Source organism: Oreochromis niloticus, linkage group LG2 (assembly GCF_001858045.2).
Source record: "Oreochromis niloticus isolate F11D_XX linkage group LG2, O_niloticus_UMD_NMBU, whole genome shotgun sequence".
Classification (NCBI taxonomy): Eukaryota; Metazoa; Chordata; class Actinopteri; order Cichliformes; family Cichlidae; genus Oreochromis; species Oreochromis niloticus.
Genome location: NC_031966.2, coordinates 25,834,696 through 25,895,643, shown reverse-complemented (window position 1 = coordinate 25,895,643; position 60,948 = coordinate 25,834,696). Strand labels below are relative to the sequence as shown.

Sequence of the window (60,948 nt, the reverse complement as noted above, 5' to 3'; positions counted from 1 at the left end):
TTTAACTAGTTTGAGATGTAAGTTGATCCACAGAGTCTGACAGTAAGACAATGATCAGGGTTAGGTCACACAGACAGGCTGAAATCTTAGAACAATCACTTAATATTCCCCCCTTAGTAGGACATCGCGCTAAGATGGACACGAGGCTCTGGTTCAGCTCAAGCTGCCACAACGGGCTCTAGTAATATTGGCTTCAGACGGTTTAGTTTTTGCAGTATTTTAGCTGTTTGGCGCCATCATGAGGACAAATGCAACTACAGCAACCCATGTACAAAAACCATTTAAACTCAATAGTTTGTGATCTGTTGTTTATTGAAAACGTATTTCACAAAAATTTACATAACCATTCAGTGGGAAAAAACAAAAACTAAAAAACAAGCTTAGTACTATGTACAAGGAATTTCTGCCCCAATCGTTTGTGTGTTTTATTTTATTTTTTTAAACATTAACCCTTAAGAAATTACTCAAGACACTGAATGATTAAGAGATTCTCAATCTGTTCATTCATCAATGACCTATATCCCATTGCAAAGAGAGAGCACTGAAAAATCTGGACTTCAAAAAAAAAAAAAAAGAAAAGAAGAAAAATAGTTCTTCCAGGATATGTTCAGAAAATACAATTTAAATTACCAGCAAATAAATAGATATCAACTATGGTGGGTTCATTACATCAAAAATGCCAACTATGTAAACATGATTGGTTAACAAATGAGACAAAACAGTTTTCAGGGCAGGACACATCGTAGCAGGGCAGTGGACTGATACAGTCAGCTTATCTACACCTCTCCCAGAGAGGCAGGAAGTAGAGACTGGCCTGAGACAGCCAGGCTCTAAATGAGAGTACATGCCAGAGGTCTACAGGTTCAGGAGCTGTCTTTTTTGCTGCTGTTGCTATTATTACTGCTACTGCGGCTGCTTCTGCTGCTGCTGCCCCTGCTCTTGTGGTAGAATGCGAAGAACGGGTGTCGGAGGGCTTGCTCGAGACTGAGGCGCTTAGCTGGGTCATACTCCATCATCTTCTCTATCAGGTCAAAAAGCTGCTGGTGGTCTTCGCGCTTTGACATCATGTAATGCTGATGACATAACAAAAAAACAAAAAAAAGAGAAAAAAAGAATGACAACTGTTAATCAGTTTCTATGGGTTTGTTACTAAAGTCATTGCTTATTGCTTTAGAACAACCAATATTTTACAAATTAAAGAACACAATCGGGATAATTTGACAGACCTGAGAATGTTGATTTTAATATTTTTCGATAAAAAACACGTCTCCACCTCTCACTTTCAGTCTCTCCATCACAGTTATTCTTACCTTGAGGGGTTTGCAGTGTTTCTTGACATATCTCCCAGCAGAGCTATGTACATCCCAATCCAGCTTGTTCCGGTGAACATATCGCCGTTTTCTGCAGAACATTTTTGTTTTTAAAGTCAATTCATTCGACATTGTCAGTTCTTTATATAAACATACATAATCACAATTTATATAAGTTCTAGTTCTAAGTAAATAATTTTAACAAGCAGCTTTTTCAAACAACTCTTACTTTGTTTTCTCCAGGAGGTTTGTAGGGATGGGGCCCAGGACTCGCTCCATCATAGCAAGATGCTCTTTGCTGTCATGTGTCTGAATGAGGGAACAATGTGACCTGAATTAGTTCAATGTCATGCCAAATGGCAGGAGCATTGTGCACCTGCTCTGTACTGTTACCTACCTGAAAAAGAGTACTTCCCAGATAGTACTCAATGAGTATGCAGCCTACACTCCAGACATCGCAGGAATGATCCCACCCTAGATCTGAAGGACACCATGTAAAATCATTTAGTCACCACCCCAGGGGTTGTCTCAAGCTTCAGCATGGTGCTTAAAAACAGCTACTTACCTAAAATGACTTCAGGAGCACGGTAGTGACGTGTTGACACCACAGAGGTATGATGCTCGTGGTCATATGTGGCGTTACCAAAGTCAACAATTTTCACATCTGGATTCCTCAACGTTCGTTCATCTCTTTTCTGAGAACAAAATACAACCATAAAGCTCACACAGCTGCTCCCACATATAATATTTCACCTTTTACCAGTATTTGATATCAACGAAACCTTACCATTTCACGATTGTACTCCATATCATATTCTGACTCTATGAAGAGAATATTCTCAGGCTTCAAGTCTGTGTGCGTCAGCTTGTTCTTATGCAGAACTGAAAGACAAGATCACATTTTAAAAAACAAAACAATTTTAACCCTTATCTTTTATGTTATCATACTGAGCTTTCTGCACACAAACAGAGCAAGTATTCATTACTTACATCGCACAGCTCGAATAATCTGGTAGGCCATGTGTCTTATGTGGTCAATGGGGAAAGGCTGGAAGTTGTTTTCCTTGAGGAAATCGTATGTGCTGAGCCCAAGCAGCTCAAAAGCAATACAAATGTGACCATTAAAGTCAAACCAGTCCAGCATATGAACACAAGCGCTTAATGGGAAAGGAAGGAAGAGAGGATGTTAATATACACAGCATGTAGAGCTATATAAATCTAAGTATGTTGTCATTGCTGTGTGATAATAACTTACTATCGCCTATCATTGTCGAGAGAATTCAGCTGTTTAAGGACCTCTACCTCAGACAGAGCTGCCTCTCGGTAGCGGTCTATATTTTTAATGATCTTCAGAGCCACTCGAGCCCCATCACTGAAACAAAAGGAAATACAGGACTTTATATTTAAACCTACAAGTATACAGCAGTAAATGAACACATTACATTAACAGGAACATTTTTCCTTTTCTTTCCAAGCTCCTTAGACTTTCCTGATAGTACTTACTTTGAATGATCAATGCACTCTGCGACTCTCCCAAAGGCTCCCTCTCCTAGAGTACACACAATCTCATCTACAGAAAATAAAGAGTAAAAGTTAGACACCTAGCAATGACAGTAGAAAACTGACCGTTTCCTGGTTCACTGCCTGATGTTACATTGCTCTGTTTAGCTACACTACAGTAAAAGTCTTCTTAAGACTGGCATAAAACTCAGTAAATGTAACACTGACAATCAATGTCTAAACCAAAAATGTAAGTCTACTGGACCAAATATTTCAGCCTCTAAATTAATGTTTGGAAATAAAAACCAGACAACAAGAGAGTGAAAGAGACAAAGTGTGAACAACAGTAGAAAGAAAAGGTATATAATTCTATACATCTCGCTCTTAGCATGTCTCCACTGTGATAGATGAGGTGACCCTCGTCATCATCCTCAAAACTCCTGGATCTTTTCCTGCGGTGATGGCTCCTCCTCTGCACCGGAACCGCCGCAATCCGCCATCACACCAATAACCCATCAGCCAGCCAGCACCAGGCCACCACAATGCGACATCGCCATTCATTCAACCGGACCAAGGGGGGGAGTTGTAGGGGTGGATAGATTCAGCCCGTTCAGTAACACCATCAGGCGAATGGACGGAAGGACGGAGCAGCCAAATTCAAATTCAGCCCCGTCAGAGAAATTGGGCGGCAGCCACCACATAGTGTGTGTTACAGAAGAAAAACATGGCAACAAGATTTACAGATGAGAGACTTTCTCAAAGTAGTACAGAAAAAAAACTAAACTTGATTACAGTCTTTCTACATGTAGCTCTTTTTAACTCTTCGGATACAGCTTTACCATTTACCATCACGTCAAATGACTGCCCACTATGATCACAGCAACAAATAATGAGTCCACTTTTCTCTTGCAAAACTACACTCACAATCCATTACTTCCCGAGGCCCCCCCCCCCAAGCCCCATACGTTTCATTACTGGAAATCATGCTTAATAGTAAGGAGTAGGACACACGCACAGATACAGAAAGACAAAGAAATGGGTGTTAAGCATTGGCTAAACACCAGTGGTAATGATCCTTTCATCTTGGTGGTATAGATAGGAAGGGGCGGGGGTAGAGGGGAGAAGGAGGTTCCCGTACCGAAGAGGACATGTGGCGAGAGTGGCTCCGCTGGCGCCTTCTATCATGGTGCCTACGGCTACGGCTGCTTCGCCTGCTGCGACCGCTACGTGCAGAGGACTTGCTGTAGTGGTGCCAATCGCGGTCTCTCTCCTTGCAGTTGCTTTCATGGCTGTCCTCGTCACAGGCCATGTCCCAGCTATGGTCCCTTTCTCGAGAGTCCAGTCTCTGGTTCAGATTACGGGTCTCTAGGTAGTGCCTGCAGTCAAACAAACGAGAACACAAACAGATGAAAAACACGCATAAGGGCTCAGGTAAGAACAGTCCAGTTCCTTGTTTGTGATCAAGCTCTAAACTGAAGACTGGATGTGAGAGTGCTAATGATACGCTTATTGCCTGACACCCTATCCAGGAGCCTTTTATGTAACATTTGGAATTAGCAACCTACTGGTTTACAGCCACCAAACACCTCGCATCCTGTTCAATAAGGGGTTCAACTAAAGAAAGCAAATTTATTCATAGATTCATCAGAAATACCCCAATCGCAAGTTGGCAAAGCAACATGTAACACCACACTTCTGGGCAATTTTTAACATTTATACAGCTTTTCATTGGCAGCCCAAAGCACGTCCTCTTAATAAGGCATTCACCTTGACAGAGAGCCACATTGGCAGAGTTCAAGTGCAAGACATTGATAGTTGATGGTGCGAAATATAATCTGCGATTCCACACCTGTGCATCTTGGAAGCTGGTAGTCAACACCTTCATGGTACCATTTGAGCCAATAGAAAATCTAGTGTTAGAAAACTCCATTTATTCCTTGCATAATTGTTTACTTGCATATACACATACCTTACTTGCCATTTCCTCAATAAGGCTGAAAGTTTCCACTAACTTGGAGCAAACTCCCACCCAGCATGTGATTTTAGCACCTAAGCATCTAAAAAAGACCAAGAAACCCTTCGAGCCTTAGCACCCTGGTGGTGTCAAGTGTCTTCCAAATGAAGTCTGCCTCTCTACAGAATTAAAATTAGAGTAGATCTGGAAAACATCTAATGTAACCTTATGAATCATCATGCATACTCACAAAAAGCTGGGAATAGCAAAACAAAAGTCTCCAACCCACTTTGAGTTTTGTGTTATTGAAAAAAAAAAACCCAAAAAACAAACAGAATACTGACAGTTTAACATCCACATTTAGAGTGTTACACATGGTTGTCTATGACACATGAATCATTTAAAAAAAAAGAAAAAAGAAAAAACGAAGTTCATGGCACCAGCAGCGGGGAGGGATGTGCAATGTAGCATAAGTATCAAATCACTGATTTTGCCTGTTTATGGAAAGATGTGGCCTGTGACAAGCATTGCCATGAAGGTTGAAACGCTGTAAACATGACCTTGGTGAACATGACCTTGGTGAACACATTAAGTAAATGAACACTGAGTTTAAGTGCTCATTATCCATTTGTATTATGGAGTATGCCTGTACAAGACAAAAGACCCAGGGTGTTCCAACAAGCTGAACAAGCAGAGCAAAGTAAATAAACTGTAACAAGTCACCTTCAAGTACTCCACCCACAGTCAACACCAATTCCCCTGCTCATCAAAACAAGAGTTTACAGGGCTTCTAACGCAATATGCCAAACCATTACTTCCAGCTCTAGATTGAATCACACACCATTGCAGGCCTTCATTCAAATTGGCTCAAGTTTGATTAACGTATAATGTAAAAAATATCCTGTGTACAATACATTCAGTAAGCATCCAGCTCAGCACCTACTCCTGTCTACCAGCAGTTACAGAGACAGTGAAGACTTGCAGTGTTACAAAAATATATTTACATAAATTTGTCAGTTATGAAAAAATAAACCGCTATAGATTAATACCAATTTATCCTCATTCAAAATGGGCCTTTAGGGGTTACTACACATAAGCACTATTTGTCCACATACTGTCAAGCAGTCCTGTTATTTAGAGCCATTTGATTAAAGAGTGAATTTATATATCATGTTGGTGGAAGGAGAAAATCTCTGATGGACATCCTTTTATTTTTAAATGCAGGAAAAACCTTTAATGGTTTGTAAATATACTGCATCAGCCACATTGAGTAGGCCGGTATTGGTTACTTGTCCCATATCGTGTTTTTGTGCTTCTCATAACTTCACAGCAGCACAAATTGACTCATCAAGTACTGGTTGAAGGTAGATTCATTTTTATTTTTAATTACAGCTTATCTTCACAGTTAACAGTTTTCCCCCAGTGTAACACTGTGTAACAACTACGCTTTTTTGTGTCAAGATATGTACAGGTATTTTTAGCATTCGTGCTGATCGAGCTTCCCGGTTCAGGAGCTGTATATTTGGTTCTATGTTCTATTTTTTTTTTTTTTTTTTAAAGACCACTCAATTAAAAGTTTACTATCAACTGTTGCAATCATTATGCAATGCTAGATTATACAAACAGTCTTTCCACAAAACATAACTTCTGCCACTAGAGGTCTCTCAAAACAATAACATCCAGTCTGATGACCTTGTGCAGTAGCAGGGGATCATTTTGTCTTTACAAGTCCCCATGAAAATCTTTCCAACATGAACTTTGTTCACAAGTGAAGTAATGTATTACAGGTTTTACTCATGTTAGGTTTAGTTGGGTCAGACACCCATCATACCAAAGATTAGCTACACGTGTCGTTGCTAATGTTTGACACACCTGACAGGCAAACCAATTTAAATGCAGTTACGTAGTATAACAGTATCAGTTTCACTGTGTTTAACGATTGTTTGAAATATGTGGGATACTAGTAAATGAAAAATATAACACTATTGGACCTCCAAGACATGTTATAGAATTTGAATTGGTATCCTATAAATGCTGACAGATATTTACCCCTCGTAGGTCTTGTGGTGTCGGTGAGTTCTTCGAGATTTGTTTTCTCTTTCACTGCTGTGTGAATCTCGCCTCTTTCGCTTACGACACTCCATCCTCTCTTCCCAGCTGTACTCATCGAGCCAGATGCCAGGGGAGCGCATTCGCTTTGAGTGGCGCATCTGGAAGACATGATGGGTAAAGATAATTTAAAAAAAGAAAACAAACAAACAAAACACGTCAATTGGGTAGAACGGAATTCTACTCAAACTTCAGAAAGTGTTAAATCTGGTTATTTATCATCTAGTGCACTGTATCCTATTGGTCCATGGTCACATGACCTCAGCTACAGGATAAACAGCTTCCTAGAAAGAGCCTTTATCCTGCTGGCAGACATCCAATATCCTGCATTACACGTGAATGAAGAAATTGTAGCTGAAATGTAAGTACTAATGACTAAGCAAATAACGCTGAAATCATTAACATAGATTTAACACTGAAGAACCTTAATAGGAATTTAATTTCTAGAAAATTATGTGAATATGTTCTGAATTCAGCTTATAGTGAGCACTGATTTAAACTTTTTTTGTTCTGTTCATGTAACCGTAAATCAACACCCTACAACAACAGCCACATTAGCAACCTGAACATAGGACCCGAGCCTTTATTAACTATTATAGTCACATTTTACGTAAGCTGTTCGGGGTAAAAGACAAAACAGGTAAATGGACAATAAGAAAACTAAATTTCGCCTAGTTTAAGGGGATTTATCAAAAATATCAAATATTTCATAATATGTGATGTTTGCTGGGTAAAGACGCATTAATACAACTGCAAAGCCCCAACAAACAAGTTCTGAGGCCGAACGTGGACGTATGGTCGACGTTTTCACAATGACCCGGTAACCGCAAAGGGCCTTTAAAGGCTCCACGTTGTCCATCTACCACCTGCGTTTCTCGCTTGTATTTGCACAGACTGTAAGAACTTTCAATCAAACACAATCAGAAACTTTTGTTTATTGCTTGTGTAAAACTGCTTAGCAGTGTAGGGATAAAGCAGCTTAGCTGCAGTTAGCTTGTATTGCACACGTCGAGTACTTCAACTACCGCGAATGGTACTTTAGCAGGCTAATTTCATTGAAATAAACATTACATTACTATCTGATCGTACTTAAGAGTGAGTAACATTGTAGAAAGCAGCGCATCATATTCGGTTCAGCCAGTTAAAACATTTCCGAGGAGATGGCAGTTAATAATCAGACACGCAACTACCATGTTAGCAAGGCGTCGACTCTTGTAGAAGCTCAAGAGCAAACGCCAGCAGTAAAAAATACTCAATGACTGAAAAAAACCGGACCAAATAGTAATTTTCAGAGACAGGAGAATTCGTCTTACCTTTATTTCACAGTTACAAGTTATAAAGCCGATACTTTTGCGGCTGTGTGGAAAAATACGGACAAAGAAAGCGGAAAAACGGACCGTCCAGCCGTCTTCAAAAATGGCGACCTTCCGTAGAATCCGATGGAACTTTCTAAAACACATTCCATGACGCAATGCACAATAACAACGCCTATCGCAATGCCTTCTGGGACTTGTTGTTCTACGCTGAGTCTTTCAGACAGCCCACAACGAATTAGTTTTCCTGAACTATGGCGCAAAAAAGAAAAAGAAAAACATTTTTTATGATCATAATAATTGTATTACTTAAAGAATCCAATGTTAAATAATAAACAGCTATTTCAGGGTGTTTTTAGTATCTTGCCTTACTTACTAGGAAATAATTTTATTTTGATTTTGCAGTAGGAACAAACACAGCATCTTTCAAATGTTTTATACCCATATATACTTTTGTCATTCCTGTTTTTATGCTGAACTTGGTTGTTACCACTCCGTTTTATTATTGTTTTTGTGCTTTTTCAAATATAATAAATAGATCCTCTTCACTCCTCTCCGCAATCTGAGTGGAAATGATACTTTCTCCATATGACAGGAATATTTTGAAAGGGTTCTGGGACAAAAACATCCAAGTGAATACACTGAACGTTATCTTTTATATTATGTTGAAATCCAAGCTAGCCTAGCTAGGCTCAACCCCGCCTGGCAGGTTGCGTTCAGGGCACAAATACTCATATCGGCGCTTTGAATTGTGGGTAAGACATGTCTGCGCCCTGTCTTGTTTCCTGAAAGCACCTTGCTTACAGTGAATATCTGAATTATCCAAAGGCTTTCTAGCTGCAAACCGGCTTGATTCCAACACGCTGTGAACATGTCGGAAAATCCTCAGAAGAAGATCACCTCTGGAAATGGGCTGACAAAAGCGGTGATTGCTGAAATGCTGCTGCAGAATTTCGAGAGATTGCCTGACATTGATCAGAAAGTCTTCAGCTACGGACCCTTGTATCTGGGGGGAAACGCCGGACTTGCGGGACTGATATCCAACAGCTTGTATCGCAGAGCTCTGAACGTCAGACAGGCGCCCATCACCTCCAGCCTGCCCATGGCCGTGCTGCCCTTCCTGACAACATGCGCCCTGTACAGCGCAACCGTGTCCAACCCGCTCCTGTCCGGTGACCTCAACTGTCCCATGTGCTCAATAATACGAGGTGCACTTGTTGGTGTGATCGGTGGTGGGGTGTACCCCATCCTCCTGGCCTTACCTATGAATATTGGCCTTGCTTCCAGGTACAGCACAGCTCCAATGCCAGAGAAGGGCAATATGATCCGCTACTGTGTGGAGATCTCCAGACCGGTCTTGAGGAGGATGAGGGCAGTTTTAGTCCTCCAAGCTTTCTTCGGCACCTACCTGGGATCCAGGCACTATGAAACATATACCAAACTGGCCAGGATAACATTTGGCCCAGGTGGAGAAGAACTCAAAGACTAAATGCACTGAACTATAAATAAACACATTCATTTGATCTTGATCGCTGTTTCACATGGTATATCCCAATGCCTGAGATTGTCATGGTGGAAATAAATGTATTTGACGTATCTGTTCTGAAATCTTTTCTGGTTCGCCCTGAATATATAAATTGTTATGTTTGCACTACCCACTATATCTTCTTTAAAATTAGAGCTGAACCAATTAATTGAGTAGCTATTTAATTACTTGTGCAGATTTTCTACATGTCTTTATTTTATTACACTTGAAAACATTGAGCTTTGTACGGCTCTGAAATGTTCTAATGATTCTACATTTAAATCATGCAGACAAAATAAAGATTTTGCCTGTCAGTATAACTTTTTCTACACAAAACAGTAGTTGAAATGCAGGTTCATATGAGCTGCATCTAATCATAATTGTTTGCATTTAATCACCAAATATGCTTGTGGAAGAATTTACAGAAAAGATTTAAGTTTGTTATATTTGATACATGAGTTTTTGAGAATTCTGCATCATCAGTGTGCGTTTTCTTTTTCACCCTAAAAAAGCTAAATAAATTGCACAATACATTTTAAAGCAATAAATAGACTCTGATGTTGGATTTTTAAAGCCAATGTCAATTCAGACTTATTAGGTAGTAAAAACTTCTGATATCCATATACAGCGATGTGTAGAAGTTCTTCATAGAGTCCTATTTAAAAAAAAAAAATCGACCTACTTCCTGCTTCTATAGGAATTAATTAACCCTATAAAAGCAGAAATTTGCTGGTCTGTAGCATTCAAAGCCACAATCTCCCCAGGAGTGGATGTCTCAGCAAACTAATTCAAAGGTCAGACTGTCCAATGCTCAGCACAATTAAAAACAGCATGAACATGTACAGCTTGTTTGCAAAGTTGCCTCTGAACAAACCACAAGACTTCTGAGATTATGTCATTTGACCAGATGAGATCAAAGCGGAGATGTTTGGCAGAAACCAAACAAAGTATATCAGCATTAACATTCATACCAGCTGTCAAACACCGTGGTGGAGGGGTAATGACCTGGGCAAGCTTTACTCAATTGATTCTCATTGATTAAAGCTTGGCTAAAATTGGATCATAAACAGGACAATGATCCCAAGCTGGGCAGCAAATCTACAACAGAAAGGGTGAAAAGAAAAAAAAAAGGTGTTGCAGTGACTCACAAGACTAGTGGTAATCTGATAAACTCTGATGACACCATTTCTGATTTACTACATCCTGTGCTTCCTATATTAGGTTCTATAAACCAGAGAGTCAGTGACGTAGTAGCGTATCTGTCTCACAACCCACCACAAAAAAACAGGTTATTGCCTGTAAAATGACAAATGTGACCTTGACCTCGAGTACAGTTTGGCTGAGGACTGATCGTGTGTAAATTTGATTAAATTGTGACCAATAGTGTAGGAGGAGAAGCATTCCTTGTGAGTAGTGGACAGACGGTTGCCTTGTCATGGCATAAGAATGGCACAAGTTCATCAATCCACTGACAACAATGGCTAAAAATAAGTTTGCATATTAAAAGATACTCGTTAATCTATGACAGGCCATTATCAGCTTAGCGATGTATTATTCATGCTCACTTTCCTATTTTTAGTGGGTAGATACTGCTGCTGCACGAATTTCCATAGTTAACTGTTATAGCCATGTTATGAGTGAATGAGTACCCCGGTTTCTCTTTGAGATACCTTGACCACTATGCATATGCATGCAGTAAATAGAAAAATGTGATTTTCTCTAAGACTAAATAAACCTGAAAGCTAAAGCACACATTTTATAATTTGTAGTCACAGGATTTGACCATTTAAACTATGCAGTTCTCTTCCTTGTCAAACTAAACATTGATGTGTGGCTGCCTCATAAATTTAGTAACGCTAAATGTAATTTTCAGCTTAATTTGAGGGTGAAATCTTGTAGAAATCTTAGATTCTCAAGGCATTTAAGGTGCTTTTTATAAACCAGAGCTAACTTTAATGGAGCCACAAACCTTGAACTGTGGAGCAAACATAATCACAGATAAACATCAACTCTAAACAGACACCAGACCAAGCATGGTTTAGTTTTATTAAAGGCTTTAAAGGAACTTGTCACAAATTTTGCAGTTACAGCCAAAAAGACTGAATGTGTTCCACCCATTTAACTGCACACTGTGATGCGTGTGCAAGCAAAAATAAAATAAAATAAAACAAAAATGCAAAACTGGAGCAGACAGTCCAGTCACACCATTTAAAAAAAAAAGAAGAAAAAAAACAACAACACAAAAGTAAGAGCGGATCTGATGACACGTAGACGATTGTCGTTGAAAGCACATGTTCAGCACAGCCATCATTTTTTAAAAACAAAAACAAAAACATGTCTTTACCATGAGTGGCAGATTTGACATCGCATCTCTCTGGAATAAATTATCTGAGGAATGGGTTGCAGTGAAAGGAAGTTTACTGATGACAAATGAAGTGGGAGAATCAAAGTCAGACTGTTATAGAGAGGGAAAGGTGCTTCTTTAGAGAAAACACTGACATCAATCAATAAAAAGAAACCGATTCAGACCATTTAATACAAAAAAAAAAAAGCTTATCATGTCATAGTCCCTCCCTCCCTCCCCTCCATCCATACCCTCCCTCGCAAAAATGGCTCTAGAATCACAGAACCAAAAAAAGAAGCCAAAAAACAAAACTCGGTGACAATCCCACAAAACGATTCAACAACACGTTTCAAGTCAAAGGAACCTGAATTGTTATGACAACCAGTGAATTGTATGGCACAAGTTTCCCTCTTTACTTTATATCAAGACAGAAGACCTCCTTTCATTATCGTCCTTCCACAAAATGTAACAAAGCATCCTCACCACAAAGTCTGTGTTGCAGTCTTCACAAGGTGGATACTCTAATGCCCCTTTAAGAACACCTGTCGTAGCATGCCGTTGGACTTCATAACCAATAAAGGAACATTACAATAAAAATTATACATCTGTCAGCACAGAAATCTCCATAAATATATCAGACAACTGAACATCAGTCAGAGAAAACTTCCTGTAGAGCAGAAAGATGAGGGGTAAATGTCACCTGTACACAATCTACACCTGGCCTGGCTCCCCATGCAGCGACCAATTACTGTAGTTTTCTTGTGTAGTTGATGGCACAACACATTTAAAAGAAGTAAACACTTTTAAAACAGGTTGATAATCCCCACACGACACCTTCCCCAAAATGAAAAAGAATAAATAAAAATAAAAAATAGAGACGAACCATAAACAGGTTTCTCCGATCGTTAGCGTGTAGCACAAGACAGAGACAATATGAACAAACGCGTGATCACGCACAGTCAGATGAGATGTCGTAAAATGCTCAAGGCATGTTGCCTTCCATCTTCTCTGAAAACACACAGATGCCATTTCTTCAGTAGACCTATAAAACTTGACAGTTGAAATGGGCTAGCCAGCGCCCGTCACATTATTTTCATGTTTCATTACAGTACATTACAAGTAAAGAAAAAAAAAAGAAAGTCAAATTTAAATACCTAGACAAGGTTTTGTAGCAAAGGGGAAGAGGGAGGGCGAGAAGGAGGTGGGAGGAGCAAATACAAAAAAAAACACAAACAGCATTAATAGGAATTTTTGTTTTAGAAAGTGGTTTTCCCTGTAACTGTACTCTCTAAAGTAGTAAACATCTTCACAGAGTAAACACACATCACACATGGAGAAGCATTGTCCCTCTCCAATATACTGTACCTCATCACCGAGCCTCCTGCAAACTGCAGAGGGATTTTGCTTCATAGCTTAATATAGTCACTTCACTTTTTTTTTTTAATTAATTTTTTTTTTTTTACACACTCCATGATGAATCCTGTTCATCGTGTTTCTCCCTTTTTTTTCTTCATAGAAAAACATCAAAGTACCAGTTAGGTTCCTTCACAGTTCAGTTTAGTGCAAAGAGACCACACGCTCCCTTGTTGGTGGCAGGTGAGCTGCCTTCGCTGCCTCATGTCTTTGCCAGGACGTTGGACCTGATGGGAGCAAAGAGGTGAAAGGTTAATTAAGTAAAGCAGGTCTATTTAGACTTAAGCAGTTCCCATTTAATGTGTTCTCACCTGAGTGCTTTCCATCTGTCCTTCTCTACCTGATTCTCTGGACTCTCACTCTCATAGGAAGCAAGATAGAGCCCTAGGAATAATGATAACAGATAAATTTAAAAAAAAAAAGAAAAAAAAAAGAGACACTGTGTGTTTTCAGGAATTTCAGAAAAGTCCAAAAGAGCTACAACTACAATCTGTCTAAATTAATAAATTACATGGCAGTTATTTGCAAACCTTTGCTTCCAACTAGGTAATGTATAGAACTGCCTTGCAATCAAAAGTGGTCTTCCAAAGATTGAAGGTGTTGCACGCTCAACCTCTGGGCAACCAGTTGGTTGCTGCAATTACTTGCAATCAATTTCCATCTGCAACAGTCACATGGAGGTTGCCGTCTTATTTTTAATGTAGTTTGGCTGAGACATTAAAGAGTCTGCAGCTGTGAAGATGTTGGAAACCGATGCTTTGAGCTAAAGGGTAATGTCGCCGTGGTAACATTTGCCGATTGCTATTAAAACAAATTACAACCGAGGGTGATGAGAATGTCATTAGTTTTTCAGGCTTTTGCTCATAAACCGAAGTAATTAGGAAAAATGAATAATTTGACCCAACGATGGCGCTAAATGGAAAGTAAGCGGATTAGTCAAGTCATTCAAATTTGGCCTGAGGGCAACTTGAAAATACAAGGCAACAAAGACTGTAAGATGTTCAGATCTTTCTGGAACAAAGCAGTAGAGGCATCAAACGAACTGGACTGTAAATGAAAACTATGTGCCAGGTTCTCACCGTCCTCGCTGAAGATGGGAGCAGTGTGGAGGTAGTGTAGGATGGCCCTATCCTCCTCAAATGGACACTCTACTTGTTTCCATGTCATGAACTCGCCAACTTGCCGCGCCAACTCGACAAATTTCTAAATAAATAAATAAGCGAGTAACCATTTAATGGTTTAGGATGAGGTTAACAATGGAGGAGAGGCAGGGTTAGGAAACAGCCTCACCTCAAAGTTGACGTGGCCGTTGGGCAGCCGATTGGCACATCCTTCATTCAGGAAATAAATGTCCTTTATCAGCAGACTGAAGAAAGGAATCACAATCTGAGGAGAGAAAATGGGCAGGAAGGCAAAGTAAATAGTGAATACTGAACTGCAGCCAGCAGGTTTTTGGAGGAAATCAGTCAATGTGTTGCTGAGCCCCACCCTTTCTCTGTTACTGTTGGCAGTCTGAGAGCGGTGGGCGGCCCCCCTCAGGGCAGTCCTGTAGTTGTAAAAGTTTCCAGTCGGATCCATCTGATGCTGTCAAGAGTAAATGGCAACAAGCAAAAACACCGTCAGCATCTAGTTTTTCCCGTCTTTTACTTCTCAGACAGCGAATAGCTGTGTTTACCTCAAGAATGAAGAACTTGGCAGTCTTAGCTTTGCTCCAAGTCTTCTTCAGCCGTGACACAGGACTCATGTTCATACCAGCTGAGATAAAAAATGTATATATATATTTTTTTAACTATCAACACAAGATGGGAGTCAATGCTCAGGGATTGTAAAATGAACAACTCACAAATAATTGCCATGAGTGAGTTGAAGTTTCCAATGTTGAAACACTCCCTGGCCACATCGATGAAGAACTCTATCACCTGGGCCCTCTGTTTCTTCTTCGCTGGCTGCAGCAGTGAGACAAAAAAACCCAAAACAAAACATTTTTTAAAATTCTGACTTAATTATTCATAGAGAATTTATCTCTACATATACAGATACAGGCAGAAATGTTGTCTGTGTAAGTGCAGTAACACACAATGTCCATTAAGGGGCAGTAATGCCCTGTAAAAACTAAACAACCTTTATCTTCTGTCCATTTACTTAGGGGAATAAATTACTACTATGGTAGAATTCAGTTGAAATTACTATTAAATAAAGAGAATCTATAAACTAAAAACATGCATATATGCTACAATGGTTACCCAAATATATCCTGTAGTGTTACTGACATTTCCAGGTTTTCCCCATTCAGTCTGAAGTAGATCCCTGGGAGGTGTTTATAATCTTGTTCTGTTCTCATTTTCCTTCCTCGTCTTTCTAATGTTTTGAAGGTTTCAATATAGCTGAAACTGAGTTGTGTTTTCCACTCACCATGCAGATCTCTGTCGCTACCAGGTAGCACAGTCTGTTGAACCACCTCACGTAGGCTTCCAGGTTGGAGGTTTTTTTCTTCTGGTCACTGAAGCACGGCTGCTTAATAAGATGCACGCACACACACACACACACACACACACACACACACACACACACACACACACACACACACACACACACACACACACACACACACACACACACCACAAGTGAGTGCTACTATCGGGAATTCCACTATTAATTAGCTTCCCGTCTACAAGCTTGACCCCCTGTGTGAGTGCAAATAACAAAGACGGCGATCTTGGAGCAGAAATAACAGAACCAATTTAGAGCACACAAAAAAAAAAAGGAGAGGAAGGAGAAACGGAGTGAAGACAGGTTAAAGTGATGATAACTGAAAATGAAAGGAAATCAGTGAATGAGTGACAGCGATGGAACGGAGAGTGGAAGCATTCAGCGGTCATACATAGAGGGCACAGAGAGCACACTGTGTGTGCTTGCTGTAGTTTGCCATTTGTGACATTTCACTGACATTTGTTTGGATACGTACAAAATAACAATTTTAACCACATATACAAAAATAAACAAATGCTGTGGTCTGACTGTAGACTGTAAGATCATAAAAATGGATCTAGTCTTTGGTTCTAAATGTGAAGCTAATGATAATAATAGTAACAGTGACATTTTTTTAAGAACACCTTGTTTTAAGCCTGTTTTTAAATCATGTGTGTTGCAGTCTTTACGAAATTCATCAGGAATTTGCAGCAACGTGTCAACCAAAGAAAATCAAAAGCATTTGACCACTTTTCAGCCAAAACAAAGTGAGCGGGTCCTGCTGTAAATAAACATTATTCAACTTTGGGGAAAGTGATTGAAGGGACTACCAATGAGGGATACTGGTGGCATATAACAGAGTAGTAAATACATTAGAATGTTACCTAGGCAACCAGTGCCTAATAGTGATCAGCTGTTAGCTTTAAAGAAATATGAGATGAGTGATTTGCTTCCTGTTTGGATGCACCTTTATTGTTAGTAAGCTGATACATGGTTATGCACCATTTTGAAGAGACCAAGATGGCGATGGTCAAATGCGGAACTCAAGTCCACAAATGAACGGACGACATTTTCTATTTACAGTCTACAGGACTGACCTAAGTGCAGACTCTGGCAAGCTTAGTGCAAAACTACTTTTCTAATTAAATAGGACAGTTTATTAAAAAAAAGTTTACCTGTGTTCCATCTAGAGGGTCTTTCTGAACAAAAGCTTGGACAAACTCCTCCGGTCCGATACGACTCAAATGTTCCTGGAAAATACAAACACATAGTCATGAATCACTCATCCCTGCAGGACAATACATTCACTCTCATTCTTTTCCTATACATGCCCCAACCATAACAATTACTAACCATAACAAATCTGACCTGAACTTTAAACCAACCCCAACATCGTACCAAGTCTTTCCTTGACAGTGGCAACTTATTTATGTTCCCATAACATGAGCATTACAAGTCCGCTCACACACACCGACGGGGGTAGCCCCATTAATAATTCTTTCATTTCAGTAATGGAAGGCAATCAATATGGACAAGTAATGACTGACTGAGGTGACTCACTGGAATCAGATTTCCTCACAGTGACACTTGAGACAATATTCACCTCTATTAAAAGACAGCTGTGCAGCCGCATACATGTGCAAATCAAAATGAGTCATTAGCACCATCTCAACTGGTGACGCAACCCAAAACCAAAGCAGCGCTGCACACAAGCGTGCACACAGTGGCATAAAGCACAGCTGTGTAGTTTTAAAAATAAGTAGCAACATGTTGCTAAAACATACAATAATATCCAGGCTGTGTGGTTGGTGCATGCCTCTCTGCCTGCCCATCTCTGTTTCCTTTTGTATGTGTGCGTGTGAACGCATGTGAAGCTGTCAGGTCACATATATCCACTGCAGTTTTCATCCCTTTTGTTTGAGGCCCCGGGCACATCACTGACTTCAGGGGTGATGTCACCGCTCAGACAAGGGTACAAGCTTACTCAGACACTCTCACATGCACAGACAGAAACACGACCACCCCGAGATACACGTGTCCACATGAAGACACACATGAACAGACTGAAGGCACCGAGCATGCAATGTGAGGGACAATGCACGGATCCTTTGTTCATGTGGGTTTCATCTCCTCATTCCCTTTGTTCTGCTGTCTGTGAAGGAAGTTGGCGCTGTAATAGCTGACAAGTAAGGTCAGGTTATCAAACGCATGGCGTCAAAATCCAGCGAGTTATTTTGATGATTTATGTTCGTCATCATTTCGTTCACTGCCTTTCCATTGTTCTGTTAAAATCTTTATCACCCTCCAGTTCCCGCTCTCTTGATGTGATTTAATGTTTACGTCCTTGACATGGGTGGACTTAATCTCCACCCATGCTTCACCATCCTCCGCCTTCATCTCTCCGCTGACATCCTTTCTACTTCCCCTCGTCCACCCTCGTTATCATCTCTTACCCCTGACCTCTTTCTAACCCGCATCCTGCTCTCTCTTCCCCTCCCCCTCCTCTTCCTTACCAGCTCCACGTGGGTGAGCTGTTGTGCCAGCGTGTAGGGGTCGTTGCAGATGGAGAGTATGTCCTTCTGGATGGGCGGAGGCTTGGTCTTGAAGGCCACCAGCTTGTCAGAGGAGGCGTTGAGGGAGACCTTGACAATGCTCTCTTCCCCCTGGCTCATCAGGGACAGCCTCTGGCTAAGTTTCTGCAGCACCTGGTTCAGGGTTTTCCAGTATGCCTTGAGAGGAGAGGAGAGCGACATGTTAAACATTTTATTGTGAGTTTCAGCAGTGCAAGCAGAGGTGTGCTGTGTGCCCTGCCTGGGAATGTGTGTTTTGGTGTTCCTCGCTCCACACAAGGGCTTCAAAGAGGCCGTGAGGTCAGTCTGTTTCACAAGTGACCCAGAGCCACACCTCCCACATGTATGCACACACACCCGTAGTGCAGACGGCCAGCTTTAAATAGCAGCACATTCATCACCACCTGTCTTTCCTGCTTCCTTTCTATCCTCCCTTCACCTGCCTACATTTTTCACTATTGTTCCACTCCCACTCCCCTACCTTTTCTTCGGCTCTCTGCGCCCTTGCATCCCAACCCTCTCCCCTTTTTCTCCATCCGTCTCCTTCCCTCTATTTTCCCTCAAGGCTGCAGATAGAGCCACTCCTCTAGTATCCTTCCTTCCTCCCTCATGTAATGTAAGATTGCATAACAGTAAGGCTGTGTGTATTCACCCTACACTGACTCCCTCATCAACAGCCACAGAACAAGTGACAATAATTAAATCTAGCTCCCCATCAGACTATTTTTCACTGCAGATGCTTTCTATATAGTGTTTTTTGTCCAGTTGTATTGGTTATTCTATCCTGTTTGAAAATTTACAGCCTTTCAAAACTGGAAAAAAAAATCTTAGGACATATTAAGTAAAGATGATTGGGCATAATACGGGTACCTCATCACATGGAGCTATCCTGTGGATGATGTCTTTGAGGTGTCCGACCATCTTTTCATCCCTGAAATCGGACGGGAATGTCTCTGTCCATTCTGTCAGCAGCTGCAGGATCTTGGGGCCAAACTTGCGTACTTTTGCCTGTTGTTAACGACATGAGAAAGATTTACAACTGGTTTTATAACATCATAGAAACAAAAACACCTGCATAGAGTGTAGGCAAAAACAGCGGTTATTAAGATGCTCACATGCAGCAGATAAGTACGCCTGAATGCTTTTCATACGCGGGAATATGTATTTATGTGTGGTGCAGTGCTGACCGTATCGAGTGGGCTCTGATCCAGCTGCTGCTGTTTGATGCACAGCTCACACACCCTGGCCAGCAGCTCCGGAGGAGGAATGAAGAGACGAGCGCTCAGCAAGAAGGTAAACACATAGGCTTTCTGTCAAAGGACGTAAAAAGACATTCGCTAAGACACTCGCCACATCAATAAACACCACTGCAGCTTACTGTAATTAAAAGAAGCAGAGGAGCACTTTAAACATAGACACGTGGTTAATAATCTAATCGGCAGCACTATTACTATGACTATAAACTGAAATGGACTCTGAGGCTGATGGGAACATGATGAGCAGCAGTGACTGTAACACATTTAATTTTACCTCGGGGTAGTAATCGGCAGTGGGCACCAGGTTCTGGATCAGGGTGTCCAGGGAGGCAGAAGTGATGGGCGGCCCATCGGCAAGGCAAGCCCCAGGCCCCGGCCCCGGGCCTTCCTGTGGGGCCTCCTCCTCCCCAGGCTCAGCACAGGCCAGATGAGGGCTGAAGCCACTGGGAGTGGTAAACATGGTGCCTGAGCACGCAGTCTGGGGCATTCCTGACTAGAATATAAACACAAACACACCAAATGAATGAAGTACAGGGATGAAATTGGGATTTAGAAAAGTCATTCACTTCATTTTCATAAAGGTCTTTGGTACAGCCATGTAAACAAGACAGTTTGTTTGTGTAATTCAAGATTTGCACCATTTAATCTCATGTGTACATTCAAGGACACAGAAACACAAGCCCCGCCCTCATACTTTCCAATCCATCTCCAGGTCATCGCCTCTTCAGCTCTAGCTAACCAGTACAGCCGGTTGCTGCTGGTGCATCAGGCAGAAATGTTGCCACAAAAACCAGATTAAAATCGGTCTATACTGTGAAACGCTGAGAGATTCACCTGGCACCGGGAAGCTTAATCATCATTACATAAACCAGTTTGGCATCTTTCTTGTTTCCACTCACTCCAGTTGACCTGCTGGACCCAAACATTTTCTCTGTCTCATTTAGATCCTCTGTGCATCCTCCTAATGTATCGCTTTCACTCTTATTTTCAAAGAGTGCAAAGACTCTTATTTCCCCTCACTTGATGAGTGCCTGTCAGTGGCAGGTGATACAGAGTACCTCTCCTAAACAACAAGCCCCGCCTACCACGCTGACAAGCCAGAGGTGAGAATGAAAACAGGTCACACAGTCGCTGTGGAGGCTGATCATGTTGTCTCCACCACTGAAATGAATCCCTTTGCCTTTGTAAGGCTCTGGCTTACACATTTTAAAAATTCAACAGGCTCTTCCCCTCAGTGGACCAACACTGCAGCTGTAGTGGAAAGGAACGCTTAATGTGGTGTAAGCTAGAGCAGTGATACCATAATGTCACTCGCAGTACAAAAGAGCTCTTCTTCATCACCCAGCTTTAAAAAATGGCAGCCATTAATAGTTAATTACATTTTATAGTTTCATCCAACTCTTCTGTGGGAATAGCTCCTGTGCTCTCTGACAGCGACTAAAATGACCCGTAGCACCACATCCACCTCGAAAAACTGCAGTCTCAAGGTTGCTTTGGTGTTACAAAAGATCTCTGCCTGCAGGACTCACAATAAAAGCAAAAAACCTACACGCTGACACTGAAACCTCAAGCACAACAACATGTCATACCAAACACTCGTCCTGTTGTCTATTGTCAGCTTGGCCTAAATATGCACCTGAACACATAGTAAAGTGTGTATGTATACGTGCCTACACATACACACACACACACAATAGTACTAACACAAAAGAAGTCCTTAGTAAACTGTATGAGAGACGGCATGTTCGTCCATATTAGTGATCATCCTAAGACAGTGAAGGAAATGTCTTCGGCCATACTTTCATCCTCTGCTGACCTCTACACGCCGCCCCGATAAATGAGTATCGCGGGTCCCCCTGGGTTGAAAGGTGAAACGCACGGTGCCATGCACAAATGCAGCTCATGTTTCAAGTTCCCTGCGTGAGTGAATCGGCTTTCCTTTGTCCTCCTTGTTCCCCTACATTCGGGCACTTACTTATGCACTTGTGCACACCTAGACACAAACACACACAGACAGGCTCACAAAAGGCTGGGGGATGGGGAGTTCTGAGAAGCGTTTTAAAGAGCCTTCCTTCCTACTTACACCACTGACACCTAAAGTCATATTTCTTTTAATATATGTTGTGGTTAGAGAAGGCCGACATCTCATCTGCGTATCAGTGGAGGGATCTTGGCTCTATGTGCAATCGGGGGTGTGTAACCAACCAAAACACTGTACATCTGATTCAGACTCATCAGCCTAAATACTTAAGCTCTATAAATAACAGTGGGTGAATAAACTGAGTTTAAATTGTAGAGTTAGAGATTATAGAGGATGAATGAATATTGTTAAAAAATGGTAGAAAAAAATTGCCTTAAATTACATTTGACTTGTTTTTCACTCATAAAAGTTACTGGCTCTGTCTAGAAAAGACTGGGGTGTCCTTGCAGTGACATCCTGCAGATTGGATTATAACATCGAGCCACAGAGAACAGGATAAAGGACTAAACTACACGAGTGAAGCTTTATGGTTACTAAAGAAAACTTCCTTTATGTTAAGACTGACAGGAGGACAATATCTGCTTAGTTCAAGGTGACTAAATCTGGCATTTTAAAAATGATTCATGCACACAAACGCTCACACAACTCTGTATATCACTGTGTTTGTATTTCTACATGTATAGCAGTGTCTGTGAGTTTTATACTACGTGCTCACACTGTCAATGATTCCCCGTATCGCATGTGATAATCTCCACTCTCCATATTTCTCCCCACTGTTTCCTCCTCAGCCTCCCGCTCCTCCCTCCAGCACTTCTCAGGCTCTGAGTCATTATTTCATCACAGCTCCTCATGTCTGTCAGTCGATACCTCACAGTTTCAGTCAGTCAGGCGGCTCATCTGCCGATGTGTACATTTTTTAAATGGACAAGCCGAAAGCAAATTCTTTTCGGCGACACTGAAAGTAACCCAAAATGACTTTAGGGTTGAGGTCGTGATGTGTGAGTTCGAAGTAGTAGTGAAACCTGCAGCGGTGCAACTGTAAGCACTGACATAAAGTGAAAGACAGACTATGCAACTTTTGTTGACCGATGGCCAATTTAACTAAAAGAGACAACTGTGGAAAAGTAGGGCTTGCAGTGAAACAGCAGCAAGAGCAGAGACTGACTGAATGACATCAGTAAGAGCAACAAATAATGAGGTTTGCTTTACATTAGCTAACAACAGGCACCGTCAGCTGTTTGTCATCTCACGCCATCCCAGTTAAACTTCCTCTAAAATGCTTCCCCGCTTGGAAACTCCAAGGGAAGACCAGTTTACCTAAGACAAAGTCTTATGACTGACAAACTGAAATACTTCCTGTAAAATGTCACTTTCCCCCCCCCCTCTAAGCCATACTGCTTACACCGCTTTTTCTACAGTGTGAAGAAGTCATCCACAGCTGTACTCTGTGTATAACTTGTTTTCACAGCTCCTGCTACACGCAGCCCTCTCTGCGCCTGTCACACTGTGTCAGCGCTGCATGAAAAAACACATTGAGAAACATGCAGCTAAGAACAGGTGAGCGTAGTGATGTGCGCTTTAATCCCCCCCCCCCCCCCTTGAGATCTACGGTAGCCTTGCACTCAGTCTAGACAGCTGGGGGAGTGTCATTGTTATGTGCCCTTGCAGCCTGTATTCATGTGTGCATGTTGTTGTGTGATTTGGTTAGGCTGCTATCGTTGTCATCAGGAGATCTGCATCCTTTGTTCCATTATGATTAACAGAGTGGCACGGTCTGCGGCCACACAATCTTCGACAACACCTCGGCTGTCCAGCAGCGCATGTATCGATGAATCAAACGCATTCCTGACATAACCAGCCAGTTTAAAGCTGTCAAACTGCCTCTTTGTTGTTAGTCAGCTGCCTTGTAGCAATCATTTCTACAACACTCTCTGTAAAACCTGTTTCACTAAAAACAAACAAAAAAGGAAGAGTGCTTGTCACACCTACTGTTCTTGTGTCTTCCTGCTTAGGTGAGTGGTGACAAAACTGTGCAAATATGTTCTTTCACAGAGGGGTTGATGGACGAGCAGCATCAGAGACTGGTCTACGTTCAGACTGATGAGGTTTCTTCAAGAGAAAAAACAAGAGAAGAATCTGTGCCATCAGTGGGTCAAGGGTCAAATGAGAAGAGGTGGGGTTATTTTATGGGGCAGAAGCAGCTTTGGGGTCACTCTGCTTACTTCCATTAGGGCAAACACTACCTCTGCTGCTCAGGATTATTAGTCATTGCCCAAGCAAGACAAGGAACTTGTCTATAGGTCAACACCCACACGCATATTAAAATAAACAGTCTGGCTCTTTTGACAATTACATAAAAGTGGGATGCTTAACTATACAAATGCATCCACGTCTGAGCAAAAATTTCTCTTTTCCTTTCAATAAAGAAACAAATATTAACACTTTTATATTTTCAACTCCTCTGACGTTAGCTAACTGATTGTACAAAGTCCTAAGCAACATTTTTATCTCAGCCTAACAATATTCTTCCAGACACTTGAATATGTTCCAGGGAAGTTTTTTCAAAGCTGATTTCGTGCCCTTGAGCAGTGGCGATTCTACAGGCTGTTGTGGCCCAAGGCTAAAATTCACAGGGGGGCCCCCTCACGATTATGTGATAAATAATCGGACACATGTCCAGAGATCAACATACTAGGCTGTCCTGCTAACTGACTTAACTCGTGTTAATCGTCAAAGCAAACAAAAGAAATAACTTGATGCTAGCGTATCTCCTCTAAAGTTGAGGCTAGACTAACATTATTCCTTTTGTATCATTACATTTAACCATTTTCACTCCAAGAAGGAGAACTTTTCTTAATTTTCACTGATTATCTTTCATTGTTACCAATAGGCTTGTATAAACAATATCATTCAAGCCACTTACAAGTGAGTGAAGTCACTGATTTTCTATCACTTCATCTGATCTCAATATTTTGCTATAATTGTGCGCAGTTCACACTAAAAGAACTGAAAGTTTCAGGTCAGGCAGGGTAGCTGAACTCTTTTACAAAGTCATATGTTAATATGCAGGCCGATGTTCATGTGCATTGCTTTGCTAAAATAAGCAAGACGCTGCCCGAACACTCTGCTCTGAAACTTCCATTTATTATTCAGCATTAAGTAATGGGACCTTCACCACGTCGTCCAGCCCCCAAACCCTTTTTTGCAGTTTTCCACTGATAAACATTCTTAAGCCGTTGAACTGTTTGCACACGCAGCCTTTGACAAAGAAGCGTTCCACATCGGTAGTTTAGAAGGAACAAGTTTTTACTGGGAAGTTGTTTTTATACGCATTTGTGTTATTGACCTCTTGCTGTTTAACACAAAAGATTTCTAAGACACTTTCCCACGTTTTATTTTTAGCTTTTTGTTCTATCCTTTTAATACTTGGTGCTACTTTCAAAGTTGAATTTAAGTGGTTTGCACCTCATTGCATTTTATTTTTAGTTACATTTCATACAGCATTCAAATTGTAGTTAAGCACATCTTTGATTTTTGTTATAGATATAAGATCTTATATCTGTAACACATTGCACTGATACTAAGAAACGCAACGAAGAAAGACGGAAACGATTACATGATACAAAGCTATTCTTAGACAAGCGGCACATCATCTGAAAGCAAGCACATCAAGTATACGGCATGGGTGCTACAGCAACGTTTTGTTTTGCTTCCGTCATTGCTTCGTGGTTTCAGAGATCACAGCTGAAGGAAAGTCGAAAGAATATATAACAAAAAGTGCTTCCCCTTTTTTGCTCAAGATGCTGATACTCAATCCAAATGAAGTTTGCAAACGGTTTTGGCTCTATCAGTGTTAATCTCGTCCTCTGCAGGCTTCCTCCTCACCAACTAATTTCGGACCCACATGTTAACTCCTTTAACACAGAACAGCTTCAACACTTCATCTATTTTGGGATAGTGCTCTAAAAAAGCAGATACTTGGGTATTTTTGGGACTGACACTGTTTTGTGCTCCTCCGAGTATTAAAGCTCTGGCCTGAATTTTCTACCGAGTTCTTTGAAAGCTGAAATGATGAGTATTCTCAGGATGGCACAGGCTTAAAAGCGAGTAAACACCTCTTTGTCATGCAGCCTCTCACTTCCCTTCCCCTTGCACATGTCCCCTATTTTACTCTCCTCCTCCTTTATCTCCCGCTCCACGCCCCAGATTCGAACGCTCCCAGTCGGGACGCCTGTACAGATGGCCCTGCAGCAGCCTGCTCTCCCAGTGGGAGCTCCTGGCATGGGAGGCTTTTTTGGCCCTCTGCCTCTGCCATCATCCCCAGTCGCTACAGGAGCCCAAGAATAAGTGTACTGGCGTCCAGGCCGAATGTCGAGGTACACAGACTGAGCCAAACTGGCTGCTGAGCTGCACAGCAACCTCCTGGCACAGCTGACAACAGAGAGACCGCAAAATACCACACATGTCACTACACACGCTGCAACAAAACCAGACCAGCGCACTATTGTTGGGTAATGGTGTGTGTGCATATTTGAGGAGCTGAACACAATCGAGTACATTGTATCTTAAGAAAACATATCTATGCACACTTGCACCCACGTAGCGGCCAAGCTCAGGATCGAGTTACAGTGAAGGCATTCTGGTTACACACCCATTCATCTGCCTATTTTTTTTTTCCTTTGATAAAACCCTGACTGGGGTTGGAAAAAAAAAAAAAAAAAAAAAAAAAAAAAAAAAAAAAAATCACAGTCAGGGCTCAACAGGGACACACTCCCCGAATCCCTTTCAGTGGAATTCCCCTTAAGTGTCTAAGTGGAGTGACACTAATATTCTGGCACCTGTTCCACACCCACCAGCTCCATCAGTCCCATTGAAGCTCACTGGGAAATTTCTTTAATGAAAACAGCTTGTGCGTGTGTTCCCATCCTCATTCCTGAGCGAGTTCAGACACAGCTGCTTCCACGCAAGTGTTGGACTTTCTGTTTGCGTACGTGCTCACAAGAGCCCGAGACAGTCAACGTCCATCCAAGTCCAAGTGAAGTCATTCACCCAGTATGAACACAACCATCCGTCTTACTGTCCTCCAAGAGGTGCTGCTAAACCTATAGCACGAGAGGAACTGCAGACAACTAATCTCTAAAGTCAAACTGTCACCTTTGTAAAATTTACATTTAGATGGAATCGAGTTCATCATTGCAAAAAATCATTAACTGTGAGGGGTGAAAAAAACCCCCAAACCCTCCAAATTTAAAGGTTGAGCACCATTATCATAGACTCCACTTTCAAAGCACTTCACACGTGCACGAAGCACACTTCTGGGTCCATCTCCCTGGTTTGTCGAGGATAAAAATCGTGTATTAAAATAAGCTGAAGGTCTCTGACATGATGGGCCCGGTCAATCTATCATATTATGTAGAGATAATTGGAGTTGAGCACAGATTGGTTCTTAGTGAGCACATAGCACATGGCTGAGTTGTGAGTGCCCTAAATCTGTCACTCACAATGGTCACAATGCCTTAAAAAACAGCCATGCGTTAGTCATAATATGTCAATTTGCAGCCACCATTCATGCAATGTACTTTTGCAGAGAATCAGACGAGTGATTTTGTCTCTGTCCGAAACAGGCACAATTTCGCCTCAAGTGCTACTTGTGAGAAATTACCAGCTCACCAAGTAAATGGAAGGAAATAGCACAGAAAACCAGCGCAGGGCGATTGAAAGCATCCAGACAGAAAATCTGAATTAAACAATGCCAATGCGCAGCAACCTAAATAGGCCGCTAAGCACTTTTTAAAATTAGTCTGCGAATGGAAACACCCACTCAGCATTGTATTACTCTCAATCAAACCTGCACAATAACCACCGTGAGGTAATGAGCGAAATAGTAACAGATGCAAATCTAATAAGCACACCTTGACAATTTCATCACGGCCGTCGCCTTTGCCATTTAAGTACATCTATCAGCTCATTACAACCAGCACAGGCAGAGGCTGCACTGTGTGTCACTGCTGATGTATGATCTCAAAGCGTACTAATTAGCATTTGGTGATTTCACGGGGACTGTCTGTTCACCGCTCATGCTTCATGGATTTTGATACGGTTACACACGGGCAACACCAAAATACAAGACTCATTAATTCACAGTTAGTTTCATTTTTGCTATTTGGACCCAACGTTTCATATCCCTGTATGTCATTTTGCGTCTTAACCTACTGTCAGGCAGAACTGTATCACACACGGTGCATAATAAATCACTTTGCAGTCACACCTTCTGCTTTCTCTTTTCATTGTTACGGGGAGTTCTACAAATTACACTATACAAACACTGGAGGCGGCTTTGGCTCAGTTTGTAGAGCAGGCAGTCCACTAATCACAGAGTGCTGGCAGCTCAATCGCTGGCCTCTCCATGTGTCAAAGCGTCCTTGGGCAAGACACTGAACCCCAAATGTTTCTCTGTGGCAGGAAAACACCTTGCACAGCAGATTCAATTGTGTGCGAGTCCATAAATGAAAAAAAAGAAGAAGAAAAAGAACAGCACACACAAACAAACACCGTAAAGCACTCTGTAGAATAGCTATAGGCCAAAAGATTCTATATCTACCACTGCATGCCAACACAGCAGTCTGAGCTGGAGAGATTAGTGGAATTTCCCTCAGGCAACATATTTTGAACCGTGCATTAAAGCCATGGTTTCTAGCTTTTCTCTTTACTACCCTCTTCAGGTGCACTGTAGTGCTCAGCTGTTATCTAAGCACAATGTACTTGCGCCATGTCGTCCAGGAAAATACCTGCATCTCATATTGTGATATCATTGCCATAGCAACGCTTTGCATTTTTGTTCCCTTGTGCAAGACAATGAGAGAAGAGCAGGCATGTCTGAGAGTGAGAGGCGCATGTAAGGCAACCCTCAACAAAACACAGCACTTTTTAAAACATGCAAGAAAATCTTTACTGCTAAATGACGAAACAACAAGAGTGTTTTATCGTTTGAGGCAAAAAAAAAAAAAACCCACAACATCTAGTACAACCAGACTGTAAAGCAAGAAATGCTAGAAACTGTTCACGTGGAACCCAAACCCAAATAAATGATCGAGCACCAACTAAATACAGGACTAATATTATCAATACCAATACAGACGTCGCAAATTCTGAACACATTTCAGTGACCACCAAATCACTCAATTACTCTTATTTTGTTAACACAAAATAACACACATTTCAGCTTTTCATGCATTTTGAAACTGGGTTTTTTGTAGAGCTGAAATGTAAATATGGCCATCTCTGAAGCACTTTGAGTTGACATATGTTGTTTAAATGTGCTATAGGCTATAAATAAACTGAAACCAGGTATCGATCAGATACCAATACCAACATAGATCAATACTGTCTACATTTGGGTCGATGTGCCCACCTTTGCTCCATATAACAGGAAGAGTAAATGGTGAATGGAAAGTACTGAGCTTAAAAAGCTCAACCCAAGCTACGAGACTGCAGGTAGAAAATTTTTATCAGTAAGTTTAGTTACTGTCAAACTAAAATGTTGAGCAGCTATTTTATACATTTACTGAAATTTTGAAATATTGCTGCTGTCTCTAATTTAGGTTAGAGTTCATCAATGACAGCAGGTCACTGGAACAAAAAGATGGGATAGAGATATTGGTTAGATATTGGTTTAAATGCTGCTACCTTCAAGATGCAAGCATAAATAACACATATCAATATCAGACAGTACTTCCAAGAACACACACACTCTTGATTTAATAGCAAAGTTTAATGTGAACTTTAACTGAATTTGTAGACACGCCTGCCACCTCATACCTCAGGTGAGCAGAAGCTTGCCGGTCATCGCTTTATGCCTTAGATCCTATATCTGATGGAGCAATCACCATCCTCACTGTTTATCGAACACAACAAGCATCTAATCATATCTCATTGCTTTTTGGACCCTGTCGAATCCTCTACGATTGACCATCAATACTGTCCATATGACAGCATGAAGGTCATGTTTAGGCAGCTAATACCAGCTCTGAAGAGCGCAGAGCGTTTCCATGGAGTCAAGGCTCCTGTTGGGAGGTAATTAGATGCCTGTTGAATCTCCACTGTGACACAACCCCCCTTCTCGCACCCCTTTATTCCATCGAAATCCCGTGTTTGTCCTCGCGCTCACTCTCTGGTGACAGAGCAGGCAGCTCTGAGTGACTCCACATGTGAACTCCATCTGCCACGAGCTGTCAACACGATCAGTCTCATCACCTCCGAGTCAGCGGCAGAGCTGCTGCGTCGCCAAAGGACATCCCAAGAGCTGTCAGGTACACAGGCCGTCATAATGTAACGTCCCTTTGTGAGTCGAGCACGTCCTGACTATGTAATGTGTGAAAAAAAACATTTGAATTCTTGACACTACACCACTAGCAATGTGAAATGGGGGAGATTTGCAAACACTTAGCAAGAACATTGCGTGAGTGTTAGTAGCAGTGAAAATAACGGGCTGTTTTTCATCTTTCTACAGCGCCCGTTTTTTTTGTACCATTCATAACTCGTTTCATATTATGCAAAAAAACATTATAGCAAACTTAGCAATACAATTAAATTAAATTCATCTTGGCTTAAGATGAAAAAAGATTTAAAAAAAAAAAAAACATTTTTCACTGATTGATCATCCATCCATCCATGCAAGTGCTACAGGAGCATGAAGCCAATCCCACTATAATTAACTCAGCACCCATTTCATAAAAAATGAATACATGAAGAAGTCTGAGTATTTTATTACTGCTTAAGTACTGGCAGTCATATGTAGCAGGTTTCTGTTTGCATTGCTCCGTCACAGGACAGTAGTGGAATTCCATCATACCAGTATAGTAGAGCACTTCACACAGGCAAACACACAAATCCCCTTCCCCCACACAAACACAGCCATAAACCTTGCGGTGGTGATAAAGCTGTCATTGCTACCAGACTAACAGCGACTGCGTTTACCTCCCTTTTGACCTGCTACCAGAGAGACCTCGCCTTTCCCTTTGCTGTCTCTCTCTACACCTATACACACACAGACCTCACTGTCTGAGAATTTGTCTCTTTCAGTCTCACGTTAGACCAAACGATGCCCTCATTAGCAGCACACCTGTTATCCTCTGCAGCCTCGGCCTGAATTGGAGGGAATGTGAGCTGTAATCTATGTAACCAGTGACTTCTGCCAGACCCCTGCTCCAGTGACTTATATCTGTACATCCCCCCCATGTACTGCACAGCGAGGGCAAGCTGTCAGTTCAATTAAAAAATAAATAAATAAAAACATATTCTGGCTGAGGGCAGCAGGGCTATATATGGGCAAAGCAGAGACAAGGTCAGCTGCATTGGTAAACCCACAGAGGAAATGGAACAAAGAGCTGAGTGGAGGTCCTGATCACGGAGAGCAAAGTCAAAGGGTGTAAATGACGCTGCGGGACTAAAAATCATAATTCACCCTTCATCCAAAATGGATGGCATGCTAGACGGCAGAGAAGCAATGAACTGAAGCACTGGTTCAGCAAACATGGCACACAGACGCAAACAGTGCCAGTTAGGGTGAAAGCGAAGAAAACACATTTCAGTGGGGCTGAGTGATAAACAGAGGAAGGGCAAAGCAGAGCATGTGCCAATAGAGAGGAGACAGAGTCTGCTGCTGCCTCCTGGAAGTCCACACAGAGAAGGTATGGTCACAAAATGACACCCCCCTGGACTCTGGTGTTTCCCTCCTACTGGGGGACTAGGAGATGCAGTCTGGCTGCTGAGACTTGGATGAGAGAAACACAGGATCAAAGTGTGGTGGTGAATTGCAGAACTCGCTCACCCACCTGACTGGTTAGTCGACAGAACCGGTTTTACTCTCATCCCCTTTTGCATAAAGCTGCTGAGAGACTGACAACAAACCCTTCTGGTTTGTACTTGGTTACATGTGCGAGCTGCTGCATCATCCCTTGGGTGTCAAGGCTACTTACCACCTACTGGATGCTCATTTTCCTTTCACCTTTCATTCCAAGGAGAACAGAGTAAATGTCAACAGTGCCACCACCACCACCACACCCGTTTACTCCCTCTCCTACACCCCTCCCCTCCTCCAAGGCACTTTTTAAGGGTGTATTTTGTCTGAGAATAATAAGCAGCAAGTTTACACAGTTAATAACTGCATGTTAACTAAACCCAGTCCATCAGCGCACAGCACACCGTGACATTTTTCACTTATGAGTGGCTGCTGTCTTTGTTTCCAATACCACATTATCACCTGCCCGCACGCATTCTCGCTCATAAACGTGTCAAAGGCAGAAGACGCAGTGACAGCGCTCTATTAAAATAGAAAAAATTAGAGCCGGATCCTTTCACGCCTTTAAACAGACGAGCACGCCGCTGACTCACGGCACACATCTGCGATGTTTCCATCGTAGTAAAGTGATGCAAGCGACGCTGCTGTACCTCTACAGCGATAAGGAATCGTGATGTCATCGCTGCCTCCAGTTGAACTTCTTATTATGATGACACAGTGTCCTCGTAGGCAATCTGTCTGATTACAACGCGCGCGCGCACACATATATACACACACACCTACCCGTACGCACAATAGCCCACACGCTGGCGCGAGCGCAGGCTGTGGGCGTGAGCGCAATTTCAATATTTCAGAGTGATAATATTGTAATTGTTGCCACTCACCAGCACTACACTTTGATCCTCATCTTTTATCCGACTTGTATCCGATGTCAAATATAAGCTCCGGTGCCGGTTATTCCCAAATTAATCAGGGTTTAGAAGCAGCTGGGCATCAGCTGGGAGAAGTGAAGCCGGACTCCAGAGGCACACCGCCTGGTTGCCGTTAAGTACAGTGTTTACAGTTGCTTGTTAAATGTCCCGCACAGGCTCGTGCGTACCGGTGTGCAGCGGACACAAACGCAAGGTTAGGCCGTTCAAAAGAGCGTCCCTGAAGGCGTGGCGACCGTCCTGTCCTGCGCCACGGAGACTCGGCGGACTGCACAGTTACATCCACACGTCCTCGGAGCGAGTGATCAGCCACAGAGGAGGGTAGCTCCTACTACTCACCGGTCAGGCAGCGTATAATATGACTTCCGCGTTCGACTCTTTCAAAATAAGATGATCCACGAGTACTGCGGGAATTCTCGAGAACCCCGAATAATAAGAAGGGTTAAAAGCCACATGTTCATCGAGTACAATTGAAAAGTTAGTTAGCAATAATGATTCAGGGCTCGTTTAAAATACCATTTAAGTCAAAGTTGAAAGTCAAACACAAAATAAAGGCTCTATGAGGATCCTGTATTTTGTGAGGCTCTATGGTCCCCACGGAGCTTTGGCGCATATTAATCAATCAAATAAACATTGAATAATGTCTAAAAAGTCACTTTTACACGCATGTGCATCTGTAACAGCGTTGAACTTTGTCTTGCCAGCGTTTCTCATCGTTTTAAGCTTTTATTTTGAAAGTAGAAATAATTTCCGGTGGTTGTTTCTAGTAGGGACCTGGATACTGCCGTGGGCAAGCAGTGATATTCTCCCTCTCTCTCTTCTTGTCCATCCTCCGTCTCCACACACACACACACACACAGGTCTTTTCTGTTTCTGCTACTCACTCTCATACCAAAGCACAATAAATCGCAGCAGTGTTTCACCTATTTAAACACAATGCGAAACCCCCCCCCCAGACTTCCCAATTAAATTAATTGGGACGTATTCAGCAGGGTTGTGAAAATAACAATGTTTACCTCTGGAGCTTTGAGTCCATGGCTATATTAATTTTACAACCAATATAAGAAGAACAAGAAAGTTAAGCAAATTGTCAAAATTCCTTTAATAGTTGTCTGTATGAATCACCTTTTCCATCTCCAATCACAACCAATTTACAAGAAGCAAGGATCACTTTTAATTTGTAATCCTGAGGCGTCTGTTTTACCACTGACAGCCTGAGTGATGCCCGCTAACCATGACCCCAGATTGAAAGGGTCACATCTGAATGTGGAAATGAGACTCTAACATTCGAAGTCAGGCTGTATTTCCATTAAAATTGACTTAATATCTTTATGTTAATATAAAAATAACAATGGGATGTTCAAAACATCCTTACTGAGTGGAGATGAGATAAGAATGTGAGGTCTTGCTTTTTTCAGTTTCAGGGTTTTTTTTCTCCAAAGTTAAGCTGTAATGTATTGGAGGGGAGTAATTAATTTGAAGGGAAGGGTTGGAGAGAGGGAAGGGGAGAGATGGACAGAGCGGGAGATAATTAAGTGGATGAAATGCAGAGTGGTAAAGGTCCTTGTCGTGTCGTGAGGGGCTGTGTGCGAGCTGCTGTCCCTGGAGCTTTGATGCCTGCTGCTGTGGCTTCTGGATGAAGGAAAAATTTGTTCTGACATTGCAGCAAAGGACAGAGATAAATCTCTCTCTCTGCTATATATACACACACACAAATAAGTGAGGCAGGTGCACAGGGTCTTGTTATGAGAGGTGGGAATTAATCTGCACATGTGCATGCTATTTCACACGTCCATAGACAGCTGTTTTTGTCATTTGTACAAGAGACTGCTCTGACCTTTATTTAGTCATCCATTCTATTGATTTCTGTAACATTTTGCTTTACAATGCAACCGAGATTGAGAATGAAAGGCCATCACTCAAAAGAAGTCAGATGTGCCAGACATTTCAAATGTAGGACGACGCTGCACGTCAAGATTTATATCCACCGCCTGCATTTCATAACCACAGTGCTTTCCCAAGTTCCACCTGTTTTCATTTGCAATTAGCAAACAAAGTTAATAATAAAATCTTCTCATACAGTTTTTTAATACCACAGTACTTGCAGTCATATCATTGTAACTACTTTTTGGGGATAATTATGCAGGGAAAATCTGGTATCATGACACACAGTGTGCAGACGACTAAAAAAACAACAGCAGCAGACCAAAGCTGGAACACATTATTCTATTTAACTATGAAAATGCACCATCACATTTGTTTCACCTTCCAAATCAGTGCAGAACACAAGCCTTTGTTTAAAGCCTTTTACTGTCTGTAATGTGGCAAACTAATGGGTAGTTCACTGACCTAGCCTCCTGGGAAATGCCAGATTTTGGGTGTACTTCGGTGTAGCCAGGCTGTCTGGATAGATGATAGTGAGCATATTGTTCATGACGTTCTGTTCTGTTCAGACAGACATATAAAAGAGCTAGTAAAGGCTACATACATACATACATATATATATTTTCACAGTGGTTGTTGTCAGGGAATGATGAGAGGCAGAACCAATGGCAGTGCAGTAGTTTGCATTGTTTCCTCACAGTAAGAAGGTCCTGGGTTTGAATTGAGTGACTGGTTGGGGCCTTTATGTGGAGTTTGGAGGCTCTCTCTGGTTTCCTGCCACAGTCCAAAGACATGTATGTTGAGGTTAATTGGTAATTCTAAATTGGCTGTAGATAGGAATGGTTTTCTGTGATAGACTGGTGACTTGTCCATTCAATGACAGCTTGAATAGGCTCCAGCACCCTCTGTGACCCTGAATTGGATAAGTGGAAGAAGATGGATGGATAGCCTAAGGTTTCATTTCAGCAAATGCACCTACTAGGAGACCTTTCAGCTTCCAGTGTGCAAAATCTTCTTCTGTCTTAAGATTTTGGCACACCACTATGAACTGTCTGTTAAGAGAGATGATACTATTTGTGTTTTAAATTTGGTTTTAGTTTTATTTATAGATCCAAGACCTAATTGTGTGCAAACAATGACATCACAACTGATAAAAATAATTGCTGAGTGACTAAAATCCCACCCAAACTAAGTGCTCAATACCTGACCTCATGCCTTCACATAAAACCACAAGTACAAATGATTAAGCTTGTGGCATGTTTTTCCCCAGATGGAAGGGTGATTTCCCACACTGTGGCTGCGTGAGTATACATTGGTGATACACACACACATACAAACACAACAATAATCGAAGCAACACGCAGGGACGGACTTGGAGACAAAAAAACAAACATAGTTCAGATATGAGGCTAATTTGTTTAGGGGGATGTTTGTCACTATTCCTGTTTCTCTATTACTCAGCAGCAGCTAAACTCTTTGATTAGTTCCTGTCATGCATATATGTGTGTGTGTTTGTATGTTTTAGTCTGTGGCCTAAACATGACTCTGTGATTCCAAGAAGCTTCTAGAAGAAGAAGAAGACCCAACTTTCAAAACTGTGGCATCACCTCTGCTCCTCACTCTCCCCTTGCAGGCTTACGTTGCACAGTGAGGCTCAGTGACAGATGCTGATCGCATTTGAAACGTTTCTTTCTTTCTTTCTTTCTTTCTTTCTTTCTTTCTTTCTTTCTTTCTTTCTTTCTTTCTTTCTTTCTTTCTTTCTTTCTTTCTTTCTTTCTTTCTTTTTCCAAAATCATTTGCCTGCAGTATATAACACCCGCATTGCGCCTTCATCAGAAGCTGTTGCTTGGTGCCGAGAGAACAACATCCCAGAGAAGTGCTGCAAATAAACTCGACAGTCACAGATCAAATCTAGCGCTACAGTCAGTATAGGTGTGAATGCTGTGTTCTCCATTACGATCTTCACAGCAACTGCAGCAGTCAGTCACTTTAGTACAATGACAAAGCCACTATTGAAATGTGGCTATGCTAATTCTGTTTCAAGCTTATAGGTCAGAAACAGTACATAGCACGAGCTGGTAGGGATGGAGGTGACCTTTTTTTTTTTTTTTTTTTTTTTAAAATCCAGACAGCAAATAACTTAAAAGATGTATTCCCTCTTTTCTCTCTGCTCTCAGCTTTCAGCGTTATCTCTTCCCACCTCTCTCTGTGTCTCTCTAACGGCCCTGCTTCCTCGGCTCTCCTGCAGGGCCCAACATGCCTTGCCAGAAGCATACTCATTATTTATGCCACTGCAAATGTACCACAACAATGTAAAATTACTTTTGCATCTGTTACGAGTGTAATTCACTTCTAAAAGGAGGCTATTAGTTCTATTTAACAATCTTTTTTTTGGTCCCATCATGCTGTGTCTGTAGTTAGACTAACTTATGATTACTGCAGATGGAATATTCACGATTCACGGAAGAGCACGAGTGATATAATACGAGGATGCTGCAGGATTACATTAGAGACGGCAATATTTCTCCTGTGCATGACAGGATGGACAGATTAGTAGCTCACAGCGATAAGTGGGAGGAAAGCAAGAAAAGAGAGGAAACATTCAGGAGAGATGACAGGTACCTATAACCAAAAGCTAAAAAATATGGAATTTAAAGTGTTCACAGGACAGATTTGCTTCAGTGAGAGTTGAGAGACCTTTCGCTGTCTGTCATTTTGTTTGTCCACTGGAGCTTGTGAAGAATGTGGCCAAAGAGTTGTCAGTGCCAGATCTGAGTCTGGTCTGCCCACCCTTGGCTGATCGCTCCTCATTTCAACAGGCGCCTCTCTGTCTCTCAATAGCTCAGTCTGTACCCATCCCATGTCCCCCTCAATTTCAGAAGAGGGGAATAAAGAGAATGAGGAGACAAAACAAGAGGGCTCTTTTGTGGCGGTTGAGGAGGACAGGGATGGTTGTCTGACTCTCCCTGTCGTAGGCCCCTTCTGGCAAAAAAATTGGAAAGTAATAAGAACTCAAACACAATAACAACACCCAATAGATCCACGAAATGGGTGTGGATGCTGATTTCTAGGTCAGACAAAGAGGGAGGAGAGAGGATGATGTATGTCAGTAGGTTTGACTGAGGGTGGGAAGGGGGTGTCATGAGGTAGGTGGTTGGTGTGTACATAATATACTTGCAAAACGGCATGAACGGTGAGTCACCGGGAGCTCAGAGATCAGTGAAAATCCCTCACCATGCTAGTCTGGATTATGATTTATATCAGCGACGTGGAGCATTGTCGGGACTCAGTTCAGAAGGTTGTTCATGCAAGATGAGTAATCAACTTGTGGAGTAGGTTGAAAGGTTTGTGTCTGACTGACTCATTTTGAAACAAGATAAGTATAAAAGGATCTCACACATGTGATTTTTTTATAGCGATATACACTATATCAAGCAAAGAAGAAGTTATATTAAAGTTCAACTGATCCTTTTGTTTTTTAGATATTTTCTAAATATTTCTAGATAGAAGATACTAGTGGAGTTAGTACTACATTAGCATTAGGTTGTAACCTAGTTGGTGAATGCTCACAGCTTACAACTGAGCCTATAAATGCTATTCCTTTGCTTTTTTCCCTTTGTTTTTGTTTAGGAAAGGCTGTCTAAGAAAGCCCAAGCACTTCAGCATGCTGAGAAATCCAAGAACTGGCACGCCCTGTCATACACGCACCAACTGGTGCTTAGTTAGGTAAAACAATTCAACTGCTTGTTAATGCAAATATCTGATCAGCCAATCCCATCAGACCAACACGGTGGATTTAGGCATGTAGACGTGGTCAGGATGACCTGCTGAAGTTCAAATTGAGCATCAGAATGAGGAAGAAAAGGGATTATATGTCTTTGAACGTGGCATGGTTCCGGTGCCAGACAGACGTATGTCAGAAAAATCCTGGATTTCTCAATTTCTGTTACAACACTTGGATGGTAGGGTAGAAATTAACAATAAAAAACACGGGGATGGATCAGTAGTTCAGGCTTGTGGTAGAGGTGTGGTAGAGGTGTTGTAATGGTGCGGGGGATATTTTCTTGGCACTTTCTTGTGCTCCTTAGTACCAACTGAGCACTGTTCACCTCAGTATTGTGTCATCCCTTCACGACCACGGTGTACCAATCTTCTGATGGCTGCTTCCAGCGTGTCACAAATCTCAGATCATCTTAAACTGGTTTCATTAACATGACAGTAAGTTTCTTGTACTCAAACGGCCTCCACAGTCATCCAGTCCAATAGAGCACCTTTGGGATGTGGTGGAACTGGAGATTCACATCATGGATGTGCAACCAACAAACCTGCAGCAACTGTGTTTTTTGAGTAATGTTTCCAGCACCTCGTTGATTCTGTGCCATGCAGAATTAAGCTAGCTATGAAGGCAAGCTGCCTTAATTCTTTAGTCAACTTTAATCAGCACTTTATCAGCAGTTTTGTTAAATGAAAGCTTAAATGAATGATGATATATGAGAGGAAGTTGACAACAAGGCACACATTGATAACACTTAGCAAAGTAACAGTGAGCAAGCAGAAATTCAGATCTGTGACATGAAGTGCACAGAAAGAAGTCATTTAAAGAGCAATCAAATTTTGTTTCTATGTAAAAATTGATGCTAAACCTTCTCACTTGTAAATATGAGTTTGATTTATTGTGTATCACTTCTTAATTTCGCATGTCTACATTTTAGAAACTGTCCCAATCAGCGGACTCTCTTCCAGTAAGGAGACACACTCAGTGCTTTACATGCGTAAACACTTGTTTTTCAAATGTCATTTGTTTTTCAAGAGCACACGGTGGTGATTTTTTCTCTACTCCTTCTCTCAGATAGGCAGTGCAATAGGGGAATAACTCAACAGTAATTTAGAGATCATTAAAAGCAGTGACTAAAGATGTCTGTGGGTATGCTGCTAACGCTCAGAAATGCACACTTACATCAGGGGTAAATGGAAGGAGGAGAAAAAGACGGCACAAGAAAGAACAATTGCAGTAAATTAAAAAAAATTACTTTATCAAAAGTGATTTTGGTTAGTCACTATAAAATCTTTAACCTTCAACAGCGAGTGTTTGTGGGGGTGTATGCGAAAGCTTTGTCATCTTTTCTCTTTCCTCACCTGCGCAGGCTGCATGTCATTAACAACTAGAAGAAACTGTGAAGAAAAGCATCTATTCACATCATCTTCCCACACAGCGTAACCTCTGCTATTCCATCAAAGCGGAAATATAATTAATGACGTTATTGTCATGTATAGCTTGCACTTGGATGCCAATCGCACACACTGAGATGTCAGGCTGCATCATAATCCGCCTAATGTTGGCAGCACTACTAGGGGTGAATGGGTCTGTTTGTGTTTAGCCTGCCCAGAGCAGAGCCCCTTCAGTGGGATAGAGGATCAGCCATTTTTTCTTGTGGCCCTGTGGCTCTGGGATCAGCAGGGTACAGGGAATTACACGACCACATAGAGGGAAATGTGCTGGCTGCTCAACGACACTGAGTTTCTATTTTTTCCTCTAGATATGCCAAGTAGCTTAAATTGACAAAAACTAACCAATTTCTTTGAAAATACTTGTAAAATCAAGTGAAGTCTCCTTAAAACCATTCACATTAGGGGATCTTCAGGGTTGCTTTGTGCCTCAGTTGTAATCAAACAAGAGGAGGATTATTTGATGTTTCAGCTGAAATCTGTGCTCCCGGTTAAAGACAAAGCCGTGCAAACATCACAGATCCAAATTCAAGTTAGCTTCAATATTTAGCAAGGCTAAAATGAGAAGATGTGGAGTCTTGTTTGTCAAACAGCTTCACAAATCTTTTCTGGGGTTTGTGGACACAATGGATTTCAGGGCATCATTACAACAGTGTCAACGCATCGCTCCAGTACAGTTGTGGCTGACGCTTTCTGACATGTGTCACGTCTTGTGTGTAAACTGATGCAGAGAGAAAGGATGCAGAAATGATCGGTGGATGGAAAGTCATCGTGAAGCTCGAGGAATCCGAGTTGACAGCTTTGGTCCTGACATCATGTATCTGCCAGGGCTTCAGCACACACTGTACTTACTGCATGTCTCAGTGGCTTCAGATTTAAAAAAAAAAAAAAAAAAAAAAAGACCCATTCACAGTTATTTGATACAAATATTTGCTTGTTGGTTTGCTTTATTAAAGAAAAGACCTGCAGCAGTTATGCAAATAAAAAATTCTGACTAATACTTTGTGAGTAAGTAGCCATCTCTTTAGTTGACTGAATGACTGCAACCCTGATTGTGTAAAATAGAGATTAAAATGAATGTCAAACAGTTCATTTTAACCTCTGTGAACTTAAGCTTGACCTGGTTTTTGCCTGTAGAGTAATACATCTGCTCTTCTTTCTGCTAGAAAAAAAGCACTCACAGTATTTTCTTACTACAAGCCTCATTCCCCATTCACACATGCACATTCATACAAGTCCTTTTATGTATGCTTAACCTATCATTTAAGGCCTTTACACAGTGGATGGATGAAATTTGTGCGATAAAACATTTTTTTCAGACTCACTTATTCATAATGTAGACATTCACACCATCTGGGGAATTTTGCAGGATGAATTTGCACCATTTGTTTCAGATCACACTTGATATTTCCAGTGTTTATCATGCAAATTAACATATCTGATCAATCTGACCATTTAGTACCAATGCTAAAAACATGCACTGGTACTGAATATACAATGATACAGACATAGGAAAATAATACTATTTTGCCTCAGACACACAGGTTGATGTTGCTCTGGGTCAGTCGACTCTTTTGCTATTTCTCTGCCTCCTCAGATGTGGTCCCATCTCTACTAATGAGCTCAAACTGCCCCACTGACAACCTGAAATATGTCCAAAAGCGGCCGTGATACAGCTTCAACATCTCGATCAAGCCATGAAATTCTCCCTGCTGCTCCCAGAATCTCTGTTTCTTCCTTTTCTTGTTTAGACACATCAGCACCAAACATCATTACTTGATGTTGACCTCAATGTTTTTTGTAGTGAGCATGAACTTTTGGCAAAATCCCAACACTTTCGGTGTGTATATTTGTTACATATACGTATATATACCTGTGTATAGGTCTTTTTTTTGCAAGGCACTGTAAAGGCCTCACACTCACACTCTGATGGAAGGACTGTGGAGACTCAAGGTCTAGTATTTTGCCCAAGGATACTTCAACATACCTCCTGAGCCACAGCCGCAGTTTCTGACCTGCCTCATTTCTTATTCTCCAAAGTTATGAGTGATGATTAACTTGAAAAAAAAACTTGGCACAGACACAGAACATCTCTTTGTTGATAATTTAACATGAATATTGATATACAGTCATGACAGCAGCTTTTACCCCTCTGCTTTGGCACAAGAGTGGGCTGAACGAAATAGTGAAGCCTGCGTGCTTTTGGAGATACTTTGTCAAAATGATTTTTGATTCAAGAAGATAGTGAAGTTGACTTTGCATCACTTGTGTGATGAAAACAAAAAACAACATTTCTTATCTGCCGTTCACTTTAGAGGTCACATGCTACTGCAATAACGTGCACGTCTGAGCCATGTGATCAGAGCCGTTGTCCTTAGTGTGGTTAGGAGACCTTTCAGAGTTCATTCCTGCTACTGGAAACGCTGATGTGACTTCATGATTGAGTACAGTAGATGTTCTCAAATGTCAATCATGGCAGCTTCATCAGCAGGTGGTGTTTACAGTTGTCTCATATCTTTTTTTGTCAAAATTTCCACTCAGTTTTTCAACTGCAATTGAATCGAGTGAGACAAGTAAGCACTTAATAAGCAAGCAGCAATCCCACATTCTGCAGCGTTCATATTTAATTATATTGAATTTTACATACGGAATTAAATGATTACCTCTATGTTTTACCATGACTGTCACTGCCAAGTTAAAAACTTCTTAAAAAGTGGCAGTAATTTTGGGTTTTAGGGAAACTGAGACCACATATGATGTGTGTTCAATAATTAAAGCATATATGTTTGTAGACGAATGAGTGTGAACCAGCAAAAACCAAAAATCTCTTATCCACATTGCTCTTTTTGTCAGTGACACTTTAACTCTTGTCCTCTTTCACTCAGAGGCAGCACATGAGGCTAACAGGATGAAATGAAACTTTTAAGCTGAATGCTGGTCAGGTTGACCAAGTCAGGTCAACCCAGCGTCCACAAACTTTAAATATTTAAATTGAAAATTTCCCAGTGAAAGGCTTATATGTGCTGTCCAAAATCCTGAATGTTAGAGCCAATGATTACTACAAGCGGCTGTGGATCTGGAGGTCGAGGAGGTCGTCCACTTATCTGAAGGTGGGTGGTTTAATGTGTGGCTCAGTCTGCATGTTGAAGTGTCCTTGGCTGTTAGTATGACAGTGAAAGTGCTGAACAGTTGAATGAGGCTTGTAGTACTACAGTTCACTCTGAGTAGCTGATAAGACTACAGAGTAAATTTAAAACCTATTTACATAAGAAGGGTCAAAATGTACAAGAAACTTACTTAGAAAAACAGGGACTTCATTCTGCTGGAGGGGACCGAGATGAGCTTGAATAGATTTGGAATTATTGAATTTGGATTTCAAATTAAAAGAATGAATATTGGCTGTATTTCACACATTTTTGTTGCATGCTCAGGGGCATCTGTGGTTCAGTTTGGCTGAAACTGGATGGTAAATATGGATCAAGATTAAAAAGAAATTAAACATTTTTTTAAAATCCTTTTTACCAAAAGTGTCAATAATAATACTTGTATTTTTTTCATTAAAAAATCTTTACAAAATATAAATTTTCACCATAAAGGGCATGAATGGATTCCACATAAAAACATAAAACATCCCCACAGTCACTTTCATCTACAAACCTCTCCAAAAACTCAGCAGTGCAGGTCCTCATCTATACTTTACTATTTTAGGCTTTTTATGTCACATTTCTTCCTAAAACCCCAAGAAAATAGAGGACCGATCTGTGTCTGTCTAATACTACTACGGTGCTTTTAATTTGTGTGGCTTCATAGAGGTGCTAGGTACTGCTATTTTCATTTGATGCGGGAGATTTCAGGAGCTTTTACTTCAACAATCACGAGTAAAACTGATCATTTTGATGTGGAAACTATTCATCTCTGACCTGCTTTTGAAGACATTAGATGAAAGGAGCAGTGAAGCTATTTCCGTCTCAAACTTGGGCGCTGTTGAGTCTTAAAATGATTGACAACCATGCCACTGGATGGGACTGAACAATATCGCAAAAGCAACAGAGAGTGAGGCCACATTTTCGTTCTATATGGTGCATTTAACAGTCGCCATTAAACAGGTGCGTCTGGGCTAAAAGGGGAAGACTATAAATTAGAGGAAAAAAGTATAGCAGCTTACATTAACTTGCTTTTTTTTATTGTGCTCTCCTTATGAACTCCTCTCTCTTTATTGATCGTCTCTCCATCCTCTCACTTCACAACCAGATGCTCCAGGAGGCGGACTGATTGACAGGCCTGTGTTCTGCTCCTGCTGGATAATACCCTTCCCACCTCTCTCGTTGCCTGGGTGACAGATGGGTTTTCTCTGCTGTAACACTCGGTTTCCATCTCTGTCACCTCAGATTGGTGAGCGTTCACGAAAGAGAGCAAGGAACGGTGTTTGAGTCTTAGTCAATCCTACACTTCCCATGACAAATGACAGCGGCACAGACAAACAGTGCACAGTGAGTCGTTTGTGTTTCTAACTGTGACATTGTCTCATAGTCTCTCACACTCTGCTCACACCAATCTTGCACACTGTTCTCTCTCTGGAATGGGAGCTGACATTAAAAGCAGACTGCGCCTGTCTGTGATTCACAGTGAAGATATTTCTCTGCTCTCCCTCGGATGATGCTTAAACATAGAGCTTTGGCTTCCTGTGCCAGCAGAGGTAGGAGTCTTTGATTCAAAACCAACTGGAACGGGTCAAAAAAACAGCCTGGAGGCAGCTGCTTCCTCAGCTAAAGTACCTCTCGTTTTGCTCCTCTCTGTCTCTCCCCTTCCTTCCCCCCCCGTTTTCCCTTTTGTCACTTAGCATCATCTCTAACAACGTTGCTATTAGCACAGCTCATCATTCACGCTGGCAGTGCCCGTGGCACAATTGGGCCAGTGCCAAGTGAAATAGATGACATCATCCGTTGTGCTTGTGCACTAGTCCAGTCAGGCTTTGAGGCACCAGTATGAAGCTTTGGACTTGATTAGCGTTGAGACCATGACATCACCCTTCAGTCAGTTTCCCTATGGAGGCACTGACATCATCCATCTGAGTCAATTATTACGATCGCAGGTGTCTAATAATCTGTTTAGAGCCTCGCTAGTAATGATTACAGGTCCCAGATCATTCCTGAATCAATGTGGAAATCTATCATCTAAAACCAGGTGTGAAGAATAACTCATATGTAGACTGTCTGTGCGCCTGCATGTTGAGTTAATAAACAAGCACACCTGCTGCTGCTGTTGTTGCTTCTACCATATATTCTGATTTGACCCTACCCAAGGCAATCCTTGTGCTTTTTCCTAATCCTGTATTATTCAAAAACATGGTCTTCCCATCAGCTTATTTCATTGGCAGGAGTAGAAACTCATCTTACCCCTGAATGAATGTTTCTTCCTGTGAAGCCCTTTTTTCTGTTACATGTCTGCAGGAAATAAGAGCAGCCTTACAAGTAAATAAATGCAAAAAATCTACAACACATTACAGGTTGTATATTTTTGCTTTTCTGTCGATCTTTGAAACGTGTTGGCAGTCTGAAAACAAAAAAAAGGAAAAATGAAAATCTGGGGAAACAGTCATAAGATTCCCTGACAGAAGGAGGTAAGTTCCCACGGGGAGCTAAGACAGCGAAACACAACTGAAGAACTGATGACAGGTATTACTGGAACGTGCGAGCATTTATGTGCACGGTGACAAACGTGCTTGCACAAGCTCGGAGAAAACACATCGGCTTGTTTATGATAGGTTACACCTCGAAAAGAGTGATGAACGTATATTTGATTGGGTGGATGCAAACGAGATAAAACCCCAAACACTTTCATTTGCTGTAACATTTCCTTTTTGGGTCGTCACAAGGGTGTCTTTTTAAAAAGTTTTCCCATATTGTAATTACAGATTTCTACCTGGAACCCCATTACTTAAACTTTCAGGTCTTTTTTTCCTCTAAGTTTTGTGTTGGTGTTCGAAGGTAAGTATATTATCTCCCTGTTGGGAGCCAGACATGCGAGAGAAGAAGCAGATAAGGGAACACGGTGAGACGCTGAGCTGTCTTGCAGTGATAATTAAGGAAGAACCAGGTGGACAAGTGTGACTGTCGAATTAGTCATAAGGGGCTCGATACATACACACACACACACACACACACACACACACCTTGGTATGCACACACAGACAGGCACATGACGACACAATGATACACGCCAGCACTCTGTCACATCTCAGAGCAGTCTTCACACATTTTGTTCAGCAGGTATGTGACATGTTTAATTACGGGTGGATGATGAACATCATGTCAGACGCTCAAACATGGAAGGCTGTATTACAGCTTCAGGAGGAACGCTTCACAGAAGATTCTCCATGCAGCAGTGTTGGCTACATAGTTTGCATAAGAGCTGGAAGCACACACAATGTCTTCTAAATACAACAGTTGACTACCAGGAGCCTGGTATGAAATAGAAATCATTTCAGTAATATTTCATAATACAGTTTGCAGATCATGGTTTTATTTCCCAACGTTCATGGAATTAAAGTTTTATAAATTTAGGATGTAATTAATGAAGGTGGAACGACGGGAGTAAAAATGGGCAATTTTGAGGCAAATTAGAAAATACACCAACACCAGACACTTATTTCAGATACACTTTGCTAATACCAGGTTAGATCTGTGTTTGCTTTCAGAACAACTTGGCATAGATTTAACAAGGTGCTGGAAACATTCCTCAGAGATTTTGATCCATATTGACATGACAGCATCACACAATTCTGCAGATTTGTTGGCTGCACATTCATAATGCTCTCCTGTTTCACCGCATCCCAAAGCTGCTCTAGTGCAGCGGTCCCCAACCCCCGGGCCACGGACCAGTACTGGTCCGTGAGTTGTTTGGTACTGGGCCGCAAGAGTTGAGGCTCGGGTGTGAAATGTATGGTTGTTTAGAGTTTTTACAGTTTACTTGGTTTCCCTGGATCTTTTCCCGTGTTATAGTTGTGTCTTATTTTGAAAGAAATATTTACGCATTACCATAGCAACCAGAGAGCATTAAGGGGCAGAGAGGAGGATGTTACTCTCAATGTTTTTGGTGCATTTCAGAAGGAAATAAAGTTAATAAAGCTAATAAAGTTACACAATTACACAGTGAATTCTCGTTTATTATTATATTTACAAAATACCACAATTTTTGTCTTGGTCGTATCATTTCATTTTGTTGTATTTATCCATGACACCTTAAAGGCCGGCCCGTGAAAATATTGGCTGACATTAAACCGGTCCGTGGCTCAAAAAAGGTTGGGGACCACTGTTCTAGTGGACTGAGATCTGGTGTCTGTGGAGGCCCTTTGAGTAAAGTGAACTCGCTGTCATGCTCAGTTAATCAGTTTGAGATGATTTGAGCTTTGGATAATACAATGCAATATTTTTCAAATCTTTGTTCAAATCAGTTTTGGTGAGCTTGTGTGAATTGTAGCCTTAGTTTCCTGTTTTTAGTTGACGGGGATGGCACTAAGTGTGGTCTTCTGCCACTGTAGCTCATCTTCAAGGTTCAAGAAGAGATGCTCTTCTGCATACCTTGTTTGTAATGAATGGCTATTTGAGTTACTGTTACCTTCCTATCAGCTCAAAGCGATCTGTCCATACTCCTCTGACCTATCCAGTAAAGGGTTTTCACCAAATGAATTACAGTTCGCTGGAAATTTCCTCTTTTCTAGTAAACTCAAGAGATGGTTGTGTGGGGGAAAATCCCAATAGATCAGCAGTTTCTAAAATAATCAGGCAGCCCATCTGGCACTAACATGCCATATTTAAAGTCACTTACCCGTGCCTTTTGTATCCATGCTGATGCTCAGTTTGAACTTTATCAGGTCATCTTGATCATGCCTACATGCCAGTAAGCAGTGTGTACATCAGTAATTCTGACAGCATCAGTATCAATGAGGGGAAAAAAGACCTCAGATGGGCTCTGTGCTGTGAAAATGCCACAGCAGTGCAATGTCACATCAACAGTGTGTAGATACAGATCACACAGGATCGAAAGAGACATGTAGCCTGACAGTAAAAATCAAAATGCTTTTGTTTTCATGGAGAAAATATAAGAAATGTGCATGTCCATACTTGCAAAGAGACACTGCATTAAAGCCACCCCCTCTGAGCCATAGTTATGATAACCACGCGTGACATGTATGGCTTCACATCACCAGAGTTGGTAGATTGCTATCGAAAACTGCACGAAATCAGCGTGTGAGCAGTGCTTCAAGCCATGACAGCTACTTTGAACTCTCAGGGCAGCCAGTGGGTGTACGACTCTGATAGTCAATTTATGCTGCATAATGCAAAGACAGGAGCTCCTGATAAATTATGACTCACAGACAGTCTGAGTTAGAATTATTTTGCGTACACGTCTGTTACTCCACGTTTGTTATTCCTCATGGAGACTCATAGGATTTATCAAGGTGCACTTTTTTTAACCAGCTGACATAACAAACTCCCTTCAACCCTCACCAAACACATTCTCAGAGCCACATGATACGAGCTGCATCGTTGGTGTCTGCTGCTATTCGAGTGAATCACACCCTGACAGAAACATCACTTTCTGTATTTTTTTTTTTTTTTTTTTTTTTTTTTTACAGAAGGCTATCCTTTCTTTGCTCGATCGCACCCTGTAAGCCGCCGCCGCTCCCCGCCATTCAATCCGTCCTTTGTGTTGCTCTGCACCCACTGTTTTTTCCCCATATCTTGGAGAAACTGGCCACCATTGAGGCGCACAGTGCGTAAATGCCACATATCCTGGGAAATTAATAAAAAAAACAAATTAGGTTTGCTTGTGAAAGAGAGAGTGACTTAGGGAAAGAAAGCAAAAGGAGGAAAAAAAGGACAGAAGCGAGTGAGAATGGCGGAGAGATTGATAGGATGTGTGAAGAAGCATCTCGTCTCATTATGTGTGAAAATGAACCCACGTGGTTGCTTCTCCTTCTCCGTAATTACCAAGACACTGCTCTGTCATTAGCGGGATTAAAATAAACTTAGCAGCACACACCACAAAACAACCGCAATGACACTCACGCACACACACAAAGACATATGCCGAAGCAGTTTTCTAGCTTTTAACTTCCTTCGCTTCTTTAAACAGCTGAAACGGATGCTTTTCAGATTGCATCGAATAAACCACGTCGGTGATCCCATCTTTCAGAACCTGAAACCTATTTCCTACCTGTGAGGAAAGCTATTTACACTATCAGCCCTCCATTCAGCCTCATAACTGCTCCGTCACATAATCATGTCTGCATTTGCCAGAATCTCATTTGGTGATGCCTTCCGTGATGCAGGGAATTTATTATCAGGCTGGTTTGTTTTTGATAGTCCTTCCACAGGCCCTCTGTTGGGTTTCCTAGCAACAGGTCTGTGTAAGGGCTGGTGCAAAGAGGGGGATAGCAGTGTCCCCATCCTGATTAGCCTCTAATTACTTTAATGGAAGCGAGGGTCTCTGGATATGTACCCCCACCTGCTCACAGTCTCTTCTTAGACATCCATACATTGGCAGCTATCAAAGCAGCTGCTTAGCCACTGTGTATTTCCTCCTACTTTAATGCTGCGGGGGCCACTTAAGCCGTTTTAAAAAAAATAAGGTTAGGCAGCGAATTTGCTCATTGGAGGATCCGTTCTCCTTTAAGACGAGCCCTTGTAGCAGCGTCTTAGTTGTGAGCATGTTAACATGCTGAGATTAACATTTAGCTGAAAGTGCCGCTGTGTATCAGCCTCACAAGGCCAGCAGCACAGCTGTAGACCGCTTTGTCTTGTTCCTCTGCAGACGAGCGACGAACTGCTGTCACATCCTCCTGTAAGAAACACACAAGCACTGTTGTAGCGCGCCTAAAAGCAGATGCAGCACACACATTTATATGCACGCACACTTCACATGTAATTTAATGTCACCCAGTTGTTACTCATCTGACTTGTGCCATCGTTAGAGTACCCATGGTTACCGTGAGTCTAAGTGTGCATGAGAAGTAAGAAAAGGAGAAATAAGCTGAGCAGAAAAGAAGAAGAAGAAGTGGAAGATGCCTTCGGTGGGGGGGAAATGACGAGGAGCTAAGGAGGATGAAAAAAGTAAGATATTTTGCCTGGTGCAAAGAGTTTCCCTGAAGAAACAGAAGCTGTCTTTCCCAACTCGTAATGTGGGTATGGATGAGTGTCTTTGCATGTGTGTTCGTACAAAAGGACCCCACCCGATATTGTGTGGGTGGATTTGTTGAACATGCTGGAACAACTTGTATAGTGATAAAAGACGTTGCTTTAGGGTAAATACAGAATTCACCTCAGCACGTCTCACTCTTATCATTCACGGCTGTGATATGATTCATATTAAAGGGAAATCCATATGCGCTAAAAGCACCGTAGCCTTCCCCCGACAGTGAAGAACTTAATCCAATTTTGATTGGGCTATTAACATATTTTGTCATTTAATAAGCTGGACCCAGTGATTATGTAGATTGCAGATGAGCTGCGGCAGATATGTAACAATATTACTCCGTGGATTTATTTAAAACATATTTCTGCAGTTATTTCTTATGCTGCAGAAACACGCTCGCTACTGAAATGCCCACATCCTCGGGCCACAGTTTGAAATGCAAATTAACAAAAGTCAAGAAAAGAAAATTCTACTACAAAAGTAAATGCTCGAGATTTGTGCCAGCTCAGTCATTTGTTTGTGTCATTTCCACTCAGCTTCCAGCTAAGGCCCACATGCCTGCAGAGACCAGCGCGGTTACTATGGTGAAGAGCTGTGAAACGGTGTTTACCAATCTTGCGTTGCATTTCCTCTCACTCCTTTCTCATTTTGTGTGATTTAGTTCGAGCATCCTCGTTTGCTTTCCTTATAATATTCTCTATCAGTGAAACAGTATTTGCAAACGGTGCATTGCATTTCCTCTCACTCCTTTCTCATTTTGAGATGATGTAGTTAGAGCATCTACATTTGCTTACCTTAAAATAGTCCAAAAACTGAGGACTACAAAAGGTCTTTGACAAACCCGTCAAACTACTCTGAAGTGTAGCAGTGACAGCATCTATCCTCATGGTAAGCGCTGCTGTAGAATTAGACAGAGGCCACTGGTGAGTCAGAGCGTGTAGGCCCAGGGAAGGCTGGATGAACAGAAAGGGGAATCTATGTATAGAGAGTGTCTTTGCAGCCAGCTGAAGACGGTGACAGCTTCAATACGCGGCTGATTACATAACAACATAGCTGTCATACTTCTATGGAAAAACATATATGTGTGGATGAAGCACAAAGGGTTATACTCCTCATCTCGGAGATTTGTTTTCGCGCCCAACGCGTCACTAAACAATGAGTCTTTGAAGATGTCGTGCCCACTACTACCCGCCCGCCCACACCAATCAGTCAGGGCAGCTTATCCAAAATACTATTCAAACCCACTCATCCTGGCAGGAGTTGGCTGTGTTATTGGGGAAGAGGGTGATAAGACTGGATTTGCTTTCTGTGCATGATGTAAGGTTGCTTCTTTAAATACTCCCCTGTGTTCCCGCACGTGCGTTTGTCTGTACATGTGATTTTAAGGTGCCACAGAATATACGACCGAATGTGCACACCTTCCCGTGAATTTGGGTGCTTCTCTCATTTTTAGCCTCCAGCTTTTTCACTGGTGCTGTGTGTCTCTGTGTGTACTCCCAGAGCGCGGAGAGCCTGCGTTAGAAGTAAGGTGTCAAATTCTCAGCAAATGCTCCCGCCTCGGTTTTCTGATGATTGTTCACCACTTCCACGTCTAACTGGGAGCCAAACTGTTTTTGCGGTGTTCTGTGCAGCGGCTGCTCGTTTTGATTTGAGGCTCAGAAAGACAGAACTGGGGGGATTACTAGCAGAAAATGTGTGTGTGCGTGATCTTGCATGAGCATGTGCGTGCACAGACTCATAGTGTGAAGTATTCTCTTGCTTTCGTTAATGAGTCAGCAGATTTCTGCCTTGTGAAACGTCCCTTGGGTAAAAAAAGTGAAGGAAGCGTAGGGAAAGGGCATCTCCCTATTTGACATTCCAATTATTGCATAACTGCCTAATCTCCTGTTCTGTGTCATTCCTGTTTTAATGGGGATTAAACTCCACTGGGGATGGGGGAAACATTTTATCTTTCACTGCCTATTGATACACACACGCACCAAGTCACACACCAACGCAGCTGCAGCAAAGGTGCTTTTCTTCTAGAAAAATGACATAAAAACCATAAAAATGTAAACATTTATTTTCTTTTGGCGAGAGGCCGAAAGAAACATGGCATTAGTTCCACCTCACATGTGCCCAGATGGCCTATATGAATCTTTGCCAAGGCGCTGGGCTGCATTTACAAAGGAGCTTAGAGTGCTGACACAATCAGACTAATTAGAATTCCAATGCCATTACATTTCAGTTACAAGACGGATTATTGTGTCTGAGGAAGATGATACAAAATGTTGCAGGATGACATTCAAGGTAAGAACTGCACTGGAAATGTTTAAGAATCATTTGTCTACAGAACTGTGGAAAAGACTTGAGGCACCACTCATCTCTTTATATTTTGCTTCAAAGGAGTCTGACCTTTTTGTCGTTTTTAAAGTGGTCTTGAGCAAGAGTTCTCCAGATTTTCTGACAGTCTTTCAAGGTTTTACTGTCTGTGAGAGATCATTTTTAAAGGATTTGTTTTTTCACTTAATCTGGTCTTTAGTTTGACGTCATTGAGCGTGTCTGGGCCCAAACTCCGCTGCAGGTCCCTAAATCAAACGATCACTGCAGGATCACTGCAAGTTAAAAACTGTCTAAATTCTTTCATCTGTAATAAAATGATCAGCGTTCTGCTCTACCAGGTGTAACAATTAAGTTTAACATCCAGGCATCCATGAAAACGGAATTTATTAAATTTAATGGAGTTAGAAGTTAGCAGGGAGTTAGCTTGCTAGTTTCCATCTAAATATAATATACCATGTTCTGACTGAGGGATTTCTGAAACAAATTAAGACGTACAGCTCTGCTAACACTTCTGACATAAATGAAGACAGGAAAGTAAACAGCAGTGACATTTGTAGCGTTACTGAAGTTTGGCTAGCTGGTATATAATGATGCACTACGTGATCGCTAGCGACACAGCTATGTTAGCATAATATAAACAGCGAAGCTTGTGGATGAACGCTAACCTTTTTCCACTCGAGAAAAGTTAATGTGAGGGTTCCCGATGTAAACGGACCAAACTTCAGTCAGGAGAACAACTAATCCATCCACAATACGAGGTTAGTCATTAATATACTGCTGCATGGGCTGGGCTGTAGTTACATCATAAAAACTGAGCTTTAAAATGAATAGTGGTAATAAAAACCGAGAGAGGCCGACAGTGATCACTGACTGTTTTTAGGGGCTTTTTGAGATTAAATAGAACAAGATACCAAGCATTAAAACATGTTAAAAACACAAAGTCTTATTAAATGCAGGGTAGTTTGGGCCCGGAAGCAGGATTCATCACTTCATCACTTAAAGACCGGATACTTGAATCAAGTATAAACAAGGCACCTAACTCAAGGTATGACAACTTAGCAAACAACCACTTTTAATTCATATGATTCTATATTTAGGAAATAGAAACATACTTGCTATTGCATAAATACATCATTTGTTCCCATTTCTTTAGTTCAGTCTATGGAAAATGCCAAAGATGACTAACAAAGGTGATTCTCAAAGAGCTATGAGCCAAAAACGTGGCATATTGCAGAATGGTGTGCAGCGTGTCCTTAAAAAGTTTGAGTAAACTGGGCAAAATGGAGGAGAAAAGAAGAAGTGACGTCCCTAAAAACACTATCTACAGCAGATGAAAAGTTGTGAAAGTCAAAGAAAAAATTCCCAGCAAAGATCTGACACAGGACCTGAAGATGCACCAGCCCTTCAGTTGTTCCCTGTACTGTTCACCTAAGCCTCATCAAAAATGGTCTCAGTAAATGGGAGCTGTTAAGAAGCCATTCTTAAGGTAAACAGAGAGAAAAGGCTGAGTTGCGCCAAATTACACAAGAACTGGACTGAGTCAGTCGCAACAGGTCTGATGGAGCGATGAATTCAAATTTGAAGTTTTTGGTTCAAATTACTGTCAGGAGGTTAGAACCGGTACAACAATGAACATCTACAGGCTGTGTCATGGTTTGGGACTGCATTTCAGCCAGTGGTGTTAGAGACCTTGTCAAAATTGATGGAATTAGTAACACAGAAACGTACCATCAGATTTGGATCCACCATGCAGTACCATGTGGAAAGCATCTGATTGCCAACAGCTTCATTTTTCAGCATGACAATGATCCCAAATGCACTGCCAATACAGTAAAAACAAACCTAGATAGAAAAACCACAAAATGCATCACTTCAGTCATGGATTGGTCTCCACAGAGCCTGGACTTCAACATTATTGAAGCAGTCTGGGATCATCTTGACAGAGAAGAAACCAAAAGCCAACATTCAAAGAAGAGCTTTGAAGGTCCTTCAAGGAGCCTGGAGAGCTATTCCTGAAGACTACTTAAAGAAAATCCAAGCGAGTTCAGACTGCGTTGAAGAATAAATGTGGTCACACCAAATGTTGAGTTTCAAACTTGTCGGGAATGACACAAGACATCACTAGATGTCATAGAGAAGTGTGACATTTGATGTATGATCCCTAGCAATGCTAAAAATGGCGTTTTCTCATTAATTGGCTATAAACACAGATGAGACTCATCATTTGCTGTTTTAGCATCTCAAATCATACTTGCAGATGAAGACACAGTCAGATGTTGTGATCTTCATTTCTCAACTGGTTGAGACAACATTCCCTTTCAAAATTCATGGACTACTAAAGTAAGTACACACCTAGTATTCATAGAAGTCATCGGCATTGTATTGATGAGAACATCCAAATAAAACACAGTGATATGTTTCAAGGGAAAACAAGCTAATGCTTACTTTGATTAATGTTTAGAACATTTTAATATGGCTTTTCCAGCAGTAGTGCAACAATTTCAACCCCACAGTCATCATTACTGTTGCATCTTCTAATACCTCGAGTATCTTAAACCATATGAAGTGTTGCCTCTATGTTTGAGGTGTCTCTAGAGGCTCTGAATGTGCACACACACAGACTGGTGAAATGGCCTGTGAAAACCGCATGGCTCACTCCTCTCTATCACTGCTCTACAGCTCGACCACGCACACATATACAGTTAAGCCCATAATTATTCATACCCCTGCCAAATATTGACTTAAAGTTACTTTTGTTCAATATGCAAGTTCTTTTTTGAGCAGAAATGACACAGGTGTCTCCCCAAAGATAATAAGATGATGTACAAGAGGCATCATTGTGGAAAAAAATATTTCTCAGGTTTTATTTATATTTTAGCAAAAAGTATCATGTCCAGAATTATTCATACCCTTCTCAATAATCAATAGAAAAAAGCCTTTATTGGCTATTACAGCAATCAAACGCTTCCTATAATTGCAGACCAGCTTTCTGCATGTCTCCACAGGCATTTTTGCCCATTCATCTTTAGCAATGAGCTCCAAATCTTTCAGGTTGGAGGGTCTTCTTGCCATCACCCTGATCTTTAGCTCCCTCCACAGATTCTCAATTGGATTCAAGTCAGGACTCTGGCTAGGCCACTGCAAAACGTTACTGGTGTTGTCTGCTAACCATTTCTTCACCACGTTTGCTGTATGTTTTGGGTTATTGTCGTGCTAAAATGTCCATTGGTTCCCAAGGCCAAGTTTTTCTGCAGACTGCCTGATGTTGTTGTTGAGAATCTTCATGTATTGCTCTTTTTTCATGGTGCTGTTTACTGTGATTAGGTTCCCTGGTCCATTGGCTAAAAAACACCCCCAAAGCATTAGGTTCCCACCACCATGTTTGACAGTGGGGATGGTGTTCTTTGGGTTGAAGGCTTCTCCATTTTTATGCCAAATGATCACAATGATGCCAACATCATTGTGACCAAATAATTCAATTTTTGTTTCATCTGACCATAACACTGAAGACCAGAAACCTTCTTCTTTGTCCAGATGAGCATTTGCAAAGGCCAAATGAGCTTTTGCATGCCTTAGAAGTGCCTGGAGAAGTGGCGTTTTCCTTGGTCTGCATCCGTGGAACCCAACAGTGTCCGTTGGACTGTCTGGCTTGAGACATTGCCACCAGCAGAGCCCAGATTCACCAGAATGGCCTTGGTGGTGATCCTTGGATTCTTTTTCACCTCTCTCACTATCCTCCTGGCCAGCACAGGTGTCACTTTTGGCTTCCGACAACGTCCTCTGAGATTTTCCACAGTGCGGAACATCTTGTATTTTTTAATAATACTTTGCACTGTGGCCACTGGAACTTGAAAACATTTGGATATGGCCTTGTAGCCCATTCCTCACTTGTGAGCAGCCACAATGCGCAGCCGCAGGTCCTCACTGAGTTCCTTTGTCTTAGCCATGACTGTCCACAGACCACCTGCAGAGAGCTGCTGTTTTTCACCTGTTGAGTTGATCAAAACAGCTATTTCCAATTAATCAGGGTAATTAGGATGCTTTAGAACAGCTTTGACTATTTGGAATGGTATTGAACTTTGGATTTTCCCAGAGACTGTGACAGTTTGTAAAGGGTATGAATAATTCTGGACATGATACTTTTTGCTCAAATGTAAATAAAAGCTGAGAAATATTTTTTTTCCACAATGATGCGTCTTGTACATCATCTTATTATCTTTTGTGAGACGCCTGTGTCATTTCCAGTCAAAAAATAACTTGCTAGTTGAATAAAAGTAACTTTAAGTCAAAATTTGCCAGGGGTATGAATAATTTTGGGCTTAACTGTATATGCCCACACTCATATACACACACACACACACACACACACACAGAAAATGTTATTTTCATCACTTCACAGGGCATTATATTGACTTACATTTCATTTTCAAAGGGGAAGTGGGTCTCCACATTGTGACTGTGTAAACAAATTTATGTTCCCGCAACATGCGTCACTCTCTCACACACACACACACACACACACAGTCTCTTTCTCTTCCATTTCTCTCTCTCTTACAGTAGCAAATGAATTCCCGCTCCTGCTGATCGTAGCCGTTCACTGCTATCTGTCTTCATTCCTGGGGCTTGGGAGACAGCTGGTAGCGCTGTACTAGGGTGAAAGATTATTCTCCACTATCTCCTGCTCTCTACACAATGCCCCACATCAGCAAGTGGATAACTAGCCTCTGCTCCCTTGCTCTCCCTCTCTTTCAACTCAATCATGAAACAATTCCCAAAAGTGGGCTTTAATTTGCATGAACAACAACGCTCGTTCAGGCTACTTGGAAACAGCTTTCCTCCTTAAACGGGTGGCTCATTTTACAAATTGACAGATAAGACCAGTATGAATCTGTACATAGTGCTACACGGGATAACATTAACACACGCCGACAGATTGAAAGTATTCATTAGAACAATGGCAGTACATGAACTATTAATAGATACTTTATTTATGAATGCAAAATCAAAGCCACACAAGCACAACATGTACTCCGTGATGCATGGCGGGAGCTCTGCAGGCCTGGAGGCTGCAGACACTTATTATAGACTGGAGAAAGCCACCATGTTGCACCAACTCAACAAGAAACCTGCTCTGTGTGTGTCTGTGTGTTTGTGAAAAGGCAGAGAGAGAGATTTATAGTGTGTGTTTTAGGATGATTGTGCTTCTGAGTGATTCATTGCATGATCTGGGATAGAAGGTCTCCTCCTCCATCAGGGAGACAGAGAGAGAGAGAGACAGCAAGAAGCTGTGTACAGGGTCAGTAAGTGACCACAGTCTGGCCATTGAAAGAAAGGACCACGTCAGGTCACAGACAGAGGAAGTGAGGAGTGAAAACTGAGAGCGGCTTTGTTCTCATTCTTTCCAGCACAATATATAAATATAACATGTTTCGCTGTGGAAATTATTGCTGAGGCACCCAAAGTTCCTGAGAACTGAGACAAAACATAACAGACTGCACACCCAGCGGGGCCTTTTAGTTATTTATTTAATTTTTTAAAATCAAAAATACTAAATGTTTTAGTAATTGCAACAACTCCTATGTGATTTATTACATAATATATATTTACACTTGGTAGGTTTTCAGTATTTTCTGAACAAATTCTGTAATTATGCTGTGAAAGCACATAACAAGGAACACGAGGCTCCACGTGAGAGAGGGCAGGACTCTGTAGCTGTTCTACTCTTTACTTTTCTGTATGTATAACACATTTAGATTTATTTTATTTTTAAAAGTATCTACCAACTTCAGAATATCATTCTACTCTATATGAGAAATAAGCATAATAATGCTCCTGAATGTATTCACGAGATGTCACAATGTCCATATTTCATGTCATTATGTCTAAATGACTGTACGACTTCCTTATTACCTTCACAAGCCCGTTAAATGTGACTTCACTTATAATGCTTAAGTAATCTCATTGTGCAGAGGGGTGTGTTTCTACTCCAATTTGTCATCATCAGACTGAAGTTCATTAGGTTGACATTTCCGGTGTATGGTCATCCACGCACACACCCACGCACCCTCAAGGACAAAGCTTTTTACATTCCCCAAACCTATAGGCCAAGAAGCACTACTGATGACATCATCTTGGGCATAATGATAATTGTAGTCAGATTAAATTAAATCAGCAACATTATGTTTTTATTCTATTAACTCTGAGATCATAAGATGTTGTCTCATCATCATTTGCTTGTTGTCTTTTTTTATCATTTATATCTCAGACCTGTGTTAGGGTCTCTCCAGTGCATGCAAAAATCCCCTTTTATATTCGCGTAGGTGTGTGTAAGGTGGGAAATATGCAGCGTTAAACAAGATGAATCATTTGTGGTCAACACATTCGCCTAACATGTGAAAGATCCCCAGTTCAAGACTGGGAGGAGACACAAACCCTGTCTCAGGGGGACACAAGATAGTGTGCTTCTAATGACGGTTCCAAACTCGGTTAAATGTCCTGAATCAATCCACTGCAGTGGATCCAATCTGGTCTTGAAGTGATGAAGTATGAACCTGCTTCCGGGTCCAAAGTGTTTTAATGCTTGGTATCTTGTTCTATTTAATCTCAAAAAGCTCCTAAAAACAGTCAGTGATCACTGTCGGCCTCTCTCGGTTTTTATTACCACTATTCATTTTAAAGCTCAGTTTTTAAAACCTTATGATGTAACTACAGCCCAGCCCATGGAGCAGTATATTAATAACTAACCTCAAATTGTGGATGGATTATCTCAGTTGTTCTCCTGACTGAAGTTTGGTCCGTTTACAGCATCCTGTCATGCGATTGCATTTGTCCCTGACCTTCAGGAACCCCCACGTTAACTTTTATCGAGTGGAAAAAGGTTAGCGCTCATCTTCCAGCTTCACTGTGTTTATATTATGCTAACATAGCTGTGTGGCTAGCCACCACATAGCACAGCAGCTAGCCCAACTTTAATAACCCTACAAAAGTCACTGCCATTTGGTTTTCTGTCTTCATTTATGTCAGAAGTGATAGCAGAGCTGTACGTTTTAATTTGTTTCAGAAATCCCTCAGTCAGTATATCATCTTTAGATGGAAAATAGCAAGCTAACTCCTTGCTAACTTCTAACTCTGTTAAACTTCATAAAGCCTGTTTTCATTGTTGCCTGAATGTTAAATTTAATTGTTACACCTAGTAGAGCAACCACACTGATCATTTTATTAAAGATAAAAGAATTTAGACAGTTTTTAACTCACAGTGATGCCGCAGTGTTCGTTTGCCTTTGGGACCTGAAGCGGAGGTTGGACCCAGAAATGGCTAATGAGGTCAGACTTAAATACCAGATATGGAAATAAGGGAGTAACCATGGATTTCTATTCTCACCCTACAAACGCTGTTGTTGTTCATCTACACTGAAGAAGACCATAAAAAGAATCATCAGTTGTATCTATAAAGAAGTACCCAATGCAAAGTGGTTATAAATCATTTGAAAGATGGGGATGATTACCAAAGAGGCTGTTGGCTGCTTGGATCTGCCTCATTTATCCTCTGCCAGTGGTGTATTGAAGTTCAATAGCAATACAGCGGCTTTGTCTAGTACGGTATTACTATAGGATTGCTTGATCTGACCAAAGTGAGACAGCGACCTAATCTCATTCCAGAACATTAGCATGATAATAGGCAAGTGCAGGAGGGGTGCAATAGATGGAGGTGGCTCTGCGACTCTTGATGAATCAACCTACACGTTAAAGCTGACGTGTACATTCAAATAGCTCCAAGTCATTAAGAACTCTGTCACAGGGAGTTTTTCAAACACACAGTGCCTGATTATTAGATGTGAAGTGTCACGATCAGCTGCAACCATCTTGTGAAAGTGAAGGAAGAACCATTATCACAAGATAAGACGGAGTATTTTGATGCGCAAATATCTTAATGATGGCCAAAAGTCTTGGTAGCCCTTTATAACACAGCCTACAAATAAGGATTGTAATTTCCATGTAATTAAATGGATTTTCAATGTATTTGATTTGACCAAGTATTTGTAAGTAAATATAATTACTTTGTAATTTAAAGTGTTTAATTTAAACTTTCACCTATGAACTCTACTAAAAAAGGGTTTTATGTATTAATTTGATAATTGTTTCAGCGGCACAGTGAATGTTAATAAGCCTGTTATAGACGTATTCCTGCAGCTGCCATCTGTCCCTGTTTCTCAGTCTTTTGTCCTTCTAAACCATACAACAGTTTCATAACATTGTCTATTTTATCATTTTCACTTTATTAAATTTAAAAAATAAGGCTTTTATGATCATCTGCATCTAATCTCTGACTTAAATCATAAAACAGGAGACCAGGCCAAGTCATATGGTTTGTATCCAAATCCACCAGCCTGACTTCTGGCGCCCGTCTGTGAACATCACACTGCTTTCTAAGCTAGAACAAAACACTGAACATAAATTTCAATTTCAAATTAATGATATACCAGAGCAATTCACGGGAGACGAGCGAGGAAGATGGAGTCATAGGAAGTCAATACTGATCTCTGCTCATCTGGAAAGTTAGAGTTGTAATAACTGTTGTTCCGGCAGAGAAGAGGTGTGGGGGTTGAAGGCCACTGGGGAGGAAGAAGAAGAACAAAAATGTTCAGATGTGGGCGTATGGAAGGACATGTGCACAGGAGAAGCAGCAAGGTTTGCAGACAAAGAGGAGGCTGAATGTGCGAGAGTAAAAGTCAGGAGGGAGAGAGAGGGATGATGAACGCATGCGAGTCAGCCATGAATTCTTCTTCTATATTACAACGACCCAGGAGACCCTGTTACAGAGCTGGTCAATATCCTTCAGCTTAGCCT

General features: G+C 41.4%; 3 protein-coding genes across 7 annotated transcripts; 1 reads left to right on the top strand and 2 right to left on the bottom strand.

Moving 5' to 3' along the window:
* Positions 1 to 291: 291 nt before the first annotated feature.
* On the bottom strand, positions 292 to 8,343 carry clk4a (CDC-like kinase 4a). 2 transcript variants are annotated; one of them, XM_003455179.5, is made up of 13 exons: positions 8,187 to 8,343; positions 6,814 to 6,974; positions 3,949 to 4,186; positions 3,186 to 3,282; positions 2,814 to 2,880; positions 2,566 to 2,682; positions 2,301 to 2,467; positions 2,098 to 2,192; positions 1,876 to 2,005; positions 1,708 to 1,790; positions 1,540 to 1,619; positions 1,311 to 1,401; positions 292 to 1,073 (listed from the first exon to the last, which is right to left on the bottom strand). In XM_003455179.5, exons 1-13 carry the CDS (start codon positions 8,331 to 8,333, stop codon positions 864 to 866), a joined length of 1,683 nt encoding a protein of 560 aa, XP_003455227.2. In that variant the 5' UTR covers positions 8,334 to 8,343; the 3' UTR covers positions 292 to 863. The 2 variants fall into 2 exon arrangements, with proteins under 2 accessions (XP_003455227.2, XP_019222623.1); XM_019367078.2 differs by lacking the exons at positions 3,186 to 3,282; positions 6,814 to 6,974; positions 8,187 to 8,343 and having other exon boundaries at positions 3,949 to 4,088.
* A 540-nt stretch (positions 8,344 to 8,883) lies between these two features.
* Positions 8,884 to 10,007, top strand: tmem126a (transmembrane protein 126A). The gene has a single exon (XM_003455180.5). The coding sequence runs from the start codon at positions 9,058 to 9,060 to the stop codon at positions 9,673 to 9,675; it is 618 nt and encodes a 205-aa protein (XP_003455228.1). The 5' UTR covers positions 8,884 to 9,057; the 3' UTR covers positions 9,676 to 10,007.
* A 1,731-nt stretch (positions 10,008 to 11,738) lies between these two features.
* LOC100692105 (ras-GEF domain-containing family member 1C) lies at positions 11,739 to 32,809 on the bottom strand. Of its 4 annotated transcripts, none has more exons than XM_005467789.3 (15): positions 32,428 to 32,809; positions 23,730 to 23,853; positions 20,038 to 20,256; positions 19,695 to 19,817; positions 19,378 to 19,515; positions 18,451 to 18,666; positions 17,113 to 17,187; positions 15,881 to 15,982; positions 15,312 to 15,414; positions 15,144 to 15,223; positions 14,957 to 15,052; positions 14,759 to 14,854; positions 14,548 to 14,671; positions 13,780 to 13,852; positions 11,739 to 13,695 (listed from the first exon to the last, which is right to left on the bottom strand). In XM_005467789.3, the coding sequence occupies exons 3-15, from the start codon at positions 20,248 to 20,250 to the stop codon at positions 13,671 to 13,673; spliced, it is 1,464 nt and encodes a 487-aa protein (XP_005467846.1). In that variant the 5' UTR covers positions 20,251 to 20,256; positions 23,730 to 23,853; positions 32,428 to 32,809; the 3' UTR covers positions 11,739 to 13,670. The 4 variants fall into 4 exon arrangements, with proteins under 4 accessions (XP_005467846.1, XP_005467845.1, XP_005467844.1 ...); XM_005467788.3 differs by having other exon boundaries at positions 23,734 to 23,853; XM_005467787.3 differs by lacking the exon at positions 23,730 to 23,853.
* Positions 32,810 to 60,948: the final 28,139 nt, after the last annotated feature.

Excerpts from the sequence above, each read along its gene's own strand:
- tmem126a (XM_003455180.5), top strand. The coding sequence starts at position 9,058 with ATGTCGGAAAATCCTCAGAAGAAGATCACCTCTGGAAATGGGCTGACA.
- LOC100692105 (XM_005467789.3), bottom strand. The coding sequence starts at position 20,250 with ATGCCCCAGACTGCGTGCTCAGGCACCATGTTTACCACTCCCAGTGGC. Across the intron at positions 17,188-18,450 it reads AGCTCACCCACGTGGAGCTG|GAACATTTGAGTCGTATCGG; the intron begins GTAAGGAAGAGG and ends TGTATTTTCCAG. Across the intron at positions 13,696-13,779 it reads GACAGATGGAAAGCACTCAG|GTCCAACGTCCTGGCAAAGA; the intron begins GTGAGAACACAT and ends TGCTCCCATCAG.
- clk4a (XM_003455179.5), bottom strand. The coding sequence starts at position 8,333 with ATGTGTTTTAGAAAGTTCCATCGGATTCTACGGAAGGTCGCCATTTTT. Across the intron at positions 6,975-8,186 it reads CTTGTAACTGTGAAATAAAG|ATGCGCCACTCAAAGCGAAT; the intron begins GTAAGACGAATT and ends CATGTCTTCCAG. Across the intron at positions 1,791-1,875 it reads TGCTCCTGAAGTCATTTTAG|ATCTAGGGTGGGATCATTCC; the intron begins GTAAGTAGCTGT and ends GGTGTCCTTCAG.